The sequence below is a fragment of the Notolepis coatsorum genome (genome assembly GCF_963971535.1).
Source record: "Notolepis coatsorum genome assembly, chromosome: 5".
Taxonomy (NCBI): domain Eukaryota; kingdom Metazoa; phylum Chordata; class Actinopteri; order Aulopiformes; family Paralepididae; genus Notolepis; species Notolepis coatsorum.
Genome location: NC_140169.1, coordinates 156,715,397 through 156,787,485, shown reverse-complemented (window position 1 = coordinate 156,787,485; position 72,089 = coordinate 156,715,397). Strand labels below are relative to the sequence as shown.

The 72,089-nt window shown below is 44.7% G+C and overlaps 1 protein-coding gene across 1 annotated transcript; it reads left to right on the top strand.

Annotated features, from left to right (window-relative positions):
- The first annotated feature begins 20,488 nt into the window (after positions 1-20,488).
- Positions 20,489-70,456, top strand: prkra (protein kinase, interferon-inducible double stranded RNA dependent activator). The gene is made up of 8 exons (XM_084314880.1): positions 20,489-20,649; positions 25,823-25,998; positions 32,015-32,096; positions 34,783-34,864; positions 48,795-48,912; positions 54,700-54,794; positions 60,595-60,757; positions 67,160-70,456. Exons 1-8 carry the CDS (start codon positions 20,546-20,548, stop codon positions 67,315-67,317), a joined length of 978 nt encoding a protein of 325 aa, XP_084171006.1. The 5' UTR covers positions 20,489-20,545; the 3' UTR covers positions 67,318-70,456.
- Positions 70,457-72,089: the final 1,633 nt, after the last annotated feature.

Below are 72,089 nucleotides of genomic sequence, written 5' to 3'. Positions count from 1 at the left end.
TACAGTACGGCTCAATACACACAATTGTTAAGGGGATGCAGACCAGAGAAAGACGTTTGTCTTGTTTACATCAGGGTCCCCCATTTTCAATTCATAGTGACATTTATGACATCATGACATTTATGGCATAGGGACATACATGACATACAGGCAGGGCCGCCTCAGGGGGTGTGCGAGCAGTGCAGTCGCACAGGGCCTCGCGGGAAGGGGGGCCTCGCAAAAAAAAAATAAAAAAAAATAAAGATAATTTTTTTTTTTTTTTTTTTTTTGCGAGGCCCCCCTTCCCGCGAGGCCCTTTTTCATCACATACCTAAAATCTAGTTTTGCTTATATGCTTATATATTTCACATTAGACACGTTTGTAGAATGTGTCTGACTTGTTCCTGGGTCTGCACCTGGGTCACTATTGGAGCTCTGGTGCTCTGCAGCTGACATACTATTGGTTTCAACGAAGGGAGTGGTTACTTACATCATAGTACGCCGCCGGAAACTTAAACGAAGAAGAAGAAGAAAAGTCAGCTGCGTTTGAATATTTCGCGCGTGCAGCTTTTGACTATTATGCTTAGTTATGCCAGCCAAGGTCGGTCATTATCAGTCGGTCAGTCACCAAGGAACATTGACGAAAGGCGGGACAAATGGCCGGAGCCTTGTCATGATGCAGTCGGGATATAGTGGCCCATGATGATGTCGGCTAGTAGCTAGCTTAGCTAAAGGCTATCTAGCGTTAGCTAACCTGCAGCCAAGGATGAAGAGGATCGTTTGGCAGATGAACTTCGTCAACTCCACGCGGTTGTCTCCATCCTCTTGGACGTTTGGTGAGTTTTTAACCTATTCTATTAACTCTATTCTATTCCCGCCGTGGACATCGCTCTCTCTCTCTCTCTCTCTCACTCTCTGGAGCTAAACTGGCCGACTAGCTAATAGTACTACTAGTAGCTAACGGTGTGTGCCTGGTGTCAGCACCTGGCTGTATGTAGCCGCATAGCTTGCTTCTGCGTTAGCTAATGGTTAGCGATAGCCTGGTTGAGCTAACTGTTAGCCAGTTAGCTGTTTAGCTTCGACGTTAACTGCCGGCTGCGCTCGGCTGGGAACGTTCGTTTGATGCTATCAGTTAGCCTTGAGTTAGCTGTTAGCTTGTGCTACGACCATTGACATTAGCCGTGAGAATAGCAGGGGGTTCTGGCACTCTGACTACGACATCATCTTTGACAGAAGATGTAGTCGGGCCTGCACCATGACAAGGCTCTGGCAGCAGCTTATTTTTGTCCCGACAGCGAGAGGCCTTTCGTCAACGTGGAGACCTGTGTTACGGCCTTTCGCCCTGCGTTCCTTGGTGCAGGTAAGATTAATGAAAATGTCATGACATTACCCCACTCTTCCTTCCTTCCCCTCCTGAATGTTTTGTTAATAACGATGTTTTTTTCAGTGCGGCTAGGTGGTGTAGTGGTCTAAGGCACTCGCCACCAGTGTGGAGACGCTAGGATTCGCGTGTTCGAATCCAGCTCTCCACATTGTTTTTCAGTTTGGCTGGTCGTCCGCAGTAATACACATTGGCCGTATTACGGGGAGGGAAAACTGAAGGGTGGGGATCGAACGTTGTGAACAAGCGACTCCTACAAGTCGGTTGGTGCGCCTGCGCAGTAGAATCAGGAAGTGTCGGGGGCAGCGTGAGCCTCCCACGCGTTACTCCTCGACACTGAGAGGTCGAGCTGCGCAGGTGAAAAGATGCGACTGCTGTTACCTCAAGTACCGGAGGGGACTTGTGCTATGTATGACTTAGTCCACATTGCAGCCGGCTTGTGGGAGGCAAGAAACAGCGTTCGTGACAGGGGAGGGTTGAATTGGATGATACGAAATTGGGATGGGAGAAAAATATAGAAAAATGGGAGAAAAAGTGGATCAAAAAAAAAAAACGATGTTTTTTTCCAGGCAAAACATATGCTACTTCACAACATTTGGAGATACGACATGTGCTGTGTGTGAATGTCTTGGTCGTTTGTGTAGCTTGGGTAGCGTTGGGCCGTTGGCCAAAGCTGTGTGTGGCCTGGTGTCACAGTACCTGGCTAGCCTATTTAGCTGATGTCAGCCATTGGCTCCTTGCTGCTTTGGTTTCTCTGGTATAGACCCTCTTCTCTTTGGATTTAAGTGTTGATCTTTGTCCTTTTGGATCTCTCATACATGCTCTCTCTCTAACACACACACACATGCTCACTCTCTCTCTCTCTCTCTCATACATGCTCTCTCTCTAACACACATGCTCTCTCTCTCTCTCTCTCTCTTTCTAACACACACAGTCTGCCTATGGCGGCCTTTCTCGATGGCTAGGCTGTGCTCGCTGAGTCTGTATAGTCAAGGATCTTCAGTCACAGTGCTCAGGTATTCTGCCACTGTGTACTCTCTGTTTCTGTCTCTCTCTCTCTCTCTTTGTACACTGTATATTGACTGTAGAACGGGAGCTCTCTCTCGCTCTCTCTTTTGCTATATGTTGACTGTATCATGCCCCGCCTCGGGCAGCGCTATTATTTAAGAATATGTTGACTGTATAAAAAAAAAAAAAAAAAAAAAAAAACATATATATATATATATATATATATATATATATATAATTTTTTTTAATTTTTTTTAGCCTTTTGGGGGGGGGGGGGCTCGCGTTAAATCTCGCACAGGGCCTCGCATTTCTCCCAGGCGGCCCTGATCTGAGGTGTTCTGATAATTGTGTGTGTGGTTGTGCTAATTGTGTGTTTTGAAACACCGGGCCCCGTTTTCAAAATCATGCTTAGGCAACCGAAAAAAAAACTGTATTGTGTGTTTCATTGTATACATATGTTTCAGTCTTCTCATAAAAAAAAAATTATTTTTTTGGGTCTTTTCCTGCCTTTGGTCCGCTTTGCATTCACATCTCAAATGAACCGCAGCAGGGTTCACTTGCAAGAGTGAATGAGCTTTCACACCACCCCAAACCAACCGGACTATCCGAGGAAATGAAGCAGGGTTCGATTAAAGCTTATTATAGGACACAAATCGGTGAATGAAAAAATTATAGGATCAAATGAAAACTACTTACTAAAAATGGATGTTTAAAAGTACTAAAAACCAACAAGCAATACCAAACACTAACAAACATTCAGCACAGACAATGGGGATGCTGACATTAAAAAAAAAAAAAAAAAGGTAAAAAGTAAAAAGTAAAAAAAAAAAAAATGTTAACAATTCTTTTTTCTTTTTTTTAGATCCGGGGCTAGGATCTTGACGGTGGTGGGCAGCTCCCTGGTCCGTCCGCTCGCCCAAACGGTGCTGGGGCAGCTGGTGGTCCGTCCGCTCCTTGATGGTGGTGGGCAGCTCCCGATCCGTCCGCTCATCCACACGGTGCTGGCGCGTCTTGGTCCAGATTGTCCACGTTCCGCGCAATTCCCAGTGAAACGGTGAACAAAACAAGCGTCACTAATTAGTGTCTTTCAGCGGCCTCAGAAATCAAAACACTGTCTCGCTGATCAGCTGTTGAATCTTGAGCGCAGAGCACGCTGTCTCGCTGATCAGCTGTTGAATCTTGAGCGCCGTGGCTCGATTATCCTCGTCTTCCAATGAATAACAAAGGCAATTGTCCATTTCAAACGAAGAGCCTTAGTTTTTGACTAATGTAGAGCAATTACCTATAAGCCTACTGCGAGGGGCAAGTGGGCTGGCTTGAGTTAGACGCGTGCTTGAAGAATTCAATGTCCAGAGTGCTCGTATCATTTTCGATATGCCAATCCTTTTATTGACCATTATCAACCAAAAAATATATACAAAAACTCTTTTTACTAATAACACTGAACGCCGACCTATACGGCACATCAACACGAACACGACAAGACACGGTCAAAAACTGTATGGCTATTCCCCTTGCGCACCTGGGGCTCTCAAAAAGCACTCAAAAAAGGTTAACCAACGGAAGCAGGCAGAGCACCGGGGAAACCAGGCAGCAGGCTGTAACCTGAGCCTGGAGCACTGCGGACGAGACAGGCGCCAAAGGAGTCAGCTGAAAACAGCCCCCCCGGCGGAAGTGGCGTATGCTGGCGTTGTTGATCACCATGACAAAGCCTCCATTAAAAAAAAAACACCCAGAGGGGTCGAGGCAGAGAAGGCTAACATGATTGGCAGACGTCATGAACGTGCAGGGGCACACTCAACCGGGTAACCCGGGAGTTGACTCAGCTCCAACACACCAGGGAATCAACCACCCTCTTGGTACCACATACGGTGGTTGTTCCTATAACCCCTCAAGAAAAAACTCCAAAACACACCTGCGGGTATACACTGGCTATACCGCAGTACAAGTGTTTCAGTTTTCAAAAAAGGGTTATTCCAGGCCTACGGGTCGACAAAAACATTACTTCGGACCGGGCCCGGCGGCTCGGGAAGCACACAGGGTTACCAGAGGAGGTCCAAAAGACCACCCCAACAGCCCCCTCTTCGCCACGCGTGAGAGAGGAGCGAAAAGAATGGAGAACCAGCCCTAAGCTCACCGCACTTGGTATTCTCAGGCGGTCTCCCAACCAAGTACTAACCAGGACCGAACCTGCTTAGCTTCCGAGATCGGACGAGATCGGGCGTGTACAGGATGGTATGGCCGTAAGCCATTACGATAGTGCAGAGTACAACATGTACCCAACAAAGAGTCTCCATAACGCCTAACCCTGTGACACCCGGGCCGACCCGGCATTTTTCCCCCCGAAAAAAGCACAAGTCCCTCAGGGTATCAGAACAGCAGATCTGCATCCCCGGAGGACAACGGGTTAACTGACCTGGACCAGCGCGACCAGACCAGTCCCGTGCCCTAACCACGCCGACATGCCCACTCCAGAAGAGGGGGTAGGTATGCGTGTCGATCTAAAACATGAAAATAGGGCGCCACCCAGACTGTCCCATTTGGACCGCGCTCAGTGGCCCACCCCAAGGGCGTGAGACCCCTCTGCCTATGTTCTGATCTATTCCGTTAACATCCCCCAGATATGAACGAGAATTCATCGAGACAACCTAGTAAACTGGCGCTCGGAAGAGACAAAACTCCATCCAGGTTAGTCCACGGATGAGTCGCCTGCACTGCCCGGTGTTGGTGGAAGACCACACTGACCTGGTGGTAGGAGAGCGTGGCTGGCGAGTGGCTCGGTCCATCAGCTGGGTACGGGGGGTAAGGTGCCACTGCGTATTTGTAACCCCCACCTCTCCTCTGTGCTAATCCCCCAGCGGTGCTCCCTGGCCACAGTGTCATTGGTCCCCCTGCAGGATATCCATGGGACCAACCAGCTGATTCTGAGAGACACCGGCCCTGGGGTGGTAGAAGTCAGGAGAGGGACTGATCGGAGACCAAGAGGCTAAGCTCGCGGCCCTGCTGCGCCGATGGACCCATGTATTCGCTGCACACGAGGAGGACTTCGGACGTACTAAGGTGATTCAACATAATATCCCCACTGGAACCGCACGACCGATTCGGGAGAGGTACCGTCCGATTCCACCCAAGCTATACGCAGAGCTGAGAACGCTGCTGCAGGGGATGGTCAACAGCAAGGTGGTATGCGAGAGCTCCAGTCCATGGGCGGCCCCAGTGGTGTTGGTCCGCAAGAAGGATGGATCCTGACGCTTCTGCGTAGACTACCGGAAGCTGAACGCCGTGACCCACAAGGATGCATACCCGCTGCCCCGGATAGAGGAGTCATTGACCAATCTGACCCAGGCGACCTGCTACAGTACCCTGGATCTGGCCAGTGGGTATTGGCAAGTGGAAGTGGCGCCGGAGGACCAGGAGAAGACAGCCTTCGCCACACCACTGGGGTTGTACCAGTTCGAGCGGATGCCCTTTGGTCTGTGCAATGCCCCCGCCACCTTCCAACGATTGATGCAGCGTTGCCTGGGTGGTCAGGTGAATGACCATCTCCTAATATACCTAGACGACGTGATCGTCTATTCCCCAGACTTTCAGAGCCACCTGGATCATCTAGAGATGGTGTTCCATCGCCTGCAGGCGCATGGTCTCAAACTCCAGCCAGGGAAGTGCAGGTTGTTCCACCGGGAGGTGAGGTACCTGGGACATATCGTCAGCGGCCAGGTGGCGACTGACCCAGAGAAGACTCAGGCCGTCCGCAGCTGGCCTGTGCCCACCACGGCCAAACAGGTGAAGTCATTCTTGGGATTCGTGGGGTACTACAGGCGGTTCGTCCCTGGCTTTGCCCGGATCGCCGCCCCTCTTAACCGACTGCTCCAAGGCACTGCTGGACGACCGTCTGCGCCAGTGACCTGGGCGCTGCCCTGTCAGCAGGCATTTGAAGAGCTGAAGAGGAACCTGTTAGAGGCCCCCATCTTGGCCTTCGCTGATTACGGCCAGCCGTTCAGGCTCTACACAGATGCCAGCTTGGAGGGACTGGGAGCAGTCCTGTCCCAGGTCCAGGGGGGCCAAGAGTGGGTCATCGCCTACGCCAGCCGTGGCCTGTCCCAGACAGAGCGCAACGACCAGAATTACAGCTCCTTCAAATTGGAACTGCTGGCTTTGAAGTGGGCAGTGACCGAAAAATTCAAAGATTACCTTTGGGGGGCCCAGTTCACTATCTTCACGGACAACAATCCGCTGGTGCACCTGGAAACGGCCCGGCTGGGGGCACACGAGCAGCGCTGGGCGGCCCAGCTCGCGAACTACTCCTACATAATCAAGTACCGGCCAGGGGCTGTCAATCAGAATGCAGATCTATTGTCTCGGTTGCCGGAGACGGGGAACACGACGGTCCAGGCAGTGGAAGGACGGGACCCACTGGAGAGGGAGGCGGACCTGCGACAAGTCCATCAATGGCTGACCCAGGGGGCACCGCCACCTCCAGACCGCCGCCATCCCTTGTGTCCGGGCCTACGAGGTCTGCTGGCCGAATGGGAGTGCCTGAACCTCCACAGAGGGCTCATTGTGAGGAGAGGGGTGGAGTCTGATACCCACCTGACCACTGACCAACTGATTGTACCCCTCAGTCGGGCCAAGGATCTCTGGAAAGACTATCATCAGGCCGCTGGCCATTCTAGTGCCGAGAAGGTGCTCTCCTTGCTGCGGCGGCGGTTCTTCTGGACAGGCATGGGCAAGACAGTGCAGCTCTGGACCAAGGAGTGCCCCACGTGTGCAGTAAGCAAGGCCGGACCAGAACAACGGGCGCCTCTGAGCTCCATCCGGAGTAGTTACCCGTTTGAGGTGGTGGGTTTGGACTACTTATCCTTGGGGCGGCCGGCCGATGTCTATCCCTACATTCTGGTGATGACTGATCTGTTCTCTCGCTAGGCCTTTGCCGTTCCCACCAAAGATCAGATGGCGTCCAGTACGGTCAAGGCGCTATGGACAACACTGATCCAACCCTTTGGGTGTCCAGAACGGTTTTTGACGGATCAGGGGGCTGCATTTGAGTCCCGGCTGATGCAGCAGTTGTGTGACATGTATGGGTGCGTGAAGAGCCGCACGACTCCATACCACCCTCAGGGCAATGGGGCCTGTGAGCTCTTTAACCAGACGCTGCTCTCTCTGCTGGGCTCCCTCGACCCAGACATCCAACCAAACTGGCACCATCAGCTTCCATACCTAGTCCAAGCCTACAATAATGCCATACATGCAAGTACCGGTATGACTCCTCATTTTGTAGTGTTTGGTCGCCATGCCAGGTTACCAGTGGACTTGATACACGATGTCTCACCCCCGCAACGGAGAGCCACCCTGGAGGGATGGGTTCATGGCCATCACCAGACGCTGACAGAGGCCTACGAGCGTGTACAGGCGAATGTGACCAAGAGGCAGCGGTGGGACCAAGCTTGTTATGACCGAGGGGCGCGAGCAGTACCCTTGCTGCCAGGAGAGCGGGTCTTGATAAGGAACTTTCGTCGGCGGGCCCAGGGGAAGTTGGCACCCCGGAGGGTACCCAGACCCCATGTGATTATCGGACAGCCCCGACCCAACCAACCCGTGTATCTGGTTCGGCCGGAGGGCCAGGAAGGGCCTGGTCGCACCCTGCATAGAAACAATCTCCGCCCCTGTCCAGCGGGAGTGCCTTCACACCCTGATGAAGTGCTGGAGGGACCGGCAGAAGGTAGGGCCCCCCTAGAAACCCAGGGTCTCCGCTTCCCCTTCCTGCCGCCCCCGACGACCGCCCAGGGCGGTTACATCCTCCTGGTCCCAGAGCTTCACTTTGGCCCTGCTGTACCGAGACCTGTGGAGGAACCCAGGTTACCTGTACAGCTGGAGGCAGCAGAGGCTGCAGTGGTCCCCCTGGAGGTGATACCGCCTCGACGATCCCGGCGCCTGGAGTCGAGTGGAATGGAAGGAGGTACTGGAGAGGTTGAGGTACCTGTCGATCCTGAGGAAGGAGGTCCTGGAGATGTTGAGGTACCTGTCGATCCTGAGGAAGGAGGGAGCAGCCAAGGGAATGGAAGGGCCAAAGCCGGGCCTGCAGTGGTCCCCCTGGAGGCGAGACCGCCTCGACGATCCCGGTGCAGCAACCTGGGCAAACCCCCCATCCGCTTGGTCCAGCTGTGATGGCCGGGACGGCCATCGAAATAGGGGGGGGGGGAATGTTGCGGGTGGGGGTATATGGGTGTCTGTATGGGGGTGTGGATGTACCTGCGGGAGCCCAAGAGGAGGACGTGTCCCGGGATGGTCTGGAAGAGGACCTAAAGGCTTACCTGGCTGATATAACAGGCAAGTGAATATCGGCCTATGATGGTATTCAAATCACCGTCACTGTACTGCACCATGCTGTCCCTGTTTTTGTCTAGACGGAGTCCAGGAAGTCCCGGTGGGAGAGGAGAGAGCCGTCTTGGGAGGATGGTGATTTTGTGGAGAAGACAGCTACAGCAGGCGAGTGCAGGACCACCAGGGGGGGGTAGCTTACGTAACGTCATGCAGTCTACACATGTGTGCCCTCTTTCTTACGCAGCTGGGGAGCGTCGTTGGAGGGAGCGAGAAGTGGATTGGCTGGCTGGCGTGACGGGGCGGTGCCCGGAAGTACTGGCGCTGTTGAAAGTAGGATCAATGGGGGACAGTAGCAGAACGAAACGGGAGTCGAGAGGACGGCACCTGAGGACACGGAGCTGTAGAAGTACGAGGACATGCAACTCTTTTGTTTTGTGCTTTTTCTCCAGTGGAACAAGTTCCTATTGCCGACTGCGGTGTTACCCCCGCAGTGGAACGGGTGGAGCCTCAGACAGGAGAGACATTGTCGCCGCACTGCACGCCGTGAGTAAATGGATACAAGATATCAGAATACGCGCCTGACAAGCGAACTGTTTCCCGAGTGGTAAATGAAGCCATAGAAGAACAGTGACTGCATTGGAATTAGGAATATTGTTAGTAGCGTGAAGCTGAAGATTATCGGAACGGCATGCAGTAAGCCAGTAACACTGTAGAAGATTTGAACCCAGTATTTTGGACACTCCATCCTCTGTGAACTACCTTTCTCTCTCTTTGTTGTATCATATGGAGGATATCTAATTTGTGCATTGTGACGAACCCGGGAACGGGGGGACCTTGCTATTACTGACTTTGCCCTCCATTACAGGCGGGAGGCCATTATTGTACGCCTGTTGCTTGGAGTATACTAAACCACCCCAGTACAGACAGAACCGTTTTAGCCAGAAGGCGTGAGGGGCTACGGGAGCGGAAGGGGGTGGCGTCCTTCCGGCCCTCACCTTCGGGCCCTGGTCATAACTAAACCTTTGTTTGTAGTGTTTGTAAACTCAGCGCTTCCACTGCCCAAACCTAGGTTAGGATATGAGAGGAGTATTCTAGGCCTAGGCCCTACCCCTAGCGGTGAGCAGCCCCCACTATTTTATCCCAGCCCCCTTAGTTGCTGTGTGACACTTAGTGTGTATTTACCTACCTATATTCCCTATAATCATTTGCCGTGGCTCCCCGAGAGATGGTGTGATATCGATACCTATTTTTGCAGTGAACCGTGTTTTGAGGTGTGGTGTGATTCTAGACTAATGTTTGATAGTCATAGACCCGTGTGCAGGGCAAACCCTTTTTCTTCACGTGTGTAGTGCCTCAGGGGCGGGGATAGGTAGCGTGGCTGGGAGCAACAGTCTGGGGGTGGGTTTACAGGGCATTGAGCGCTTCCTCCTTTTAACTACCCTAGGCCTAGGAGGCGTGGGTCTTTTAAATAGGCTACTAATTATTTATATAAAAGTGTAACCCTTGTATTAGATATCTATTTTTCCTACAATAAAAGCTTTCTTACTGATTCTCGGCGCATTCTCCCGTGTCTGTTTGTGGTCTTGGGGAAATTCATGGTGGTAGGTCGGCTGACCCCTTTGGGAAGAGTATCCGTGCATGTGCACACCTTAGCCTTAGACCTGGATACTTCCCATGGGGGTCTGGTGACAGTTATTTATGGCAATAACAACTATACCGTAATAACAACTATGGACGTAGACCAGGGTTTAACCCCTGGTCGTCAAGAGAGAGGGGAGATGAGAAAGATGAGCTGGTGCTGATGCGTCTATACTTTCCGTAGCCGCATTTCTGCAGACCCCTCTCTGATTGGTTGAGCCCATTTCTGCAGACCCCTCTCTGATTGGTTGAGCGGTTCCTTGTGGATGAAATTTTAGAAGGAGATGAGTGTGTGGCCCCACCCCTGCTTATGTAGGCAGCAGATGGGGTTGTGGTCAGACGAGAGGGATGTTGGTATGTAAAGGTACATTTTGAAATTTATTCAGTGCATATCCACTGAAGCGAGATATTATGCAACTGATGCTGAGCGAAAGCCATAATGAAATAGAACGTTAGGTTATGGCTATAACCAAGTTCTGTGAGTATTGGTGACGCTCGGCGTCACTACTGCACTGTACATCGCTCGTCCACAATGTACCTTTACATCCCAAATCCGTCTGACCACACCCCTATCAGCTTACCTTCATAAGCAGGTGTGTGGCCACCTACTCGCCTCCTTCCCAAGCTTTCACCACAAGGTGAGATCAAGGGCAGCAGCGGCGTCTGACGCCGAGCGTCACCAATACTCACAGAACTTGGTTATAGCCATAACCTAACGTTCTGTATCGTATGGCTCCGCTCGGCGTCACTACTGCACAAGGGAGGCCGAGCGAGAGCCATCGCCCGACAAATGTACCCCGCTGAGGCCCCCCGCAACCATCAGATCGGGGACGACCGAGCCCCCCCAACCCCCCCTAATGGAGGGCACCCCCCCTATTGGAGGTTCCCGGGAGGGCGACGGACCCGACCGTGCGAAGAGGCACTCAAGCAGCTCAACGCACAGGGTGAGCAGACCGTGGCTTGACCCCACGACTACACACACGCACAACCCGCATGCCAGCCGGGAATGAACGGAAGGAACAACCTCGTTACTGCCCCCAGAATCACGGGGTCAAGAGCAAACCCAACCCCATGGCAAGGCCGTAGCAGCGGAGCGCGAAGGAACACCCAGACCCACCGAAGGGACTGGATCCCCTGGAAAACGGGGGCCCGGAGAGGTCAATGACGCCAGGCATCATGACCCCACCAGGCGGTCACTTAGTGACACCGCCCCCCACATCGCCAGCGTATTCGGATCAGGCCCCTCCAAGAGCGGGCCCTTTCCCCCCAATAGCACACCGCCTGGCATACTGACCCTGCAGAACAGGCAGTCAGCACGGCCGTAAACACTCAAAGGTTAACCAACGGAAGCAGGCAGCGTACCGGGGAAACCAGGCAACAGGCTGTAACCCGAGCCTGGAGCACTGCGGACGAGACAGGCGCCAAAGGAGTCAGCTGAAAACAGCCGCCCCGGCGGAAGGGGCGTATGCTGGCGTTGTTGATCACCATGACAAAGCCTCCTTTAAAAAACCCCACCCAGAGGGGTTGAGGCAGAGAAGGCTGACATGATTGGCAGACGTCATGAACGTGCAGGGGCACACTCAACCGGACAACCCGGGAGTTGACACTGCTCCAACACACCAGGGAACCAACCACCATGTCATTACCCTATGCGGTGGTTGTTCCTATAACCCCTCAGGAAAAACTCCAAAACACACCTGCGGGTATCATACCGCAGTACAAGTGTTGCAGTTTTTCAAAAAAGGGGTTATTCCAGGCCTACAGGTCGACGAACATTACTTCGGACCGGGCCCGGCGGCACGGGAAGCACAAAGTTACCAGAGGAGGTCCAAGACCACCCCAACGGCCCCCTCCACGCTACGCGTGAGAGGAGCGAAAAGAATGGAGAACCAGCCCCAAGCACACCGCCCTTGGTATTCCCAGGCGGTCTCCCAACCAAGTACTAACCAGGACCAAACCAGCGTAGCGGCCGAGATCGAACGAGATCGGGCGTGTACAGGTTGGCATGGCCATAAGCCATTACGACAGTGCAGAGTACAATACGTACCCAACAAGGGTCTCCATAGCGCCTAACCCTGCGACACCCGGACCGACCTGGCATTTTTCCCCCCGAAAAAAGCACAAGTCCCTCAGGGTACCAGAACAGCAGATCTGCATCCCCGGCGGACAACGGGTTTAACTGACCTGGACCAGCGTGACCAGAACCAGTCCCGTGCCCTAACCACGCCGATATGCCTACTCCAGGAAAAGGGGCAGATATGCGTGTTGATCTTAAAACATGAAAAGAAGGCGCCACCCAGACGGTCGGTGCGAACCGCGCCTGGTAGCCCACCCCAAGGGCGTGAGACCCCTCTACATATGTTCAGATCCATTCCGTCATCATCCCCCAGATATGAACGAGAATCCGTCGATAACCAATACAGGTCGTCGGAAGAGGAAAAAACCTCCATCCCAGTTGCTTTATAAAAACGCTGTTTTAACCATAAGCAACCAAGGCGTGCTAGTCACCCGCCTGATCTTCAACAGAACACCCCGAGCTAGCACTTAACGTCCGTCGGGACACAACCACATCAATGAACAGGCTATTTAGACCTTTCAGTGAATCCCCAAGGCGCCCAGGGGAACGACAAGAGGGGTGTGGTGCTTCCTAAACTCCAACTCTTTTTAATAAAAAAGAAGGAAGCACCAACAGTATGAATCCCAGTCTACACAGCCAAGGGTAAAAACTGTTTATATTTTTACATCCAGTCACCCCTTCCACAGAGGATTTAGACCGAAATTCCCCAGAAAGCCCTCCCACGTGAGTCGTAGAATGAAAAAAGCCATGGCAACTGCGAGTCACGTGACCAACTGACTCAAGTTACACATAAAATCGAGCGTAGCGGACTCGTAAGTCCTACGCTCTAACTCGACACTTTGACACAACAGACCTTACGTAAAGATCTAACTCACGGAAGCCATCGTCATAGCAACGTATCGTACGCTATGACGGGGGGAAACCCCACACACAACTCCTGTTTGTAATAGGAGCATAGTCAGGACAACCCTTCCCCCCCCCCCCCCCCCCAGCCAAGGCGTTTAACGGCTTGGCCCTGACTGGCCCAACAGGAGATGAGAAAACCCATTTGACCAATCAAGTGGGAAGGATGGGTTTATTCGGCACCCCCTCACAAAACCCTTCCCCCTGCACACAATAACAACTGTAGCATATGAAAACCTTTGGTAGAATGCCAATGAATAGCGCAAGCTAATACAATGCATGCTACCCACAGAATGTGAACATGGTTTACAACAAAACCAAGTCGTGTGCGTGTGTGAATCCTACACCCGCATTCCATGTTGTACATAGAAAAACACTGATAGAGAGTATAACGGCTAGGCCGTGGAACGTGTGTATACGAGCATTACTGCAACTAACACAACAGTGTTGTAGTTCAACATTACTTCGTGTGTAAGCAACAGACCATACAACCAGCTTCTACCTGCATGTGGAGCGTCAGGCCGAGATAGAAACCCTTCTATAACCGAGTGAATGCTGCAGACCTTGCTTTAATCTCATAACACGAACGTAACTCATCCATCAATGTATACCAATGTAGATTCACACTTTTCAACCTCATCATATTTTGGTGAAGAAACACACAGTTTGTTTAACCAAAAAATACAGTCCCCGGGACAGACTTTTTATTTAATCAACAAATAATATGAGAGGGCCGGGGAGGGGTAAACAGTGGGGACCGCATGGGGAAAAAAGTCACTGTCTAGCGGCGTCTGCTGCCTTGAGCCGCTCGGGCTTTGCCACCCCGAGAAGCCCCGGAGGGACGGTAGGCAATCGGTTGCTGGTCTCGTCGATCCCTACCGTCACCTCCGGTCGTAGATGGGCCGGCTACAGCAGCAGCACCGTCTCTCCTCTTGGCCTTCGTCGACGGGCCAGCAGTGGCGATGGAGGCATTGGCAGCCACGGCGGAGGAACCTCGACGACGCGGAAGCCTTCTGACTCCACCGGCGATGACGGGAGGTGGAAAATGGGGTTGGAGCACGGATCTCTCCTCTGCCATCTCTCTGCATGTTGAGGTCATCAGCTGCAGGGCCTTCCCGAACAGTCCAGCATCGGAGAGGGTGGCCGTCAGAAGAGGAGACCTCTTCTTCTCCGGCACACGGGCCTGCTCCAGCCAAAGGTGGTGCTGGATCAGAGTAGCCAGGGCTCGCACTTTCCCAGAGGCTATGGCCTACACCTGGGTCAGATGCAGGACAGCTCCTGCCGCCTGGGTGAGCTGATCATGTTGTACCTCCGACCGCTCCGTGACGCCCGTCATTATCCCGGATACAAATCTAGCCAGCTGTGCGATGTTAGACACAGCAGCCAGCGATTGTGTACCCGCGATGAATGACTGGTCACTCCAATACGCCAACCGCCTAGCCGATCTTCCTTGGAGAACCGGCTTGCATAACGGCTCCCACACCACATCCGGACAGAGGAGAGCGGCCATCGGCCTATCAAGCCGTGGCACACCCTCTCTCATAACTTCAACCAAACCCACCACCCGCGTAACTGGTACGTAGGCGGGAGTGAGGCCCATGATGTGGGACACCAACTGGCCCCGACGAACATGTGGCCCCCATTGAGGGGAAAAATGGGTAAACAACATCCACCCCTCTCACCGGGCGACGCTGCCAGAGATTACCTATTAAATCATCGGGGACAGGAGCAGGCAGTGGCTGCGGCAGCGGGGAAAGCAGTTCCCCCTGCAGACTTTCCTCCACCGAACCCGCATCCCTCACATGCAGCAGGCTGCGACTGTTTAAGGAGCCACAGTCTGATGTGGCTGATAGTAGGGCATCCTGCTGAAGAGGCCGAGGGGTTTCCCCGACATCCTCGAACAAGGCGCCCCAAGGAGTGTTACCTGGACGGGTGGGATATTCATCTCTACTGGGCCTTCAAACAATAACCCGTCCGCCTCTACCATGCAATCCTCTGTTTCCATTGGACAGCTAGAGACCGACGCATCCTCGCTGGTCTCCAGCAATTCCCCAAACCCAGGCCGTTCACGTCTGCAGGACACCATCTTGCGACGGGACCGAGCAGACGCAAAAAGCTTGCATCTCAAATCCTCCGGAACCAACAGAACCGGCCGTTCAACAACGGACGATTCCCCGGAACCAGAGCCAGGACCAGGCCATCCCAGAGTCGACGGCACCGGTGCACTACCCATCGGATGCCTACCGGGCGTGGCTGCCGACCACGAACGCGGCAACAGCCCCGCACCAGAACGCACGACGGAGGCGGGAATGGAGAACCGCTGGTGAAGAGTGGTTCTACGACTCTCCGAAGTAGACATTATGACTTAGATTTTTCTCTTGAATATTTATGAGAGAAGAAAAAAATAAGCACAATGTAAACTCGTCTCAACTTTCTTCAACTAGCAACCTCGTCAAGTGGGGATCTACCGAAGGCACTTCCTTGTGGTGAAAGCGAAGAAGGAGGCGAGTAGGTGGCCACACACCTGCTTATGAAGGTAAGCTGATAGGGGTGTGGTCAGACGGATGTTGGGATGTAAAGGTACATTGTGCAATTTTTTATTCAGTGCGCGTGCACGAGCGAGGTACAGTGCAGTAGTGACGACGAGCGGAGCCATACGATACAGAACTTTGAATCTGAGAGTGCTGGTCCAGCTTCCTGCTTTCTTCTAACTATCTAGTTAGGCATTAACTGTGTTAATCTAAATGTTACATTGTAACTGTCTAGTTAAGGCATTAACTGGGTTAATCTAAATGTTAGGTATTGTCACACCAGGATCAGTTGGTATGATGAAACACATGTTTGATTGAAATGTTGTGTCTTACTAATAATAACTAATTCCTTGGTCAATAGAAGTCTCTGTGATACTTTCTGAATATGATTTGGGAACATCAAATGGGCAGGGTTATAATAGAAGAAAGACAGTGTAAACAATATAATTAACTCTGAATATAATAATGAGGAAAAAGAAACAGGATACACAACAAGGTGCATGAGATGAACGCGAAATAACATAACATTATGTTATATAACGTTACAATGTGCATAATGTTATGAATAAAACGCGAAATAACATATAACGTTATGTTATATAACGTTACAATGTACAGTTTCTGACAGCTGGCTGTGTTGTCACGCGAAATAACGTTATACGCGAATCTGGTAGTACATTTATTTTTATCTTCTTGATATGATAACATTACGCTCGCCTTTTGCCGCGTGACGAGCTAAACCAATCAGAGGGGCTTCGCTCAACCAATCAGAGAGGGGCTTCGCTCAACCAATCAGAGAGGGGTCTGCAGAAATGAGCTCAACCAATCAGAGAGGGGTCTGCAGAAATGCGGCTACGGAAAGTATAGACGCGGTGCTGATGGGGAGATGAGGAAGATGAGCTGGAGGACTGATCATACAGTATATACCCCACACACACAAATGCACACACACACTGTGTTTAAGTTATTAAATCATAATAATTGTCCAAATCTCTTGTCGGTTTTATTTATTTTTTAATAGGCCTTTATTTGCACAAGTACATTTCGGACTTGAGACACCCCAGGTGAATAGGCAAAAGAAATATTTGAATAGATATCACTATGAAACTTTCCCAGTTTGTTATGTACATAACAACTTAGAAAAAATGTATTGCAAGTTTTCTGAGATCTTATGTTTATATATGCAAAATAGGCATTACCTCATTAAATATGCACTAATTTGCATATGACGTTTTGGTATAAATACCAACATTGGATGATGCCAGATTTTTTTTAATGGTTTCATTATGTTGACACATAACACAGTGAACTTTTTACAGAAGGGATTGTGGATATGTCTTTTTATCATCCCATGAATCAGGAAATGCTGACTAGTCATGAAAAATCTATTTTCGCCATGTTTTTTGGTCTAAATGTACTATAAATCAGGCTATGAATGATATATCAACAAACCCCTCTGTAAAAAGATGCAGGGTATATATAGGTAGAGATGTGGAAAGTATGGTGTGTGTAGGTGCTATGGAATGGTACATGTCTACCCTTGCGTGTAAGAAAAACGCATAACTCATTTTTGGGAAAACGCCTTCAAAGTTCTGTATTGTAAAATGCCATAAAAAAAAAATTTAAACAGCTATTTACAAACACAATACCTAATCAAACCATTAGTAATTGACAACCTAAACACATGCCTGATAACTGAATAATAATAATAATAATAATAATGATGTTATTGAACTGAACAGAACTACAGAACTAAAGCCAAAATGGCTTTTATGATGTGTTGGATGCGTGCTTAGCTGGAGCTGAGGATGCAGAAAAGATTCTTATTGGGGATTGGAACGCGGATATGCAACAAAATCCTTCAATAGGTTTTGTGATCTGCACGGCCTCAGCCAGCTAATCACTCAACCCACACGTGTATGTGAGTCAACTCAGACTACCATTGACCTCATCCTGACCTCTGACAAGTCCAAGATCTCCAATAAAGGGGTTATAGCATGCGGGTTAAGTGATCATTATATGATATTCTGTACCCGCAAAAAGCTAAAACAAAAGGCTGGCTGTCACAAAACAGTCACATCTAGAGACCTCAAAACCTACTCTAGCGAGGCCTTTAACCTTGAACTGGAGAGTCTGGACTGGTCAGATGAGCTCAATGGTACACTGGTTGAAGAAACATGGCTTGGTTTCAAAACCAAATTTTCAACAATACTAAACAACATGGACAACTAAGAACCACCAGGGTAAAAAATCGCGCTGAGCCGTGGATGCACACTGAAATACTGACTGCTATGAAAACCAGAGACAAAAAATGCTCTGAGTTTCGTAAAAGTCAGTCAAAGCTTACCAAAAGCACGAGCAGTGAACTCCAAGCCCACGTGACTGAACTCAAACTGGAAAGAAACAGACTAAGAAATGACGTAAACTCCATGATCAAAACAGCAAAAAAAGATTCATCAATGACAAAACTGAGGAAAACAAAAACAAACCATGTGAACTTTGGAAATTACTCAATAACCAACTAGGCTGCAGTAAAAAACTTAAAACCAGATTCTCAAACATAAACATAAAGACGGACAACATGCTCATCACAGACAAGCTGGATGTAGCCAATTACTTAAACAGTTTCTTCACAAACATAGCCACAACACTGGTAAACAAACTATCCTCCCACTCAGGGCATTATGGGGTAGAACACATAGTAGCATACTACAAGAACCTATGGGTCCACAAAGACGACTTCAAACTGGAAATGGTAACAACAGATGAGGTACTCAAAAAACTGAGCGCCCTCCAACCTAACAAGGCCAATGGCCATGACAACATCCCCTCCAAATTCCTCAGAGACTCAGCAGCCGCCATCACCCCAGTCATCACACACATAATAAACCTCTCCATAAAACAGGGACACGTCCCCAAGGACTTCAAAATTGCGAGAGTAACACCCCTGCACAAAAAAGGCAGTAAATTAGACCCAGGCAACTACCGCCCTGTTTCTATCCTTACCTCCATCTCAAAAGTCATGGAAAATTTTTTATACGAACAGGTCGAAAAATACCTCGCGGAAAAAAATCTAATCTACGAATTCCAATCTGGCTTCAGAACATCCCACTCCACTGACACATATGCCTTCTCTATTTGAACGACCACATCAAACAAGAGGTGGACGCAGGCAAATACTGCGACATGGTCATGCTGGACCTACAAAAGGCCTTCGACACTGTCAATCACACCATTCTGATTGACAAGCTAAAAGCAATTGGTTTTGATAGTCTATCAGTGAGCTGGATGCAATCCTACCTGGAGGGGAGAGAGCAGATGGTGAAGGTAAACGGTACCCTATCCCCCCCCTCACAGTGAGCTGTGGTGTTCCACAAGGAAGCATACTAGGTCCGCTACTGTTCCTAATTTATGCAAATGACATGTCGTCAGCTTGTGACTGCAACTTGTTCCTGTTTGCGGACGACTCAGCCCTGTTGGTCTCTGACAAGAACAAGTTACAGGTTGAAAAAACCATCAGCTCAGAACTAGGCAAAATCTGCATATGGCTCGCTGATAACAAACTATCATTACACATGGGCAAAACAGAGTCCATTCTCTTTGGTTCAAATAACAAACTCAGCAAGACCGACGGCTTCTCAGTTACAGTGGGTGGCAATATTGTCACAAGGAAAGAAGATATTACCTACCTGGGTTCCATCCTAGAGGCAAATCTTTCCTGTGACAAAATGGCATCCAATGTAATAAAAAAAGTCAACCAACAAACTCGATTCTTGTACCGGATCTCCTCACTGGTAAACAAGAATACCCTGAAGACTCTGGCAGGAGCACTCATTCAAGGGTACTACGACTATGCTTGCACCTCATGGTACCAAAGCACCTCAAAGGCGCTAAAAACAAAATTACAAACATCTCAAAACAAACTGGTCAGACTACTGCTTGACCTTACTCCTAGAACCCACCTCACCCCTGCCCACTCTGACAACCTAGGATGGCTTAGAGTAGACGACAGAGTACAGCAACTTGCAATGGGCCTGGTCTACAAGATACACTACACGACCAAGGTACCCATATACATGTCAAAATACTTCCCAATGGTCAGTGAATACCATGATCACAACACCAGAGGGAGCTCCACAAATCATGTTAAACCCAGATTTGGCTCAAACAAAGGACAATTCACCTTATCATGTAAATTGTACCTAAATTGCACCTCATCCCATTTCTGCCTTGCACTATATAGTATTGTATATTAGTACACTGCATAGTATTGTATATTATATGGTAACTCAGTTACGTCTATTCTGCATCGAACATTGTACATATGTCTATACTGAACACTGTGACCTAATTTTTTTTACTTCTAATTTACATGCTATACTATGTTATTTTATTTCATACTTATCTTGTCTTGCACAGTCTCTGGAGCGTAACAGTAAGAAGCATTTTGTATAAAAGTATTCTGTACTTCTGTATGACAACTATTAAAGAAACTTGAAACTTGAAACAACGTCAGTCAGCCGGTAGATGGCAGCATACTGTTCAGGTTTGACTTGACCCCTCCTCTCCTGACCCGGATGTTGATTAGTTGTCACGGAAACTGCCCCTCCTCCCCTGCCGGAGGAACATTTTAACCACCACCTCGCCAGCAGCAGAGAGAGGAGCTAGCAGCTAACTGTTCACCGCTTGTGTCATTATCAGCAGAACATGATGGAGAACATGAAGATGGAGAACATGAAGATGGAGAACAACATGATGTCTCCAGATGGATATCAAGCAGCAGCAGCAGCAGCAGCGGTTAGAACCACGAGGTTAGTGGGTCAATGCTGCACTAAGTAGGTCGTCGGATCATCTGAATAATAATTCCCAGTTGTTACTGATTGATTGATTGATTGATTGATTGGAAACTTTATTTAACAGATTGCAGAATGGGTACAATACAGTACGGCTCAATATACACAATTGTTAATAAGGGGATGCAGACCAGAGAAAGACTTTCGTCTGGTTTAACATCAGGGTCCCCCATTTTCAATAATTCATAGTGATTGTGAATAGTGACTGTTAGTTAGCACGTCTAGCTAACAACACTGAAGCTGAAGCTAGAAAACTCTTTCGCTTGTGTGTGAAATGTGTGAAAACGTGTAAAAGTGTGACATGAACCAAAATTGGCTTTAATTTGTTTGTTTAATTGGGACGATTCCGTGTTAGGAGGAGGATGCCGACAGTGGCTCCCAGTAGAAGACTGTCTGAGCTTGAGCCTGTGAGCTAATGTTGGCTAATTAGACCTAATTAGCCTAATTCATTCTGTTGGATGAATCGTTAACCCTTTTTCACTGCCACACTACAGAAGGTTAACCGTGGTAGTGAAAGGGTTAACCTTCTGTAGTGTGGCAGTGAAAGGGTTAACCTTCTGTAGTGTGATAGTAAAGGGTTAACCGTCTGTAGTGTGGTAGTGAAAGGGTTAACCTTCCGTAGTTTGGTAGTGAAAGGGTTAACCTTCTGTAGTGTGATAGTAAAGGGTTAACCTTCTGTAGTGTGGTAGTGAAAGGGTTAACCTTATGTAGTGTGGTAGTGAAAGGGTTAACCTTCTGTAGTTTGGTAGTGAAAGGGTTAACCCTCTGTAGTGTGGTAGTGAAATGGTTAACCTATGTAGTGTGGTAGTGAAAAAGGTTAACCTTCTGTAGTGTGGTAGTGAGAGGTTAACCTTCTGTAGTGTGCTAGTGAAAGGTTAACCTGTAGTGTGGTAGTGAAATGGTTAACAGTCTGTAGTAGTGAAAGGTTAACCTTCTGTAGTGTGGTAGTGAAAGGTTAACCTTCTGTAGTGTGGTAGTGAAATGGTTAACCTTCTGTAGTGTGGTAGTGAAAAAGGTTAACCTTCTGTAGTGTGGTAGTGAGAGGTTAACCTTCTGTAGTGTGTGATAGTGAAAGGTTAACCTTCTGTAGTGTGTTAGTGAAAGGTTAACACTTTAACTGCCAGAAGACGAGTTTAGGCGTCCTTCCCCGCTATGCTCAAGTTGCCGAAGACGCCGTAGCTCGTCTTTGATATCAATATTTCAAAAATCTGTGATCGGATTCATATTTCCCATCTGCTGGCCTGAGACCCACCAAAAAGCCCCACTGAACCCTCTAGTAGAGCCATATGAAATCCGCGTTCACGGAATCGCGGACGGAATCGCGGAAGGAATCGCGGAATTAACCAATAAAAATGGAATCTACTGCAAAACGTGCAATATTGCAGAATTTGGCCTAATCTGGACTGAAATTTCGTTTTTGGGTGGAACGTTTGGTGCACACGCGACCGGGGAGGCGGGGACTCTACAGCGTGTTACACACAACACAGCCGCGGTGCTCAAGCGTCTGGCTGCTTCAGTGTTAACATCGTCAAGAAGCTAAACAATTCCACAATAAGCCCTCAATTCAGAGCAGAACAGTATCCTAATGACTTTTATGCCTCCGGTGATAAGGTGTTTTGCTAATTCTGTCAACGTTCCGTGGACTGGACCCGCAAAAACACTTGCGACACTATTGTGATTAAATAGCTATAATGTTAGGACATGAATACATGATAGCTTCTAGCTAAATCTAGTGCACCCATCCATTTGTTTAATGCAAACGATTGTCATTATACACTGCCCTTTATAAACTAAATACACTTAAATAGCTATGTAACGTTATAGGACTATAGATGGAAATGATAGCTTCTAGAAGTTCTAGCTAAATCTGGTGCACCCATCCATTTGTTTAATGCAAACGATTGTCATTATACACTGCCCTTTATAATCTAAATAAACTTAAATAGCTATGAAACGTTACAGTACATAGGACTATAGATGGAAATGATAGCTTCTTGCTAAATCTAGTGCACCCATCCATTTGTTTAATGCAAACGATTGTCATTATACACTGCCCTTTATAATCTAAATAAACTTAAATAGCTATGAAACGTTACAGTACATAGGACTATAGATGGAAATGATAGCTTCTTGCTAAATCTAGTGCACTCATCCATTTGTTTAATGCAAACGATTGTCATTATACACTGCCCTTTATAATCTAAATAAACTTAAATAGCTATGAAACGTTACAGTACATAGGACTATAGATGGAAATGATAGCTTCTTGCTAAATCTAGTGCACCCATCCATTTGTTTAATGCAAAGGATTGCCATTATACACTGTCCTTTATAAACGAAATAAACTAAACTAAAGGTGCCTAAATTATGCATTACTATATTTCATCACAATATAATAGATATAGCTAGGTTACTGACATTGTCATTGTGATAATGTCAGTAGTAGCTAGCTGTATCTATTGTTTACACTTGAAATATGTATTTTTATTTTGTCACAATATTAATTGAAAAATATTGTGTAAAATTGAACTGTATTTCTGAGTTGCAGCACTTAAAAACATTAAATGGACTGTTATATCTTATTCAATTGTGGACATTTATTCATTCCCACTTATTAGACACTATTTCTGATGGTAAAATGAGCATAAAAAACAAAATACAGAATTCTGAAATATTAAAACGGAAAAAATGGAATTTGGGAAAAATTTAATGGAATTTGGAAAATAATAAAACTGATTTCATATGGCTCTACACTCTAGCTCGTCACAATACATAGCGATCCGTTGCCAATAACTCGATAAACAACATGATTTGGACGTATATAATATACAACCTGGAAATGGACCGGGTCCAACGGCGCGAGGAAGATACGGTAAGATTCAGTGTTATTTTTCAATGTCTTCTACACTAACTGATCTGATGAACATATGACCCACATTAGATGAATGGTATAACGCTGCCCACGGAATTATAAACGCCCCCTCGGCCATCCGGTCAACATCAGATGACGTGTAGTAACTTCTAGAACCATGTCCAGTTGGAATCTTTTATATCGCGCCAAGTGCCATCAAACTGTATTTCATCAATATAATGCATTTGGGGCTATAGATCACGTTCTGGAGAAAGCTGCAGAAAGAGATGAAAACATACTTATACTTTAGACCATATATATATATGAATATGTGAATGAAAAAGTTTAACGTTGCTTCACCCTGAACATTACATATAGGACATTGAATGGGCCCTAATAATGGCAATCTAGCAATATAATCTAAAAGTTATAGCCCTGCAAAGAAGGGGAACTTATCCATAGACAAATAGAGCTGGCAACCCATGCATGGTCATGAATTTAACCTCCGGCAGTTAAAGTGTTAATATTCTGTAGTGTGGTAGTGAAATGGTTAACAGTCTGTCGTGTGGTAGTGAAATGGTTAACCTTCTGTAGTGTGGTAGTGAAATGGTTAACCTTCTGTAGTGTGGTAGTGCAATGGTTAACCTTCTGTAGTGGTAGTGAAAGGGTTAACTGTCTGTAGTGTGGTAGTGAAATGGTTAACCTGTAGTGTGGTAGTGAAAGGTTAACCTTCTGTAGTGGTAGTGAAAGGGTTAACCTGTAGTGTGGTAGTGAAAGGTTAACCTTCTGTAGTGGTAGTGAAAGGGTTAACCTGCTGTAGTGTGGTAGTGAAATGGTTAACCGTCTGTAGTGTGGTAGTGAAATGGTTAACCTTCTGTAGTGTGGTAGTGAAAGGGTTAACCGTTTGGTAGTGCGGCAGTGAAAGGGTTAATGTCACAATTAACGTTGGCGTTGCAGCTTCTCGGGGGGCCAAACGCGGTTGACATTGTGGACGGTTCTATTCCTCAAGTTGAGCCATTTAACTCTTGTTATTAAAAAACATGCATCAACCTTTATTTTACGCTTAGCAGAAGTTGCTTAGTGGTTTGACTTCTCAAAAAAAGATATACAAGATTGATTGATTTACTTTATTAACAGATTGCAGTACTGCATAATACAGTACAGTATGGCTCAATACACACAATTGTTAAGGGGATGCAGACCACAGAAAGACTTTTGTCTTGTTTAAATCAGGGTCCCCCATTTTCAATTCATAATGTAGAATGCTTCTATGTGTGACTTTTTTTTAGTATTGGGGAAATAGTGGTAGCCTACTCCCAATACCGATACCATATTATTTGAGTCTGGTATGGGCCTGATATCCAATACCAGTATCTGTAGTAGTGGTGCAGCCCCAACATAGACTAGTGTGTAATGGCACGTCAAAGATGAGATTAGATTAAAATGTATTGTCATTATACAGCACAAACTTGTACAACGAAAATAAGTTTGGCATCAATTCTTGATTAATTGAAAATGGAGGACCCTTATGTAAACAAGACAAAACTCTTTTTCTAGGATTCATCCTCTTAGCAGTTGTTAGTATTGAGCTGTGAAGTGTACAGTGTCCCCCCCCCCCACCTCCAATGTACAGCCCCACCCCACCTACCCAACCTCCCCCAATGCACAGTTTCTATGTCAAATGTATATACACTCTTTTTCTGGATTTTTTTAGTATCACAAACAGTACTGTATTTGAAAATCTGGTATGTCATAAATGTTTAGATGTAGCAGTACTGTCCATCTGTATGTCGTGTGTCATATGATGAATTGAAAATGGGGGACCCTGATGGAAACAAGACGAAAGTCTTTCTCAGGTCTGCATCCTCTTAACAATTGTATGTATTGAGCTGTACTGTACTGTACCCATTCTGCAATCTGTTAATAAAGTTTTCAATCAATCAAACCAGAGTGCAAATATAACAGTAAAGTGCAATAGTAATATACAATGTACAGGTGATTAAAGTGGGTATAAAATATATAAATGAGTATTACTGAGGATACTGCTGATCAGATGTATACAGTTGTAGTATTAATATGTACAGTGATACAGGTATAAAGACACTATGGTATATAGTAAGCCATACTGACAGCAGCCTAACTAGTAAGAGTAGATGAGGGATAAACAAAGGGTGATTAACTGATTATTAATCTAATTGATCCTTAGAATTGTCAAACATGTAGAGCTACATTGTTATCTAATTACACGTCTGTGTGTTTTTTTTTTATTATTTGTATTAGCTTGAATACTCAACAACAGCAGACGCCAACTCCCGGTAAAACACCAATACAAATCCTACATGAGTATGGTACCAAAACTGGCAATCTTCCAGTGTATGTGATGGCGAAGGCAGAGGGGGAAGCTCATCAACCCAGCTTCATCTTCAACGTAACAGTAGGAGACGCCAATTTTTCAGGTAGGTCACATCACGTCTAGGGTTGGGCATCGTTTGGATTTGAACGATTCCGGTTCCGATTCCGATTCTCCATATCGATTCCTGTTCTAAACTATTCTCGATTCCGATTCTTTGAGGTGCAGGTCAAAACAGGTCACAGCTTATTTCGAAGGAGATTTTTTATTTTTTTTTTATTTCAAAAAGAAAATCATACTATTCACATTTTCAGTTGACTTGATACAGTTTAATTTGGTTGCTGTACTGTAACTAGGGTATTAAAGTAAAAAGAAAAAGTAAAAAAAAAAAATCGAAATTTAGAATCGAAATTCAAGTTAGGAACCGGTTCCTATTAGAACCGGTTTTCAGTGCCCAACCCTAATCACGTCCTGCAATGTTGGTCAGTAAATGCTCTGCAACACAGTCAAACTTAATCACAGTAATCCCCCACTAGCCTAGCTAATGTTCTGGAATATTCTGAGTATACATGTTCTGTCTCAGAGCGGACAACATGACAATCGATTATAGTTTGGATATATATAATAAAAAAATAAACATCCTGTAAACTAATCTCCCGTTCATTGTCTAAGTCCAGCTTGATGGCATGTCAGGTTTTGAGTTTCACTTCGGGTTTCTGGCTTTAGGAGAGAGCAGCTTGGGGGCGGCTGGGTGGCGCAGCGGACTAAGCACTCGTCACCAACGCGAGAGACACTGGTATCGAATCCGGCTGTCAGCGTTGCCTCCGGCTTGGTCGGCAGTCACACTGACTCAATAGACCTATCGCTAAGCCACGCCCCATTTGAAACCTCGGACAAACAAAGTCGACCGTGAATGACTCTCGTTGACGATGGCCGCAGGCAGCCCCTTATGCAAGCCTTGCTTCACAGTCACGAAAGGGGCTAGGCCGCGGGAGATTTACCACAGCAGGTAATAGACCTGTTTTTTAAAGATAACACAAATATTTCATCTAGAAGCAGATAGAGGGTTACAATATGCAGTGGAAAAGTACGTTCATGAGATACACATTTACCTTAGACCTCCATGGTGATGCAAGCATTGGCTATAGATAACGTCTCAAGCATTACTTACAGTTGACTTGATTGAAGATTACAAGAACTATGACCATAATCCATGATTACTACTATTGCTGATACATTTAGTTTAGGCTAGTGGTCCAACGCAGTATACGAGCTAGACCTGACAGTTGTGTCACTAGTCACTAGAATGAGGAAAAAAGTGAGAGCTGTCATTCTGCAACCAGAATAATCCACCTCTTTTGTAAACATGCTATGTTGGTTCTTTTGTGACCCAGGTAAATATGCCAACAATCCTCCTCCATAAAGGGGTGAGACGTCAGAGAATGGTATGCTGCACATTCTAGTGTACATCAGGTCAAATGATTGATTACACTAACTATAAATGTGTAGTGATTAGGGATGGGTACCTTTCACATTTGAACCGATACGGTACCGGTACCTGTGAATCGATACCACTACCCAACGGTAAATTTTTTCGGTACTTTAGTCTCAAAATTTTTTATTTACCTACCTCAGTCGTGAAAAAAAAAATCCAAGCTTCAAATAACTACAATTTCGACCGTTTTCGGCTTGCCATTACTCCGACTGCTTAGTTGTTGAATCAAGTCAAATCCTACGTAAGCATGTGAACGTTGACATGAAAAGAATTTTTTTTTTTTTTTTTTTTTTTTCCTACTTGAATCGATACTCGATAGTAGCCTACCGACGTGTTTCCGTTCGGTACCTTAAAAGTACCGAATTCGGTACCCATCCCTAGTAGTGATAGAGACCAAAGTAAAAATACCTAATAATAAAATAGACCTAGTAATAGGGGGCGACAGTGGCTTGGGAGTAGAGCAGTCGTCTTGTAATCCGGAGGTTCCCGGTTTGATTCTCGCTCCTCCCGGGCAGCGTGTCGACCTGATGAGCAGGTTGGCACCTTGCATGGTTGCCTCCACCGTCGGTGTGTGAGTGAATGGGTAAGAAACAAATTGTAAAGCGCTTTGGATAAAAGCGCTATATAAATACAGCCATTTACAAAAAATACCTGTAAATCACAGTATATGCATATGCATGCGTATATATTCTTATAACACTAAGTATAAGTTATATTTAATATAAATATAAATAAATGCATATACAACACATTCTCAAGATAGATCACTCTGATTAGAAAAGAAAACCCACAACTAAAGTGTACATAAATAGCCACTATTTTTAATATATACAATAAATATACATGGATTTACAGTTACACAAATGGATGTACGATATAAAATACAAACAGTGCTGGAATAGCGAACAATATCATGTGTTGTTGTGATACATCTATGCTAATTTAACATTATATTCTTGTAGCCAAATGAATGCTGTGACGAGGCTTAAAATTGATTTTGTCCCAACCCCAGACCCATAGTTCACAAATCGAATTAAAATGTTATCGCTGGATGCACATCCTCTACATTGTCAATCTCCTGACCCGTTAGTCATAGTCACAACATTTGCTGTGATTATTGATGACCCTTGGAAGGAGAAACATGTTGATTTTGGTTACCCTGTAACCGTTCTTCTAGTACCTCCATTATGGATTAATAGCCTGGTCTGTTGACATTTGCAATATCAGCAACTGTTGATGAAGATTAAGTACTTTAACATTTTAAACCAGCAATCTGAGGGACACAGAGCAGCATAACTGGACCACTTTAACAACCTTCAGGTCAATATATCGAGGGTTGAATGCACTGAAATACAAGAACACCCTATAGAATATGTACTGTACTTTTACTTTTGAAACTTAATACAGTACTGTAGTGATTGTAATGGTACATAATTCACCCACGGACCTATTGTTAGGAACATTCTAGAAAATTAGTGCCGCCCAAACATTCTGGAACGTGTGTGATGATGTCATGGGAGCACATTCTAGAACCTTAGTGCTGCCCGATCATTCTGGAACGTTGGTGATGATGTCATAGTAGGACCTTCTAGAACCTCTAACATTCCTATTTAAGCATTCTGTTTAGCTTTCTAGTAATGTATTGTATCTTGTAGTTGTGCTGATGAATATTAAAGGAGTTACCTTCGACTTGAACGACTTCAGGACATTGCCACAGACTCCCGTCTCTCAGCACTACAGTACATTCAATATCAAATAGTTCTCTACTTTTACTTAAGTAGTAGCTACAGTACCAGCTACTGTACCATCTACAGTAGTAGCTACAGTACCAGCTACAGTAGTTTGCTGTGCTGTTTCACTGCTAGGTATATTAAACACAGTACATCGATTATTGAATTGATCATAAGTGATCCAGTGGCATAGAAATAGGCTGGTACACGGCTGTGCTGCAAGACCTCTGGTGTTAATCTATTTGGTACTTGATTAAGTCTCAGAACAGTATTTATACTAGTCAGTGATTCGATTTGTGCTTGTTGATTTCTCAATCGTTCATCTCGCTCCTCTTGTCCACCTTCCATTGGGCTTGGGGGAGGCTGCTCCACAGGCCGGCGCTCCCCATCTGGACAAAAGACAGTTGGCAAACGTTAAGTTAGCTAAAAACACCAGCTAACTAGCGAGGAAGAAAAGTCAGACAGCAAATGAATGACCGCAAAGTTGATGTTGATAACACTGTAGCTAGCTAGCTAGGATAACACCAGCTAGCTAGCTAGCTTGCAGCTAACGTTAGCTAACTAATAGTTTGGTCTACGTTTCTAATACATGCCGTCAAATATTATGTCTTTATGAATTGACCTTACCTTTGAGCAAACATAAGTGTCCTTGGTAATGGTCTTCACATTCAGTTGTGTATGTGGTCGACGACACAGCAGAATCCATCGCTTGCATTTGTCGAGTTGTCTTTTGGGCTTCGGAAAAGGTATGAAATATACTCCTCCATCCAGTCTTTCAGGGTACCGGGTGTCCGAATTACAGGTACCCCACGCACAGCGCTTCACCATCGGATATTAGGTAGATAATAACATATAAACTGAACTCTTCACAGTGGTTTCAATCACAGACGTTTTGTTTGATGCAGCCCACAAACAGAGTTGACAGAGTTTTCTGCAGCGAGGATTTTTGCTGTGATATGATTGGACACATTCTATTTTGGGGCGTGGTTTAGCGACAGATCTATTGGCAGAGTCAGTGGGAGGGAAGCCGGTGGGGTGGTATTCTGGTTGTTGTAAACAGCGACTCCTACAGGTCGGTCAGGGCGCCTGCACAGCGAGGAAGGGAGATGGTGAGGGTAGTGTGAGCCTCCCACACGTTACGCCTCGTCAATGAGAGTCCGCGCTGGCAGGTGAAAAGAAGTGGCTGGCTGACTCTGCATGTATCGTAGGGGACATGCGATAGTATCTATCAACCCTCCCTAGACCGACCAGTGGGGGGCACATGCGACCAACGACCAGGAAGGGGAGGGGGGAATTGGCACGACTAAATTGGGATGAGAGGAAAACACAGAAAAACAAGAGGAGAAAAAGTGGATAAAAAAAGGAGAGCAGCTTGTGGAAGTGACATATTGGAATTCTTAATTTGGGCGTCGTATGTCATTATGTAATTAAATTGTATGTACTCGGATTACATAAAGGTGGTGATTTAAATAATTACAGACTGGTAAATAACCAACTCAAGGTATTTCTTTCTAATCACTCTGTTTTACGTTTTTTTGATCATCCTTCGCTCTTACAAGGGTTATCTAATATTGGTTTAGATGGAAAGGCCTGTGATTGGTTGTTCCAAACTAGAGAGAGCCAGTATAAACTCAGGGGAACATGTGTCTTCAAAAACACAAAGGCAAGGATGAATATTAAAAGTAGATGTATATTATCTGTTAAAGGGGTAAACCTGTGGAATAACTGACAACGAATAAAAAATTTGTAGTTCGATTCATACATTTAAGAAAATGTTCAAATATAAGGTGATACATAAATATCAAACTTTATTATAATCCTAATAATATTTTATTATAATATAACGATTACAAAAAAATATAAATGTGTATGCGGCTGGGTGGCGCAGCGGTCTAAGCGCTCATCACCAACGCAAGAGACACCGGTATCGAATCCGGCTGTCAGCGTTGCCTCCGGCTTGGCCGGCCGTCATACTGGCTCAATTGGCAGAGTCAGCGGGAGGGAAGCCGGTGGTCGTTGTAAACAGCGACTCCTACAGGTCGGTCAGGGCGCCTGCACAGCAAAGAAGGGGTATGTTGAAGGTAGTGTGACCTCCCACACGTTACACCTCACCAATGAGAGTCCGCGCTGGCAGGTGAAAAGAGGTTGCTGCCTGGCTGTCTCCTATGTGACGGAGGAAGCATCTGATAAGACTTCAGGACTCCCTAGACCGACCAGTGGGGGGCACATCCGAGAAATGACTAGTAAGGGGAGGGGGGGAATTGGCATAACAACGAAATTGGGATGGGAGAAAATCAGAGAAAAACAGGAGAAAAGGTGGATAAAAAAAAGTGTATTTGGCTGACAAGGGTCTCTTAACCACCCGTAGGTCCAATTTCAAGTATTTTGTGGTCGCAGCCCCTGACCTCTGGAAACGCATCCCCATGTCCATTAAATCTGCCCCCTCCATCAAGTCTTTTAAATCGAAACTCAAAACCCACCTATACCGCCTTCCCTGACTCACTTTAACTCTTGTCTTGCTTGTTGACGTGTTGTTTTGTTTCCTTGTCTATCCGTTGGTTGTTTTTATTTTCTGTTTATTCCATACTTTTCTTTGTTCTTAGCTATGTGAAGCACTTTGGTTGACAAGTGTCATGTCTAAATGCGCTATATAAATACATTTGATTGATTGATTGTATAACTGTACACTAAAACAACATTTCCGTAACCTTTTTGCAAAATGATGTACTGAATTATGTTAATAATAATCTTTTATTATTAATAATGTAATGTAAAAAAAGGGGTAGGCAATATAAGCCTCGGCTTCAGCCTACACCTTTTTCGTTGTTTTCTTTCTTTGTAAAAGAAGACCGAAATTAAAATCATTCATTCATTAATTTGTGTTCATGTAATCCCAGGTCAAGGACCCAGTAAAAAGTCTGCAAAGCACCAGGCGGCAGAGGCTGCCCTGAGCATGCTCCAGATAGAAGCCGGAGCAGCGTAAGTATCCATGTCTGTCGTTAGTTTGGACAGAGCTTAACACATTGGCGGCCACTGGGATGAGTCTAATATCACTCTAGACGACCAGCATATGTAAACAGACTTGGGGCTGTTTGTAGAGCTAAATCTATACTTTATAGTATTGCTATCTGTCCATTCTCATTGTCAATTGAGACCATAAACCGTCCCTTCAAAATGGCTTAAAGAAAAAAATTTCATCAATACGTTCTCACTTTATAGTGCCGTGAATATAAGCTATATACGGCATTTGGTCTAGGATATTTCCTGGAAGGCTAGATAAAGGGCTAATAGCTACTAACGTTATATCCAATGGCATTTCCGTTATACAGAAGCTACAGTTTAAACTCAAACTGCATATGATCGGTACGATCCTCGAGCATGTATGCATGAAAGGGGGGGGGGGGGGCGTCGTTTCTTATTATTAATTACCAATAACCGTGTTCGTCTAAGTAGCCACATAGGCTGATCGGCTGGTTGAGTATCATAACAAGGCCCGATCGGGCTGTACGACGAGCTAGTCAAGATGAGAAGCTCGTTCAGCCACAGACTCATCCCCCCCCGACACTCAACTAACCGCCTCGGACAGTCCTTCATACCAGCGGCCATCAGGCTCCACAACAGTGGGCAGCGACTAGCAGCCTCCAGGCCCCACAACAGGGGGCAGCGACAGCGACTGCTACCAGACATTGACCTGGGACTTATAGGAACCCAAGGGGGACAAAGTAGACTACCCTGGTACTTTGATTAATGTATACTCAGTAGATAGTAAATTATTATAACACTACCTCTTGCATACTGCACCTCATGTGACACTGTGAATAATGTGAATATTCCTCAGCTAGTCAGATAGTAAATTATATTGACCATATTGATCAAATTGTTTACACTGCCTGTGTTGTCTTTTACTACCTGTATACTGTGTTGTTTTACTACCTGTACCCCTCCCCCCCCCCCCCCCCATGCTGCTATGATGCCTGAATTTCCCCAAGGGGATCAATAAAGGAATATCTTATCTTATCTTATCTTATCTTAATTTACGTGAAAAAGATCTTAGGGCTGTACAATTGTGCACGGCGTGTAGTATATATACACTAATTAGAATAGAAATACAAATACAGTGGGATGGAATATTTAACAGGGCTGTGCATTTAAGCAGTAATGTGCAAAAAGTATGAACAGTGAAGTATGAACCATTATGCACAGTTTTGAGTGTATATATAAATATATATAGTCCAGGAAGGGTGTGTTAATTAGGAGATACCAGGAATATTGCTGATATTAGCCAGACATATTAAAACACCTGGAGCAGTGTAGCGTATATTACTACTAGGGATGCACGATAATTATCGGGCCGATATCAGCAATTATGACGTCATCCCGATAAACCCGATAAAAGTATTGATAGCTCCGATAATAAAAAAAATAATATATATATATATATATATATATATATTTTTTTTTTACTTTTTTTTTCTTTCATGTCAACGTTCACACACACAATATATGCTTACTTAGGTTATTTGAAGTTTGGATTTTTTTTTTTTACAACTGAGTTAGGTAGATTACATTTTTAGAGATTAAAGTACAGAAAAAAGGTACCGTTGGGTACCGGTATCGATTCACGTATCGGTTCAAATGTGAATGGTACCCATTCCTACTGACAAAGCACAACAATACCTGTTGGTTTTTAGTTCACTCATTGTTCAGGGAAACACATTGTTAATGACATTGACGGATTGTGAATTTTGTGATTGACTCAAATTATATTTATTTGGAAAAATAAATATAGTCACTTTATTCAAATTAAAAAAAAAATTGTCAAAACTGTTCTCTTGGCTTTGTTTTGTTCATAGTAGTAACGCTCATGTCATGATAAATCTGGTTAGGTCAAAACTACAGGAATATACACACAAAAAAATTATAATACAATAAATATATATATATATATATATATCGGTATCGACCTTGAGGAGCAGAAAGTTATCGGTATCGATATCGGGGTCAAAAAATCAATATAGTGCACCCCTAATTACTTCACTTACTCCCTCTCATGGTCGCTCGCACACACACACGCTCGTGCATACACGCGCACGCTCTCACGCTCGTGCACACATTCTCTCTCTCTCACACACACTTGCTCTCTCTCACGCTCGTGCACACACGCTCTCTCTCACACACACTCGCTCTCTCATGCTCTCATTCCGACTCCGCTGAGAATTGGATCATGTTTTTCGCGCGAGTCATCGATCGGTTTTCGCAATCGGCGACTAGGAAGAATTATCGGAATTCCAAATATCAGTAGACAATATCACTGGCCGATCGATCGGGGCATCACTACTAGTACTAATTTATATATCTTATACCCAGTTTAATCACCTGTGTACATTGTATATTACTATTGCACTTTACTGTTACATTTGCACTCTGGTTAGATGTCAAACTTTTCGTTGTACTGTATTACTTGTGCTGTATGATGACTATACATTTGAATCAAATCTAATATGTGTCAGGTATTCTGTTTGTTTTGATCCTTGCCACAACTGTGCACCTGATAGTCATTGCACACTTCTACCTTTCACCACAATCAATGGGATGCCTCTAAAAAAAACGTTTTAATGTCCGCTGTTTTATGAAGGGTCATGAACTCTGTATTGATCCTCGGCAGGAGCCTTCACATAAAGACGGAGAGTAACGGCGTCGCTGCAGAGCCCAACAGTGACCAGCCCAACTCAGTGGGGATACTGCAGGTGAGTCTCTACTAGTGGTGGGGGGGAAAACATCCATACGGTATTGATAAAAGGGCGCCAAGTATCGATATTTTATTATGCAAAAAAAAAAAGATTCTATAAGGAAGTTGCATTGTTCATTTCAGTACCTACCTGTAATAGTACAGTAGTCCACACATTTTATTAGCTGAAACATGTTGACACAGTTTTACTTTGCAGTTGAAAAAAGGTAATACATCGCAATATATCGCAATATTAATATCGCAATATATTTTGAATCGCAATACTATCGTATCGTGACTTAAGTATCGTGATAATATCGTATCGTGAGGCCTCTGGTGATTCCCACCCCTAGTCTCGACCATGGCTGTTATATTTCGTTATAGCTTACGCTTTGCTCTACTGGAACTGTCCCTTTAATCATATTCTATCATGAACATTTTTCACCTCGTGTACGACCTGCCCACCTGCCTGACCACTCCCACATCCGCTCCTATATAGGCGGGGTCATGGCCATACTAACGGCTCCTTCCCTACTTTCACCGCCGAAGCCTGTGTCATAGCACCGCTTTAAGTTTAGTGTTAAAGTAGTTAGTTTAGTTATAGGAGCTGTGTTGGCATTTTTTTTGTTTCTCCCTCTCTCACTAATTTACGGGAGAAAGAAAGGATAATGTCGTCACCACCGGAGAAGTCTAGAAGATGATGATCATTCTGACCTCCACCGGCGCTTCGCATTGGGGCACGCGTCGCTGAGCAGTTCCCCCGCCGGCGTTGTGCTCCGGCTATGCAGCTGGATACTATGCCGCGAGAGGCGGTCGGCTGAGAGAGCTGACGTTCTCTCTAGGGCGGGTGGTGTTTTGCGACGTGAGCCTCAGGTGTGTCAGTTGTGCTGGGGCAACTGCGCAGCTTGCGTAAGGTCGGCTCCAAGCAAGAATCCCTTCGTTACGGAGGGGGTTCTTGTTTGATGCCCGACGATAAAACAGTGCTCCTCCTCAGAGTTCGTAGCTTTGTTTTCCTGGGGCTGTGATTCCGAGTCTAGGGTTCGAGTCCCAGGTCTCTCAAGACGGATGCCCTCTGCCACCACGCTGGCCCCGCTTTTCAAGACGAAAGCTCCCGGCACGGAGGATGCGAGCTTGGTGTTTCATTAGGAGAATATCTCCGAGCTCAAGACGGCTGCAGCCCGCATACAACAGAGCTTGCTGCCGGTGCCGCTGTATCTGGTAACACCGTTCTGTGAGAGGGACGTGTGTTGCCTTCCCTTTTTTCTTTTGCATAAAAAGAAGGAGAGACAGTCGGCTGTCTGAAGTGTTTGGCCTGTATCGCTATTCCTCACGTTACACAGCTTCAGTAGTAGCCGCTTTAGCTTGCTACTGCGTTAGCTGGTGGCTATCGATAGCGGGTAAGAGCTAGCTGTTAGCCAGTTAGCTATTAGGCTAACTGTTGGCGTTAGCCGTGGGGAGGTAGCGGGCCCTGAACACTCTGACTCGGCGTCATCTCTGGCAGAAGATGTCGTCTGCCTGTTCCATGACCGGCCGCAGGATGTGGGTGAAGCGTCGGAGAGAAGCTCCAGTCGGACTCGGCGCCACTTCTGGCCCCGCCAGCAAGAGGCCTCGTCAACATGGTGGACCAGCCATTTATTGCGGCAATTTCATCCTGCGTTCAGAGGGTCAGGTAGGACATTACACTATGACCCACTCTTCCTTTCCCCCCCCCCCCCCCCGAATGTTAATAACAATGTTTTTGTTTAACAAAACGTGTGTTACTTCACTGCATTTTGGGGGATACGACGTGTGCTATGTGAACTCGCATCTACAAATGCTGGGGCATCTTCTTGCTTGAAGTTGTGCAGTTTTCTTTGAAAATTGTGTTGGTCGCTATTGTGTATAGCTTAGCAAGGTTGTAGTTCTAGCACTTGGCCAAGGCTTATGTCTTTCTCTACTTAAAGACAGCATTTTTTCTTACGTGAGTAAAAGTGGACTTGGGTTTTTTTATTGTATGATGAGAGTTGTGGTGTGTCATGTAACGTTTAGGTAAACGTAGCATTGAGTCCACAACTGGTCTAGGTGTTAGCCTACAGAGCTGTACATATGTGGCTTATGACCAAGGGCCTTGAGTCCCTCTCTTTAGCTTGATATTTTTTCTTTGCCTAAGGGTCATGATAAAAATAGCAGGTGGCAAGTTTTTTCACACATAAGCCAGAGCCGTGAAATAAAACCAGTTTTTTGGCTGGCGTGCAGCTTTCATCTGGCGCGCCATGCAACTGGTGTCACGGCTCTGCTTTCTATGGTGTCGTATCAGGGGGGGGGTTACACCAAATCAGGATAGGTGGGACACAGGATTCCCCCGGCCATTTGAAAACGTCACAGCCGCTTTTTCTTGCTGGCCAAGACACATGTCCGTGAGTTACAGGGCCTGTACTACAGACCGCTGTCATTGTAAAGGATAGGTGGTGCAATGCAGTAGAGACAATTTGTCTTCTACTCTGCTCCCTACCAGTAGTGTATATTGGGTCAGAGCCTCCTCCTCAGGGAGTTTCAGAGCCTCCTCCTCAGGGAGTTTCAGAGCCTCCTGAGTTTCAGAACCTCCCTCTCAGTGAGGGAGCCTCCTCAGAGTTTTCAGAGCCTCCTCCTCAGAGAGTCTTAGTCCAATTGTTACATGAACCTTTTTCAATTGTTTTACTCACGTTGTGGTCTCTCTGGGAAAATCGCTGTCTTCTCCTCTTACATAAAGGGCAGAATTGACGCGGTTGTTATTCCCAGGCCTGTCGTGTGAGGACCCATGTCTGTCTTTTGTAGACCGGCTTCCTGCTGCTCGTCCCAGACTGCAAGGGGGAAACATTGTGGGGTTCTTTCTTGTTAGAAATTCACCGTCACTGTTCTCGGGTTCTTTACGAGCATACACGCTGTTTTATCAAATCGGCGTGTGGTCTTACGAGACCGATCAGCGCTGGCCCAGGGTGTTTTCAATGATTGAATCCGCTTTTTGGGACCAGCGCGCGCCTTGGGTTGCCCAACATAGCATAAAAACTGTTTTTTTTATGTGGTCGGCTGGGAAGTAGATTTTGTCTCTACCGAGCGCCAGTGCACTAGGTTAGACTCGACAGCTCACATACGTACATCTCTGGGGGGAGATGACGGAGTAGATCAAACATTGGCAGGGGGGTTCACGCCTTTGGGTGGGCCACCAAGAGCAGTGCATTCGCGTACTGACCGTTTTGGTGGCGCCCTCTGTGATGTTTTGGATTGACACGCGTACCTACCCCCCTCTTAGGACTGGGGGCGGCGGCGGCGTGACTAGGGCACGGGACTGGTCCTGGTCGCGCCGGACCGGATCAGTTTAACCCGTTGTCCGCCGGGGCGCAGACTGGGTCTGGTTCCCAGAGGGACTCTGTGCTTTTCCAGGGGGGAAATGCCCGGTTGGGCTGGACGTCACAGGGGTTGATGTCATGAATGTGTGTGTGTGTCATATACATGTCACCTTGAGTTGCCCTTAACAGTGGCATGTATTGGTCCATACTGTGTTGTACTTAGGGGGTTGGTCCTTCTCCATTTTGTTTCACCCCTCTCTCCCTGTTAAACCGGGGATGGGAGGGGGCTGTCGGGGAGGCCGCTTCTGTCAACTCCTCTATGCATCCCTGTGTAGGTCCCGGTCCTCCAGGCTCAGGTCGGGCTTTGACCTGTTGGCCTGGGTTAACCCTTTTTAAACCTGAAACGCTTGAACTGCATTGTATAGCCTGTTCCAAGTCAGTCAGAAGATCCTTAAGAACTTCTACTCATGTACAATAGAGAGCATCCTGACTGGCAATATCACCTCCTGGTTTGGGAATAGCACCGCACAAGACCGAAGCAGACTACAGAGAGTGGCACGTTCAGCCGAACGCACAATTGGAGGGGGGCTTCCCACTCTCCAAGACATTTACAACAAACGGTGCAGGGGTAAGGCTAAGATATTAAGGACTTCAGCCACCCAAACAACTGCCTCTTTGAACTGCTGCGGTCAGGCAAGCGATACCGGAGTCTCATGGCAAGCACAGAAAGACTAAGAAGAAGCTTCTATCCCCAGGCCATCAGGTTGCTCAACGAACAATAACACTATGCAACAACCATCAAATGCACTCCCAACACAACACACACAACACACTCATCCATACGCACACACTCACTTTAAACAAACAACACACTGCAGCACCCACTCGCCACACTTTAGAACACCTAGACACACTTTATATTTATTGGTAAAGGATTTTCACTACAACCCATACCTCAGTACACCTTACTGTAAATTGTACCTCATCCCATTTCTGCTTTGCACTATATAGTATTGTATATTAGTATATTGCATAGTATATTGTATATTGTACGGTAACTCAGTTACTCTATTCTGCATCGAACATTGTACATAATATACTGAACACTGTCTACGTACGTGACTTCTATTTTTACATGCTATACTATTTTATTTGATTTTATACTTATCTTTTGTCTAGCACAGTCTCTGGAGCGTAACAGAAAGAAGCATTTTGTATAAAAGTATTCTGTACTTCTGTATGACAACTATTAAACAAACTTGAAACTATACGCGCAGTTCTGTTTCTGCATCTTTCTGTGTGGGTGTGTCTAGATGCATCTTCCTGTGTGGGTGTGTCTAGATGCATCTTCCTGTGTGGGTGTGTCTAGATGCATCTTCCTGTGTGGGTGTGTCTAGATGCATCTTCCTGTGTGGGTGTGTCTAGATGCATCTTCCTGTGTGGGTGTATTTGGATGCATCTCTGTCACTTCCCCCCCACAATTTAGAAAGTCCTCCTGGTGCTTCATAGACGGTGAACATCTTCCTGTAGCCATGGTGATTGTACTGGGCTATGGGTGCACCTTCTGATTTCAGTTATAAGCCCTATATTTAAATAGAAGTAATTTGGATTTTGCGTGCAAAAAGTTGGTCACAAATCTTGAGGCTCTCGATTTCCACAGTTGTCTGTGTAGTTTACAGATATTGACTGACCTCAGATCTGATCACAGATCATGTAATGACACTGTGTTATTATAACAGTTATTTCTATGTTATTACCCTGTAAAATGTGCACTGTAATATGAAGCGCTGCCCTAATTCCTACAGTAATGTCAAAGGTATCAACCAAAATATGCATCGATACTTAATGAGGAACTGGCTTGCATTGTGTATATTATGTTTCCGATTTACAAGGAAAACTATAAATTGCCCCTCCAAACAATGCACTGCCCTGTTCTCCCGTGTATAATCTAATCTAATGTGTTGGATTTATTGAGAAATAATGGAATATTCTGTTATTGCACACTAGGAATGTGATTACCAGAATGCTGGTGGGTATAAGGCATTTTCAGTGAGGACCGAGGAACAATATCAAATTTAAAATGTTTCTTACAACTTATTTCTGAATATTTGAAATGATTCTTAACACTTTGGCTGCCGGAAAACGCCTAAACACGTCATTCCCGGCCATGCGCAAGTTGCCGAAGACGTTTTACAGCGTCTTTAATATCAATATTTCAAAAATCTGGGATCGGATTCATATTTCCCCTCCCCTGGCCTGAGATCCACCAGGAGGACCCACTGAGCTCTCTGGCGTTTCAGGAGCGCCATCTGGTGGCCGATCGGCGCAATCGCTTAACAGGAAGTGCCGTAGAGGTTGTGTTGGTCGGCCGTATTACTTCCGGGCACTGGCTATAGGTCCCGGGACTCGATCTCGACACACTACATAGCGATCGATTGCCAATAACTCGATAAACAACATGATTTGGACGTATATACCATTATACAAGCTGGAGATGGACCGGGTAAATCGACATCCCATAATGGTAAAATTTCTACTCTACGATGATCGCCCAACGGCACGCGGAGACTGGGGTGAGTTTTAGCGTGTAAAATTACCGTCTTCGATACTAACTGCTATTATCAACATTTGACCCACATTAGATGATTGGTATAACGCTGCCCACGGAATTATAAACGCCCCCTAGCCCATCCGGTCAACATCAGATGACGTGTAGTAACTTCTAGAAGTACGTCTAGTTGGAATTTTTTATATCGCGCTGATTGCCATAAAACTGTATTGCATCATCAATATAATGTATTTGGGGCTATAGATCACGTTCTGGAGAAAGCTGCAGAAAGAGATGAAAACATACTTATACATTAGACCATACTTTACTATGAATATGTGAATGAAAAAGTTTAACGTTGCTACACAATGAACAATACATATAGGACTTTGAATGGGCCCTAATAATGGCAATGTAGCAATAGAATTTAAAAAGTTATAGCCCTGCAAAGAAGGGGACTTTCTCTATAGACAAATAGAGCCCGCAACCTACGGTTGATAATGAATTTAACCCATGGCAGCCAAAGTGTTAACATTGTGACACCTCTAGCGTGTGTGTACAAGTGTGTACACTGCTTTTGACAGTAATGCATGTCATTATATTGACATTGGAAAAACACAACGCATACGCTTCATACGCTGTACTGACGTTCCCTTGTTTGCTTCCTTCATGTCTGCACTGAGGTTCCCTTGTTAACCCATTCTCCGCCATTCACGTGTTACGGCGGGTTTCTCCGCCATGCGTTGTCTGCCAATAACTCCGTAAGGCGTTTTTGAGATCAATATTTCATATTTTCGTCATGGTATTCATATTTCACCCACGGAGTCTTGGGTGATGCTGTCTGGGCCATCACAACTCTGCAACACTTCAATACCGCCACCTCGTGGCCGATCGACGAGTTGCCAAACCGGAAGTGCCCGGAAGTGCTCGATCCGTCCCCTATTTTCATCCGGCCACTCGCTTATCGTCCCGGGGCTCAATACAGACACCGTCGATATAGATCTTTGCCATAACTCAATAATCAACATGATTTGGACGTGTATTAGTAATATACAAACCGGAAATGGATCGCATCGATCAACATCCCATAATTGGGATCTGTTTGCTGCACTCTCATCGCCCAACGCTACGAGGAGACTGGGGTGAGTTTCAGCGTTTTTCTTTATCATTTTCGATACAAACTGCTCTGATCAATATATCACCCATACTACATGAATCATTTAACGTCGGTCATTTTTTCTTTTTTACATTAATATTGGGTTAAAAAATTGCGGCGTTAAAATAATTGTGGGTTAATGCGTTAATAAAGCTTTAACTTTGACAGCCTTAGTTATTACACATTCTTACACATACATGTATGTTGAACATCTGAGGTATTGATGAAGTAACAAAGGAAAAAAGCCAAACGCACTTACTCCTCAGACATTCTTTGACAATTTTACAGCCCAAAATACAAAAAAGATCCAGGCGGAATAGGTAACAAAGGGTTGAAGAAATATTGTCTGAACTGTCGGATGCAAACTGGCTGTGTGACATAATCGAGCATCTCGCTCAATTGAATAAGAAGCTGTAGGGACACAAACAAGTCCCACCCAAAACTTGACCAATATAGTTGTGAACTGAGACAACCCTTATTTTGTTATTTTTGAGTACAGTTACAGTTGTGTGTTCATGCAGACACATAATAGCAATTTCATTACGAATTGAAAATGGTGGACCCTGATGTAAACAAGTCGAAAGTCTTTCTCTGGTCTGCATCCCCTTAACAATTGTGTGTATTGAGCTGTACTGTACTGTACCCATTCTGCAATCTGTTAATTAAAGTTAATTAAACTATCTTCTATTAGTTGGATGTATGGCCTCTGCAAGGTTGTGTGCAGCCATTTGTTTTTGTAACATCTGCTACATCTGTCCCACGTGTTCTTTGCAGCTCAGTTGTTAGTTCTGCCCCTCTTGACTGTGACAAAAAGGTTTTGAACAAACTTAATGTCATAGCTTGTATTTGATGATCTTCTTCTTTGTTATTTACTTGAATGGTTTGCTCATTGATTAATGGAGTAATATGGGGTTCTGATAAACTAAAATTATTTGTTAAAATAACATAAGCTAACATATATTTTTACATCTATGCAAATGCATATGCAATATGTATAACTTGAATAAGTAATAAATACAGAAACAACATGTTTAACAATATGTAAATGAGTAGCTACATTTATTTTACATTACATGAACATTTATACGGTATTTGGCCCTTTGAGGGCAACCATAATGCTGATGTGGCCCTCTGTGAAAATGAGTTTGACACCCCTGCTCTAGACGGTATTTTAGTATGAATGTGTGAATGAAAAGGTAAAATGTTCCTACATCCTGAACGATAGATAATTGATGTTGAATGGGCCATAGTAATGTCAATTTAGCAATACAATTAAAAAAGTTATAGCCCTGCAAAGAAGGTGAACATCTCCATAGACTTATAGCGCTGGCAGAGAGGGTACAATGATGGGTACAATGCCTGGCAGAGAATGGGTTAATAATAATAATAAATTGTATTTGTATTGTACTTTTCGTTCACTAGGATCCCAAAGTGCTACAGGGTTAAAACAGTTAAAAAAAAATTATTAATAAAAAAAAAATTGAACATAGTTAAAACATAGTATAAACAAGGATGGCTGGGTGGCGCAGCGGACATTGCGCTTGTCACCAACGCAAGAGACACCGGGTTCGAATCCGGCTGTCGGCGTTGCCTCCGGCTTGGGCCGGCCGTCATACTAGATGTGACTGGCTGCCTCTACATGTATCGGAGGGGACATGTGATGGGCTTCTATCCCTGCAACCGGCCAGTGGAGGGAATATGCGAGCAACGATCAGGACAGGGTTTTGTTTTTATTAAGGATCCCCATTAGCTGGTGCCATGGCTCCCAGCTAGTCTTCCTGGGGTCCACACAACACGATACATAAAACAGTTAATGCATAGATCAATACAAAAGATAAAAACAAGGATTTAGTATATAGCAAAATAAGATACTTTCACAGATGCTATAGATGGAAATAAAAAAACAAAACAATTAACTAAAAACATACAATAAATATCCATTTTAAAAGATACAAAATGAGAACTTGTAGGCTAATAGGCAAAAACCCATACACAAATGCAATACACATTAAGGCAACAACTGTAATTGAGATTTGAGTTTCTTTTTAAAAATTTATTTACTAAAAGTGTAGAGATAACTAGGTAGGTTGTTCCAGAGTGTTATGCACCTATAAATAAAGGACCGCTTTAAAGCATTGGTTCTAGGACGAGGGAGTACAAACTGCCATTTCTGGCCCCTCTTGTATTATGGTCTTGTATAGAGCTTCTGTAAACAAGTTGCTCAAACACAAAATATGGAGTCTTGCTGTTAATGACTGATTTACACAATACAAGTGAGTTAGACGATAACCTTTTTTCAACTGTGAGCCAGGAGAGACCAGCATGCATACGGTTGACATTGGACCTTAATGAGCAACCCAAAGCCAACCGTGCTGCCCTGTTCTGGACTACCTGTAGTCTCCTGATCTCACCTTTGGTGGCAGATGACCAGATCACCGAACAATAATCAACATGACACAGGACTAGACTCTGAATAATCTGACGTAGAAGAGGACGATCAACAAAAGAAGCACATTTTCTAACAATGCCTACAGCTCTTCCCATCTTTGAGACAATGTTAGTGATGTGGTTTGACCAAGATAGAGTACTATCCAGTGTCACTCCCAGGAGCTTAATGCTTTCAACTTGCTTAACGATGGAGTTACATGAATTTAAAATAAGCTTTGGGTTACAAGACAACCCATGCCTCGATCCAAACACCATGCTTTTTGTCTTAGAGATGTTCAGTACAAGCCTGTTAGCTACTATCCAATCATTCACATCATTAAGTTCTCTGCTCAGGACTTCATTAAGCATACCATTTGATGGAGAAGCATAATACAAGGTGGAATCATCTGCATATTGAACCAATTTGGCATTCTTAGTAGCCCACGGTAGGTCATTGGTGAACACTGAGTAGAGCAGAGGCCCTAGGGAGCTCCCCTGTGGAACACCACACTCCAAACTTCTACTACTAGATAGGCTGCCATTCAAATAAACCTGCTGAGATCTGGAGGACAGATAACTCTGCATCCACATCAAAGCCAGGGGATTAAAACCATAACATTTAAGTTTATCAATCAAGAGAGAATGGTCAAGCACATCAAATGCAGCACTGACATCTAAAAACACAGCTCCCACTATCATGGAGTTGTCAATAGCTCTGAGCCAGTCGTCAGTCATCTGAACTAGAGCAGTCGATGTGGAGTGACCAGATCTGTATGCATGTTGAGACTCTGTAGCCAGACTGTTAAACTGAAAATATTCTTGGATTTGTGCAAAAACACACTTTTCCATGATTTTGCTTAAAACTGGTAAAATGCTTATAGGTCTGGAGTTGCCCTCATTAAAAACTGATTTGGAGTCTTTGGGTAAAGGAGTAACCTTAGCCTCCTTCCATCTCTTTGGACATAGTCCCACTTGTATACATCTATTAATAATATGACACACTGGACTTGCTATGATCGTAGCAGTAATTCTCAATAATTTACTATCCAAGTTGTCTGTGCCAGCTAACTTGCTGTCAGGTAGAGCCTGGAGTAACCTTTCAATATCACTAACCTCAACCTGTTTAAAATCAAATTTACACCCTTTATCTTTCATTATGATATTCTTAATTATGTCATTTGATTTTGTATTGTTTGAGATGTGCAGTCCCTGTCTGAGCTGAGATATCTTACTTACATAAAAATGGTTGGCAATATCACATGGTTTGGTTAGGACAATTCCATATGACTCAACAAAAGGTGTACGGACATTGGATTTTCTACCCATAATTTGATTTAAAACATTCCATAGATTTTTACCATTTCTCACATCATATAACCATTGTTTAAAATATTCCCTTTTTCTCACCTTATTTAACTTTGTGACTTGATTACGTAAGGAACGGTATTTTTGTCTGTCATCTGCAGAACTGGAACACACTGATGCTTTTTTGGCTATGTCTCTCTCATTCATTAAAATCCTTAAGCTACTATCTATCCATGGGGCTGATTTGTTTCTGACTGTGAACTTTTTTAATGGAGCATGTTTATCTGCTACACTCATGTACCTCAACATAAATAAGTCCAGTGCAACCTCTGGGTCATCCTCACAACATACCTCCTCCCAGTTTATACCCGACATTTCATTAATAAAACCTTCTACATTAAAACTCTTATATGACCGTGAGACAATAATTTTTGCTTTGGCTTTTGGGACCTTCGTCATTCTGGAGACTGCTATGATGTTGTGGTCACTGAAACCTACAGGAACAGAGACCGCCTTTGAGCATTGGCCTGGCACGTTTGTATAAATATGATCAATACATGTAGATGAAATGCTACCATCCTTATCTATACTTATTCTAGTGGGAAGATTGACAATTTGTGACAGATTACAAGTATGTAATATAGAGAGCACCTTGTTCCTATTGGTACATGGCTTTCCCAACCAGTCTACATTCATATCCCCAAGTAAGAATATTTCTCTGTTTTCGTCCGATATCCTATCGAACATATCACACAAATCATTAACATTAGCATTTGCACTCGGAGGTCTGTAGAAACTGCAAACTAGAATTGGTTTGAGATAGCGCAGGTGAACCTGCACACAGATAGCTTCAATGTTGTCCTTCATCAGATCATATCGTGTTTTGACAGGTAATTGATTCTGAACATAGATTGCCACACCCCCACCAAACCTGTTTCTATCTTTTCTAAAAATATTAAAACCTTCTATAGTTACAGCAGAATCAGAGAAGGAATCATCAAGGTGCGTTTCAGAGATGGCAAGGATATTAATCCAGTTAGCTTTGACCATACATTCAATTTCATAGCACTTATTTCTCAGGCTACACACATTGATATGAGCTATAACCAAACCCTTATGCAAGCCTAGCTTAATACAGGAAGTATCAGTAGGCCTACCAACCATAAAGCAATAGTCTCAATGGGTTTCAGAATAACCAGGGAGTGATACTGGAGTCCCTATACAGTTGGTTGTTGATATATAGTCTATCCACTACAAGGGCGACACGTTTGTTTAGGCTTCGATGTTCTTTCATGATAGGATATAATAGCTTACGTCTTCCATTGATCTCGGCAGGAAATTGGTCGTTCATGCCAAAGGTGGTGTTCTTTAACTCCCTGCCCCTACCCTTGACAAGCTCCTTCTGCTGGTGATGCTCAAAACGAGCCACTGTTGCCCGTGGTCTGTCCCCTGAGGGTTTTCCCATTCTGTGTACTCTAGAGAAGGTGATGTTCTGAACAGTGTCCCTAGGCAGTCTTAGCTGGTCTGACATAAACTCCCTTATGACTGTTTCACAGTCCTTGCTCTCCTTCTCTGCTATCCCTGTAAAAACCAGATTGTCTTGCATAGACCTACACTGTACATCCAGAAGAGATTCCTTCAACTTCCTGTTGTCTATCTCAATTATGTCTACTTTGTTTCCCATGTATTCCACCTTTCCTTTCAGCTCAGCATTATCCTTGACCAGCTCATCAATTTGTCTCTGACTGAACTCCAAGCTTTCTTTGAGGCTCTTAATTTCCTGCATCATCAAGTCCAACATATCCAGTTTATCAAGTATCTTATTGATGGCCTGTAATGTTAGATTCATGTCAACCTCTCTTGTCAGCGCTTCCTCCAATGAAGCTTCCTCTGCATCTTCAATGTCAGAACGTGATCTTTTACTCAGTTTGGGCTTAATACAGTCTGTAATCTTCTGTGACTTTGTCTGAATGTTAAGTTTCACAGGCTTCTGTTGCGACATGTTGATATTGTCGTAATGTTTGTCTATAAAATGCTCCAGCTGAAACAGCTGTTCAGATGGATCCAGTGTGCTAACCCTGTGTGGTATTTCAGTACAAGAAATGCCCCTCTACACAGTTAAACAGTTAAACTGGCCTGATGGTGTAGCCTGGGCCTGGCCTGATGGTGAAGCCTGGGCCTGGCCTGATGGTGGTAGCTGGGCTGGTGATGCCTGGGCCTGGCCTGATGGTGAAGCCTGGACCTGGCCTGATGGTGGTAGCTGGGCTGGTGATGCCTGGGCCTGGCCTGATGGTGAAGCCTGGGCCTGGCCTGATGGTGGTAGCTGGGCTGGTGATGTCTGGGCCTGGCCTGATGGTGAAGCCTGGGCCTGGCCTGATGGTGGTAGCTGGGCTGGTGATGTCTGGGCCTGGCCTGATGGTGAAGCCTGGGCCTGGCCTGGTGGCTGGTAGCTGGTAGGCTGGGGCTGGCCTGGTGGTGATGGCTGGTAGCAGCTAGGCTACTACTAGCCTGGTGGCCTGGTGCAGCCCGGTTGGCCTGAGTTGCTGCAGGGCCTGGCCTGGTGGTAGCTGGCTGCTCCTGAGCCTGGCCTGGTGGTGACTGGCTGCTGCTGGAGCCTGGGCCTGGCCTGGTGGTAGCTGGCTGCTCCTGGCAGGCTTGTTTGTTATCCAAGCAGGTAATCCAAGCAGATTTTCAGACTAAATCCAGTCAGTATATAAATGAAGGCAATATCAAGCAAGCTTTAGCAATAAAAACTCATAAAAAGCTATAAAAAAAACACATTTAAAAGACATAAAATCGCATAAACACACAGCCTAAAAACATGGAGCTGCCATCTTGGAAAAGGGGCGTGACAGGGGAGGGAGAATAGCCACAAGAGGTAAATTGGGATGGGGAGAAAAATCACAGAAAAAAGGAGAAAAGTAGATCAAAAAACATAGTATAAACAGAAAATTAAAGACAACGGCAAAAAAAGATGAATAAAAAAATAACAAGAAAAAAAGAAAAAGCTAGCAATCAAAGGCCTTTTTGGAATAGATGGGTTTTCAGGCCTGCTTTAAAAGAGGCCAGGCTCTGTGGTCCCTCGTTCCCTCACAGGAGCTGGCGCTGCAGAGGGGCTGGCGGCTCCCCGAATAACGTTCCCTCACAGGAGCTAGCGGTGCAGAGAGGCTGGCGGCTCCCCGAATAACGTTCCCTCGTTCCCTCACAGGAGCTGGCGCTACAGAGAGGCTGGCGTCTCCCCGAATACACGGTTCTGATGGAGGCCGGACCGCCTCACAAGAGAGAGTTCACCGTCACGTGTCGCATGGAGTCTCTGTCGGAGACCGGTAAGGATGTTACTCACAGGTTCTGCTGTTATCTGTGGTGGTGATGATAGTAATACATTTGTTTTATATAGCCATTGCATTGCAGCACATGGTGGGGGTACTACAAAGGGAGACAAAATAATAAATAACTATAATAGAAAATAAATAATATATAGGTGTGTACAGATGTGTAAATGTAAGTGATGCAGGGGTTGGAGGGTTGGGAGTGATGGTAACTATGCACTATGCAGTAGGGCTGCACGATTAATCGAAAAAAGATCGCGATCTCGATTCATAGACCTATGCGATCATTTCTAAATTATGACTATTTTATTTATAATTTTTAATATTTATAAACGTTTTACTTTTAAATGATGACGATTCTGACTTGAGTTACTTATTTTGTATGTTACAAGAGACTTTTACGTTTAAGTCAAGCACTTTCATATATGTTGTGTTTAAGTCAAGCACTTTCATATGTTATGTTTAAGTTTAAGTCGAGCACTTTCATATGTTATGTTTAAGTTTAAGTCTAGCACTTTCATGTATGTTTAAGTTTAAGTCAAGCACTTTCATATATGTTATGTTTAAGTTTAAGAGAGTGCAATAAATGATTTTGATTGAAAAAATAAGAATCGGGTGAGAGAATAGTGATCTCAATTCTTAGAGAGAAAAATCGTGATTCACATTTTAGCAAGAATCGTGCTGCAGCCCTAGTGTGCAGGTTGAACAGGTGGGGTTTGAGGTGGGACTTAAATGTTTCCAAAAGGCCCTTGAGTTGAGCAGTGGAACGAAGTGCAGGGCTGTGCTTCTTATGGACCAATCTCTTTTCTTGATCCTCTAATCACTAACGCTTGTGTAACTGAGGGGTTACAAAACCCTGACTGTATTAAAGATTGTGATAGATTAAACCACTGCTAGTTATGTACTTTAATTACTGGCCAGACAGTACATCAAATATAGATGGTGAACACCCACAAGAACACGGCATTGACAAAGAAATAGTATTTGAGGGTATTTTATTATTATGCAACATTAGGTTACAGAATGAGAATTAGGGTCGCGCTTGTATGGCGAAGAATATGCGTAAAGTCAGTCAGTAGCATGAGTCACTAAGAATAGCAGGAATCCTACGATGGGTCTAAGTTGACACCACCTGTCGTATAATAGCAACTATATAAGGCAACGCTGATACCGCCTGGAGACAATGGGTTCCCTCCGGGGTGTAAGGCCTGGAGGGTAGAGGAATGTTCGGATACTCAGTCTGATTCAATGAAGAATAAAGAGACTCCAAGTACAGGAGTCGGTCCTTGTAAATCCCTTGATCAGCAGCAAAGCAATAATTGTAATCCAAATGCTCGATAGCATTGATGACAGTTAGCCAGCCTCCGTCCACGAGGCCAGCCCGAGTTGTAATCCTCACGAGGTTGAATCCCAAACGATAGTGGAAATCAACGATGCTCTTCTCCGGGTAACACGTTCCAAATCAATATAATCCAACCAGTAATGGTTCTGCAATCGCAGACGCCGGTTCTCCTGTGCACATGTCCAATGCTACACACGAACGAACTGTGGTTGCACGATATACAATAAATGAACGACTATTTACTTCACATTAGATTAGGTCGAACTTGACGTTACTGCATTAAACTCTTGACACTTTACTATTCCCTTCGCACGTGGTTCTCCACGCTCTGTTAGACGCACTGCTGCTCACTTCACTGTTACCGAACTTGTCACACTGCTGCTTTAGACGAACTTGTCACACTGCTTGCTTAGACGAACTTGTCACACTGCTTGCTTAGACAAACTTCTGCTGTGCGCACCTGCGCCAGCATATATACTTAAGTGGTTTTCTAGTCCCAAACCTAACCGCTTGGTCCTGAATCAATACACTGCCAAGGGCATGTCCTGACTTGCCCCAAACTCGCCCCTTGCACCTGTCTGAGTGCGAGACTGCCTGGCGCCACCGTCAGGGGGCATTATTCATAAGGAAAGCGAATATTACTATGGTTCGAACGCAGGTTTAAAGGGATATACCGTGTATATATAAATAATATACAAAGTATATAAAACAATAAATGTAGATTCTCAACTTTAATCTGGCCCTTCACAACAGCTTGCTTTTCAACCTTTTGAGATTGCAGGTTCGAGAGAAGGGGTGGAGTTTTATAATCTATTAAATCTGTTGATTAATACTTCGATTAATCTAATAAGAATACGCTTTTTTTAAGCTATGAAAGACCCTACCCTATGGACATTCGGGAGGCTAGATCTCTAAATATTTTCAATTTATATTTCCAATTCTAAAAACGTCTTCACCTTGGCATTTTAATACTCTGCTGCTCGGACTCATCACATCCAAACTGTGATTGTTGTTACTGTAGATGAGAACTATTTTACTGCACCACGCTATTGCACTTTTTTTTTTTATGCTAATGTGTGTCTATTTTATTGCATTGTTCTTATATAAGGTCAACCGAACAACAAAAAGATGCCAGTGAGGGAATATGGTACGAAGCTCTTTCCAACGCGTAGTGCTGTTGATAGTAAATCAGGTCGTCTCGTTGAGTGCATTTAAAAAGTTTTATTTTCGCTTGCAGGGTGGATAAAGCAAAGCATAACATAAACTCTGTGTTTAAACTGTAACTTTAGACAAATAAACTAGTGTTGCAAAATAAACCTGAAAATAACTCAAAACAACTGAAAACAAACAAAACACACATGGTTGAAAATCTGTGTGGCTTCCCTGTGACGTTTCCCCAATTCCCTCCCGCTGCGCACCTGTGACACACCTACAAATAGGCTGTGCCCGAGATCATCTGAGCCCCGCCTCCTATGCCCGCTGCCCAGCTAATTAGTCAATAACACCTTCACAATAACACATACAATGAAGTAACCACGGTAAAATCATCAGATTGGCTACAACAGTCTTATTTTTATACTCATTCTTTGTCGGCACTTTATTATGCATTGCTTTTATTTTCTCAGAAACCTGCTAATAGTCTTTTTTTTATAGATTTTAATGTTGGAAATATATCATCAATAATAATATTAATACTGCGAATAATCAGATACAAATTAGTATTTTATGCAAAAAGAAAACACAAAACGTTATTCCTAAAATTACATGAATGAAAGTGGAAGGATTTCACATGACCTTCTGCTCGTGCCAACCTCCATCAGACTGCTGAACACCTAGGTCTGGTGGAGGCCGTACTGCCCCCCCTCCCCCAGGACTTTGGACTACTTAAAAATAGACTCCTCCTTCCACCTGATGGACACATATCACCTGTACCACTATTATTTATATACATATAGAACTGCTCCACATGGATTTTAATATATCATGCTTTAAGTACTGTAGTTTGAATGTACCGTAATTTTCGCACTATAAGCCGCACCTGAATATAGGCCGCAGCAGCTAAATTGAATGATGTGTACATATATAAGCCACACTGGACTATAAGCTGCAGGTGTTTTAATGTTTAATTACCATATGTAAGGTTTCGTGCACAAGTCAAGTCAAGAGTTTTATTTGTCACGGCATACAAGTATACAATGAAATGCGGGTGGTCTTGCCCGCAACGATGTGCAATACAGTGGTACAACATATAATAGAATCCAATAAAAACAACATTGTACAATAAACAGGTAACATGGTGGGACATCTCGGTATCTGTACTTATTTACAGAGCATATAGGACATGCTAGGCAGCTTTGGTAGTGCAATACACTGTTACTGATTTTATACTAATTTAAAGTGGCCTTTCTTTTTGGCCATAAGTGTGGGTGTGTGCGGCATGAGTGTGTGCCCGCTCATGTTAAAGTGGCTGCTAGTGTGTGAGCGTGCATAGCGTGCGTGTCGTGTGTGTGCTCATGTGTGCTTGTGTGTGGATAGTTAAGTGTTCTGTGGCACTCGGTGTTCATTGTTCAAGGCTTTGATGGCCTGGGGGAAGAATCTGAGCCTAAGCCTCTCTGTCCTAGTAGCTGGGGTTCGCAGGCGTCTGCCTGACCTCAGCAGCTGGAACAGGCTGTTATTGGGGTGGTGGGGGTCTTTCATTATTATGCAGGCTCTGGATTTGCACCTCTTGTTGTATAGAACCTGCAGGGGAGGTAGTGCAATACCCGTGGTACGCTCGGCTGAGCGCACCACACTCTGTAGGGCCTTCTTGTCCTGTGCCGTGCTGTTTCCATACCAGGCAGTGATGTTTCCGGTCAAGATGCTCTCTACAGCTCCTGAGTAGAAGGACTGGAGTATCTTCCCCGATACTCTGAACTTCCTTAACTGTCTCAGGTGGTAGAGGTGCTGCTTCGCCTTCTTTACGACTGTGTCTGTGTGTTGACCATGTCAGATCCTCTGAGATGTGGACCCCCAGGTACTTAAAGCTGCTCACCCTGTCCACCGTAGCCCCGTTAATCATCAGTGGTGTGTGTGTCTCCTGCTGTCCTCTCCTATAATCCACGATCAGCTCCTTGGTTTTACCAATGTTCAGGAGCAGGCTGTTGTCCTGGCACCAGCGTTCCAGTACCTCAACCTCCTCCCGGTAGGCCTTCTCGTCGTTGTCCGACATCAGCCCCACCACCACTGTGTCGTCTGCGAACTTCACTATGGAGTTGGAGCTGAACTTGGCCACACAATCGTGTGTGTAGAGTGAGTACAGCAGGGGGCAGAGAACACAGCCCTGGGGGGACCCGATGCTCAGGGTGATGGTGTTGGAGGTCTGACCCCCCACCCTGACCGCCTGGGGTCTTTCGCTCAGAAAGTCCAGTACCCAGGCGCTCAGGGCGGAGCTCAGACCCAGCTCGATCAGCTTGTCCACCAGTCTGGTGGGGACTATGGTGTTGAACGCTGAGCTGTAGTCAATGAACAACAGTCTCACATAGAGGGGGCGCTGACTTTGTAGTCAGTTATTGTCTTCAGTCCCCGCCACAAGCCTCTTGTGTCGTTTTGTACCATTTGTGTCTCCAGTTTATCAGCATATGTCCTCTTAGCCAGTTTAACAGCCTTGCGCAGAGTATATACTGAAGCCTTGTACTCTTCCATATTTCCTGACTCTGCCCAGGTTGTAAGCAGTGGTGCGAGAGTTCAGGGCTGCTCTGATAGTACTGTCCACCCACGGTTTCTGGTTTGGAAAAACCTGCACCTTTTTCGTGAGGACAATACTATCAGCGAGTGTTGATATGAAGCTCACAACGGTATCTGCGTACTCGTTGACGTCACTGGCACTTCCTCGAAACATATCCCAATCCGTGTCTGCGAGTGCGTCCTGGAGCGTGGCCTCTGATTAGTCGTTCCATTTTTTTGTCTCACGTGACACGACGGCGTCACGTGATCTTTGTTTGTAGGCAGGGGGGATTGTCGGGAAAGAGATGGCTGTTTGAGGAAGCTCCCATTTATTAACTTGCAGCAGCTGTGTGCCTGTGGGAGAGGAGCGAGTGAGAGTTAAAGGTGGTGTACTGTAACCTGTAAAATCCATAGATTTAGGAGGTCCCCTAGTGGCAGTTAGCTGTAAAAATCCATAGATTAGCCGCACCGTTATATAAGCCGAAGGGTCAAAAAATTTGGGGGAAAGGCGCGGCTTATAGTCCGAAAATTATGGTCCTTTTATTTTTTTTTATATAGTGGTCTTTTTTACGGTAGTTTTAACGAAGCTGGTGTTTTTTTTTTTTTTTATATATAGTGGTGAGTGTCTATGTATTGTGCCTGTGTGTTTTTGTCTTTTAACCACTGCACAAATGAAGTTCCGAAAGGAAAATATTAAAGTAATTTGAAGTTGAAGCTTGTCTTAATAATATTTCTGACAGCGTCTGGAAATTCCAAAAAGGCGGCGAAGAAAGCCGCTGCGGAGAAGATGGTGACGAAGCTACAGAGTCATTCGGGCTGTTCGGAGATCACATGGGTACGTTGACCTTCGACCTGCGTCTCGGAACACTGTTACCGTCGGTAGTGTGATAGTAAAGGGTTAACCTTCTGTAGTGTGGCAGTGAAAGGGTTAACCTGCTGTTGTGTGGCAGTGAAAGGGTTAACCTTAGAATAGAATAGACTTTTTAATTGTCATTGCACACAAGTATACAACGAAATTTCAGGGGAGCTCCCACAGACCGTAGTACAATATACATGTAACACATACAATGGGGGAAATAAGTATTGAACACATCAGCATTTTGTCCCGTAAATATATTTCCAATGTGGCCATTCAAGTGAAATTTTCACCAGACTTTGGTATTAACTCAGGGAATCCAGACGAAAAATCTAAACATTAAAGTCCATACATAAATAAAGTTATGTGTAATAAAGTGGAATGACATAGGAAAAAAGTATTGAACACACTAACTGAAATTAATTCAATACTTAGTGGAGAAGCCTTTGTTTGTAATGACAGCTCCAAGGATGCTTTCTGTATGATGTAACTAATCACCCACAGTATTCAGGTGTGATTTTGGCCCATTCCTCTACACAGATTGTCTTTAAATCTTGAAGATTGCGGAGGGGCCTCTTGTGAATCTGGATCTTCAGATGCTTCCACAAATGTTCAATTGGGTTTAAGTCAGGTGATTGACTGGGCCATTCCAACAAATTGATTTTCTTTCTCTGAAATCAACTGCAAGTTTCCTTTGCTGTATGCTTTGGATTGTTGTCATGGTGGAAGGTCCACCCACGTGTCATCCTCAGCATCCTGGTGGATGGCAGCAGGTTCATCTCAAGAATCTCTGTACATGGCTCCATTCATTGTTCCTTCAATGCCAGTACCAGGAGAGGAGAAGCTGTGATACTTCCACCTCCAAACTTCACTGTTGGTAGTGTTATTCGGGTAATGTGCACTGCCATTTCTCCTCCAAACATGGTCTATTGTGTTTGTGTGACAGCCAGAAAATAACATTTTGGTCTCATCTGACCAGAGTACATGCTCCCAGTAATTCACTGGCTTGTCCAAATGTTGTTAGGCAAACTTTAAACAAGCTTCAACATGTCTTTTTTTCAGTAGTGGAGTCTTGCGGGCTGAGCGTACACAGAGGCCATGGCGGTGGAGTGCATTGCCTATGGTCCTTTCTGTCACAGTTGTACCTGCTGCCTCCATGTCTTTCTGGAGCTCCTTCCTAGTGGTCCATGGCTCTCTGGCTACTCTAAGTTTTAATCTAAGTATCCTTCTGACTCCATGATCAGAAATGTTGCGAGGAGCACCTGTGCGTGGCCGGTTGATGATGGAGTGATGTTGCTTCCACTTATGGATAATGCCCCCAATGGTGCTTACTGGAAGATTCTGAAGTTGTGAAATACGTCTAGCCAATTCTATTTTCATGATTTGCAACAATCTGTTTGTGAAGGTCTTGAGAGCTCTTTGCTTTTACCCATCATTTGATGTTTCTTGTGTGGCACCTTGGTAACAAAGAAAAAGCTCATATATAGCTCATCAATATATTCTAACCCAGTTGACATTATTAGCACAGATAGGAGGTAGAGTTGCCTCCTAATTAGTTTTGGTTTTCAGCTAGTTCCTTCTTGCCTTTCCTTGCTGTGGTGTACTGCTTTTTCTTAGTGTGTCCAATACTTTTTTCCTGTTCATTCCAATTTATTACACATAACTTAATTTACATATGGACTTTAATGTTTAGATTTCTTGCCTGGATTTCTTGAGTTAATACAAACGTCTGGTGCAAATTTCACTTGAATACGCTCATTGGAAATACATTTACTGAACAAAATGTTGATGTGTTCAATACTTATTTCCCCCATTGTAACACTGTACATATAACAGAATATTTTAAAGTGCATGATGAGCGGTAAACATAGTGGTTCGAACGAAGCTTTGAATGTCTGTAAAAAGAAATGTATTAAAAAAATATATAATAATAATAATTGTACTTTTATTTTATGTTTTAAATAAATTAATCTGATTAAATGAGTTTTTGATTTTTTTTATTAAATCAACCTTCTTTAATGAATATAACTCATAAGTTTCGTCAACATAAATAATCCAATAAGGGCACACGGTTGGCACGAAAGTGATGGTGACGTCTTATAGTATAATATTAGTGTAGCCTAATCTTTATGTATCTGCAACTGTGAAGAAAAACCCCATTGGTTTAAACAGATTGAATAGACTCATACAAAAAAGATTTTAAATTTTTTTTAAAAATTAAAAAAAATTATTAAAAATTCGAATGTTGATTTAGAATTCAAGTTTCAAGTTTCTTTAATAGTTGTCATACAGAAGTACAGAATACTTTTGTACAAAATGCTTCTTACTGTTGCGCTCCAGAGACTGTGCATGACAAGATAAGTATGAAATAAAAACATAGTAAAAATTAGAAGTAAAAAAAGAGGTCACAGTGTTCAGTTTAGACATATGTACAATGTTCGTAGACGTAGTTACCATACAATATACAATACTGTGCAGTGTACTAATATACAATGCTATATAGTGCAAGGCATAAATGGACGAGGTGCAGTTTAGGTACAATTCACAGTAGGTGTACGAGTTGTAGTGCAAATCCTTTATCAATAAATATAAAGTGTAAGTGTGTTTGTGTGATCTAAAGTGTGGAGAGTGGGTGCTGCAGTGTGTTGTTTGTTTGAGTGAGTGTGGGTGTGTGTGCTGTGTGCATTTGATGGTTGTTGCATAGTGATTATTGTTCGTTTAGCGATTATTGTTCGTTTAGCAGCCTGATGGCCTGGGGATAGAAGCTCCTTCTGAGTCTTTCTGTGCTCGCCATAAGACTCCGGTATCGCTTGCCTGACGGCAGCAGTTCAAAGAGGCAGTTGTTCGGGTGGCTCGAGTCCTTAATAATTCTCTTAGCCTTCCCCTTGCACCGCTTGTTGTAAATGTTCTGGAGGGTGGGAAGCCCCCCTCTAATTGTGCGTTCGGCTGAACGTGTCACTCTTTGTAGTCTGCTACGGTCTTGTGCAGTGCTATTCCCAAACCAGGAGGTGATGTTGCCGGTCAGGATGCTCTCTATTGTACATGAGTAGAAGTTCCTAAGGATCTTCTGACTGACTTGGAACTTCCTTAGGCGCCTGAGGAAGTAGAGGCGTTGTCGTGCCTTCTTCACAACACTGTCAATGTGTGTGGTCCATGTCAAGTCCTCGGATATGTGGGCTCCGAGGTACTTGAAACTGTTCACTTTCTCAACTGGTGCCCCGTCGATGCTGAGGGGGCTGTAGTCCTTGACCCCCGACCTCCTGAAGTCCACAATCATCTCTTTTGTTTTGCTGACGTTCAGGGAGAGGCAGTTCTCCTGACACCACTGTGACAGGTTCTCTACCTCTTCCAGGTAGGCCCTTTCGTCGTTGGCAGAGATCAGGCCCACCACTACTGTGTCATCAGCAAATTCGAATGTCAACATTATGATCGAAGCATTCGGTATAGCCCTAGAGATTTGGTGGCAGGCCAGCCTGCTTCAGCTTCCTTAGGCTTTGTGTCCACCGGGGACGTTTTTTTCAACGCGGACCGCTTTGAAAAGCAAAAATATGCATGCTCAGAGCGTTTCCAGAGCGTCTCGCGACTCCGCCACTTCCTCGATTTTGATTGGTCGGTCGAAAAAAAGCTAAAATATGCATGCTCAGAGCGTCTCGCGGCTCCGCCACTTGCTCGATTTTGATTGGTCGGTCGAAAGTAAGTTACCTTGATGAGCGGCGCTCCTCTCCAAAAGTTTAACTAGTTTCAACTTTAGGCGCTGGGAGCGCTCCGCCCAAAAACGCTAGCCGCCGAGAGCGCTAAAACGCGAGGCGCGGTGCTGGGAAAAGGAGCGCGCCTGTCGCGTCTGTAGCATAGAAATGAATGACGGAAAGGAGCTGACAACTCATAAAACGTCCCCGGTCGACACGGGCCCTTAGGTAGTATTCTCAACTCACCTTCAAGTCACATATTGATGCTGTGATGAAGAAAACTAATTGTAGCCTGAGAATATTGTATCGTTCTATTAACTGTTTTTCTCTTCAGGTTAGGAAAAGAATCATTATACAGCTGGTACTTCCAATAATGGATTACGCAGACATAGTCTATCAAAACACCACACTAACAAATCTCCGTCCTTTAAATGTTACTTATAATAGTGTTTGCAGATTTATATTGAGGTGTCCTTATAGAACCCATCACTGTCTTATGTTTGAGTTGTTAAACTGGCTTTCTCCCCAATTCAGAAGACATTTTCATTGGTTGCTTTTTGTTTACAAATGTATTTACTTTAATTATCCCCCCTATCTAAAGCAGTTCTTAACACCATATAGTTCAACTTATAATTTAAGACACACGGATCTTCCTTTCTTTAGTATACCTCGAACCATCAAAGCTATCGGTCGACTTGCCTTTAAATATAAAGCACTAGCTGATTGGAACAAACTGCCTAGTTCACTCAGATCTCTTACTTCTTACCGGTTATTCAAGATATCTTTGTTCACTCATCTACAGACTACTTGCACCTGTTATTGATTTACTGTGTTAGGGCTTAAATGTCGTTTTCAGATCAAATTATAATTTTGTTTGTTTTATAAGGGAACATATATATATATATATATATTTATTGGTGATCCTCTTGGGAGGAATCAGTGTGGATTGTGGGAGTGAGCTTGGGAGAGCGTCTGTCAGTGTATAAGTGCATTTGTTGTCTTGTTTTTTGTTTTGTTATGTATTGTATTGTATGTTTTGTATCCTATGTTAAGGACCCCCTCGAAAACGAGATAGCATATCAAGGGGTTTATCCTTCAAATAAAATTTCAAATTTCAAATTAGTATAGGCGTTGCTGAGCTTTCCCGATCACTGAGGCGGTGTTTGTGCTCCAGGACAGGCTCTCACTCACACTGACAATACACAACCTTCTGTGTATTGTCGCAATGAAAGGGTTAACCATTTGGTATTGCAGCAGTGAAATGGTTAATGAATGAATGAATGAGTGAATGAAGTTTATTTTTCGGTCTTGTTTACATACAAATCAAAAACACACGCCCGTGTGGACTTACAAAAAGAAAAGAAAGGCAAGCTCACACACAACGACCGAAAAAAAGGAATAGGCTGAAGCACATCCTTATTTTTGCCTATCCTTTACAAATTCTTAAAAAATAAATATATTTTAATATAAGAAAAAAACGTAAAATATGCTGCAAGATATAATAATAAAAAAATAATCTCCCCTGAGAAGTACACAACTTCAACCCGTCACTAAGGCTATTCCATAATTTAACTCCCAAAATTTAAACACATCTAGCTTTTACATTAGTTCTTACCTTTTTACATGTTTTAAGAATACATAACCCTCTTAAATTATACTTTCCTTCTCTCTTGGTTTAAATATACTTTATGCATTGCTTTTAAATGTATTCAGGATTTTAGAAAATTACATCCAGTGTATACAGTGTTAACAACGTGTTAATTCATCACGTGTTATCGATCGATTGATGGGACGCATAGCGCATGTCAATTGTGATTTCTCACCTCCACGTTGCCTGTGGTACTTTTTTCCTATTGCTAGGTTTTTAGTGAGTTTTTCCCTTAACTTCGCGTGGGGTATGTCTGGGAGTGTTTCATTTATTTATTTAACATTTTATTTTGGACTTCATGGTGTTTTGTTTTCTTGATTTATTGTGATGTTTTCTTCTCATTTATATAATTATGCCTAAGTTATGACAAGTCATTATGTGACCTTTGACCTATAGGTGTTGGTGTGGCTCTCTCACGCTTGTCTCGTTTGACCCCACGTTTCAGACCCCGAAGCCCAGCGTCCGGTTTGAGACCCTGCGGAACTCCAACGCGGACAAGATCTCCTTGCTGAGGAGAGCCGCCCTGAGCGTGCCCAACACAGACTACATCCAGATGCTGCTGGAGCTGGTCAAGGAGCAGGGCTTCCAGGTCACATACTTCGACATCGGTGAGACCAAAACATAACCCGACTTACATTAACCCCTTTCACTGCCACACGACAGAAGGTTAACCCTTTACTATCACACTACCGACGGTAGTGTGATAGTAAAGGGTTAACCTTCTGTTGGGTGGCAGTGAAAGGGTTAACCTTCTGTGTATTGTCGCAGTGTGAAAGGGTTAACCGTTTGGTAGTGTGCGGCAGTGAAAGGGTTAAGGCTGAGACCATATGCCATTTAGGAAGAATCGATAAATCGGGCCTAAATATCGATATTTTTAATAATTTTGTATTATTATTATTTAAACAACTAATTTACGTTTGTTTTGCAGAAATTCTTTGTCGCTGCCGCCATCTTTAGTGTTTACAGATTTCCCCCCCATTCAAAACCACCACAGTGATCCTTCTCATGTTACAGTCGGTGGTCTCTGGATGTGATGGGAGGAGTGCGCTGCATATTGAATGCAATTCAACCGAATGTACATGAAATGGGGATGTTTTAACTAAAACATGCCACAAGACATAGTATTTTAGTAAATTATAAAGTATTAACAAATAAATATATAGGCGGCTGGGTGGCGCAGCGGACTAAGCGCTCGTCAGCAACGTGAGAGACACTGGTATCGAATCCGGCTGTCAGCGTTGCCTCCGGCTTGGCCGGCCGTCATACTGACTCGATTGGCAGAGTCAGCGGGTGGGAAGCCGGTGAGGGTGGGTCCTGGTCGTTGTAAACAGCGACTCCTACAGTTCGGTCGGGGCGCCTGCAAGGGAAGGATCTGGGAGAGGTAGTGTGACCTTCCACACGTTACACTCTCCCGGTGAGAGTCCGCACTGCCAGGTGAAAAGAAGCGGTGGGCTGGCTACACATGTGTCGGAGGAAGCATGCGATAGTCTCCGCCTGTTTGCAAGTGTAGCTGTACAATGAGAGTTGAGTCGCGCTGGTTCTCAATGCCGTGTATTGGAAAGCACAAGTAAACAAACCACCACTTCCCCAGGAAGTGAGACACGTAATATACCATACAGGCACCGGCCCAGCACGCCCACCAGGCGGAGCTGTAGCCCAGCCTGTAACATCTCCCTTCCTTTAGTAAGTAACAACATCAATCCGTGCAGACCTAAGTAGTATCAAAACACCTCATCAATACCTTACAGTATACCATGCGCATGTGCACAGTCCTTGTGTGCTGGGGTGTGAGCGTGAGTATGTGTGTGTGTGTGTGTGTGTGCGTGTGAGACAGTCTCAGTTTGTGTGCGACCTAGAGGTTAAGTCTGTCCGGAGGCCGTATTGGCCTCCCGCTCCGGGAGAAGGCCCGGGCCTGTAACTCACGGCCTGGTGTGTTACCAGTCTGCGGGGAAGACGGCGTCGACCTGTTGCCTGTTGCGGCGATACGCAGTCCCCTCCACGTCGACCAGATAGGACCGGAGTCCCAACTGCTGCAGGCACACGCCTCTCCTCCATCGGCCCGTCCTGTCACCCGGGAGTGGCTTCATCCGTATGGGCCGGCCGACGTTCAGCTCCGGCAGATCCTTAGCCGATCGGTCATACATCAACTTTGCTGCTTGATGTTTCACTCTCAGCTTGTCCGGGGACCCCTGTGACGACCTGAGGTACCAGTAGCTGGTCGGCCACAGGGAGAAGGGTTCTCAGTCTCCGTGACATAAGCCTGCATACCCTCAGTGGGTGTGTTTCTCCAATGTAAAATGGCCTTCCAGGGGTCCTCTCTGGCCCGGTCTGCCTTTCTGCACAGGCTCTTCACAATTCTTACCGCCGACTCCGCTTTGCCGTTAGCCTTCGGGTGCCTCGGTGAGGACATAACGTGCTCAAAGCCCCACTCTCTCGCAAACGCCCGGAACTCCCCACCGGCAAACTGGCCCCCACCATCAGAAATGGCCCTGTCTGGGACCCCGTGGTCCGCTGACGGGTCAGGGAGCAAGTCGACCTCCCAGAAGTCCGAATAGTGGTCCACCACGAGAAGAAAGTTCTGTGCTGCATAGCTGTACAGGTCCATGCTTACCAGCTGCCAGTGCCGTGTGGGGAGCGGGTGTGACATCATAGTCTCTTTCTGTTGTTCGTGTGCATACTCATTGCACACGGAGCACTGCTGTACTTAATCTTTGACTTCCCCTTGCATACCGGGCCAGTACAGTGTATCACAAGCCTGTCTGTAGCACGCCTCGGCCCCCACATGGTTGTAGTGGATCCGTCTCAGCATTTCCGGACACATAGCTTTCGGAATTATGATGCGCTGACTCCTGTAGAGCACGCCATCCTGTGCACTTATCTCGTCTCTGATGGCCCAATAGTCCCGGACGGCTAAAGGGGTCTCCTCTTTGTGGTCTGGCCATCCCTTCAGCACGACTGACTTGAGTGTTTGCAGACACACATCCTCCTCAGTGTGTGTTCGAATCTGTGCCAGACGTTGGCTGCTGACGTTCAGATAGTCCGCCTGCCGAATGGCAGCCGTGTCCCACTGCTCCTGCCGCATGCTGCAGACCATTTCCCGTCTGTACAGTGTATCTGTTCTCTGTGGTGGGGTGGTGGCTCTGCTGAGTGTGTCACTTATGTACATTTCAGGGCCTGGCTTGTATACCACCGCCAGGCAGTAGTTCTGCAGTGTGAGGAGCATGCTCTGAAGGCGCTTTGGCGCACTGAGGAGAGGTTTAGTGAAGATGGACACCAACGGGCGGTGGTCGGTCTCTGCAGTCACATCACCCCTCCTATATAGGTAGTAGTGGAAGCGTTGACAGGCGAATACGATGCTTAGGCACTCCTTTTCTATCTGTGCATAATTTTGCTCCGTTTGGGTCAATGCACGAGAGGCAAATGCGACAGGCTGTCCCCCCTGAAGCAAGCAGCAGCCCAGACCCGTCTGACTGGAGTCGCTCTGTACGGTGACCGGCTTGTGGATGTCATAGTACCTTAGGACTGGCACCGCCGTGATCAGAGCCTTGATTTCCTTCATGGTAGCCTCATGTTTGGGCAGCCAGTGCCACATCACATCTTTGTCGAGCAGTCTCCTCAGAGGCTCACATACCGCTGACAAGCGTGACATGAATCTCGACAGGTAGTTCACAAACCCGACACATCGCTGGACCCCTTTTGCGTCTGTGGGGTTTGGCATGTCCAGAACCGCCCTGACCTTGTCAGGGTCAACCTTGAGGCCCTCTGCGGACAGTATGTGGCCGTGGAAGCGGACCTCCTTCAGTCGAAACTGCAGCTTTTTCAGGCCCAGTCTCGGCTTTACCTCTCTGCATCTGTCCATCAGAGCGATGAGGTTCGTGTCATGGTCGTGGTTGGCCTCATCCTCGGTGTCCCCACAGCCAACTATGAGGATATCATCAGCTATGGGCTCAATCCCTGTCAAGCCAGCCAGCAGCTCATGCTGCTTTCTTTGGTACAGCTCTGGAGCCACTGACACACCGAAAGGGAGTTTTAGCCAACGTTTTCTGCCCCACGGTGTCCAGAACGTTGTCATCAGGCTGCTCTCTTTGTCCAAACGGCACTGTAAAAATGCATCCCGTGCATCCACCAGCGTGAATATACGTGCCTTTGGCAGCTTATACAGCACGTCATCCAAAGTGGGCATCAGGTAATGGGACCGTTGCAGAGCTCGGTTAAGGGGCTTTGGGTCTATACATAGTCTCAATTTGTCTGGCCTTTTTACTATGACCAGATTGCTAATCCAGTCCGTGGGTCGAGTGACTGTGGTCAAGTGCCCATCTTCTTCATATTTATCCAGCTGTGCTTTAACAGCTGCCTTCAGGGCCACTGGAAGGTTCCTGGGAGCACACTGCACCGGCGCCACCGTGCTGTCCAGCTCAAAGTGAATATCACCGGGCAGAGACTCAACAGGGCTGGTGAACACATCATGGTAGGTGCTGACGAGCCACTCTTTGGTCAGTGACACCTTCCTGCAGTGCTCCACTTTATTCAGCTCCTCAGGAATGGTGAAGCGTATCAGACCAAGCCTCTCACATGTCTCCCCCGAAAGCAAGGGCCTCTGGCCAGTGTGTACGACTTCAAAGTCCAGTCACATTGCGAGCTGGCACCTTTGGAGGCCTTTTTGCAGTGGTAGGTTGACAAACCACTTTTTCCCTTGAGTGTTCACAGCCCCCACGCTCTCTGCTGTGTACACGTCTCTCTCCTCCCGGTCGCTGTCCTCCAGTTCCCCTGGCCATGGGTCATCCACAGCATTTAACTGGCGAGCCTGCTGGCCTCTTTTCATGCAAACTTTTGCAAAATAGTTAGCCGTGCCACATGAACGGCATGATTTACCAAAGGCGGGGCACTGGTCACGCCCACGTTTGTGCCGTGTGCCACAGTACTTGCATTCACCAGTGTCTCATGTTCTGTGGCTGTGCCGATGTGTTGGCCTCGGATGGCCTCCGTCCATATCGCTGCCCTTGTGTGGCGTTAACGCTGTCCCCAGGCCCGGAGCTGCCGCTGCCCAGAGACATAGTCTTTAACCTACTGTCCATGACCTCAGCTGCCCGACAAATAATGATGGCCTGATCCAATTTAAGGTCCTTTTCTCTTAATAAGCGACGTCTAGCGCCCTCATCAGTTATCCCTAGGACAAGCCTGTCTCTTATGAGTTCATCTTTAATAGCTCCATATTCACAAGAGGCAGCCCTTTCTCTCAGTCTTGTAACAAAAGCATCAAACAGCTCTCCATCCTCCTGTTTCAAGTTGCCAAAAACGTACCTCTCGAATATCACGTTCTTAGCTGGTGTGAAGTATTGCTGCAGTGCTGTCAGAATAGCCCCCACATCTTTTTGTTGCTCCACGGTGAGTCCCAGGTTGTGTTTATAAATATGACGACAGTCGTTCCCCATTAAGCGTCTGAGCACCGCCGCCTGTACTGGCTTTGCTTTCTCGCTGAGCCCGGTCGCGAGCAGATAGTCCTCGAACTCTGCTTGAAAGCTTACCCAGTTGCCGTGAATGTCTCCCGTCATTTTCATTGGCTCCGGAGGCGGAATTCTGGATGCCATTGTCGCCACAAACTCTCACCCAAACAACACATAAACGTCCGCTGTTATTGCCAACAGCTGTTTCAGCGACGGGCCGTATATAAATCCTCTTTGGGTCCTCCTAGTTCCACTTCTGACACCATGTTTGCAAGTGTAGCTGTACAATGAAAGAGTCGAGTCGTGCTGGTTCTCAATGCCGTGTATTGGAAAGCACAAGTAAACAAACCACGAGACACGTAATATACCATACAGGCACCGGCCCAGCACGCCCACCAGGCGGAGCTGTAGCCCAGCCTGTAACACCGCCCTCCCAGACCGACGGTAGGGGGTAGAGTGCGCAACGACCAGGAAGGGGATTGGCAATTGGCATAACGACTAACATTGGGATGGGAGAAAAATGGAAAAAGGAGGGGGAAAAAAGATAATACAAAAAATATATATATATATTTTTTACACCTAAAAAAAAAACAATGGGGTCAAAACATTTATATATCCTTCTTACCTATAACTATATATTAAGCAACAATTTCAGAGCCTTGCTGCATTTTATTCCATTATATTTGTGTCAGCGGGTACCTGAATGTTGTCTTTTCCTTTATAAATAAACACATTTCCATCATAAATTGATTCAGAAAAAGCTAGAATGCAGGAAATGAAGTGCTTGACGCTCAGAATTTTCTACGGGAGGACCCACCTGCTCACTTAGCCAATATGTTGTTATATTATGGGGTCTACATTTCAGCTATCCTATAGAAATGACTTGTTTTCATTCTTCATTAAAAACAAATGGCTTTAGCTGACAGCTGATGAGTGAGCGTGACAATGGCAAGACCCACTGGTTTTAACGTAGAATGTTAGAAAAGCTAGTAGTGTGTGGTGAGGTTGAGGACTACAATTCAACATATCACACTGTAGGTTAAAATATATGTAAGCCGCCTGTTGATATTCAATGAGCCCCTCTTAGGTTATTCAAAAGGTGGTCGCACCAGATCTCTTGTCAGGTCCATGTGCTAGCAGTCATTGAGGTATGAAATTACTCTCTTAAGTCACTCGGAAGCCAGTCCATATAGCTCTATATCCCTTACCTACTCTTACTAGTTACGCTGCTGGCCAATACGTCTTACTACTACCCTAGTGTCTTTATACCTGTATCACTGTACATATTAATACTACAACTCTGTACATACATCTGATTAGCACTATGTAATAGTAGTAGTAGTAGTGACTCCATGGCAGGTGCACACATTGCACTGATCAGCAGAGCCTCTTATAGTAGAGGTGGTGTGCCCCCTAGTGTTCAAACACAAATACAACACCATAAATAATACAACTTCTAATATGTCGGTTTTGGCTTCTACAATGACATTATTGTGATGGTGGCCTGGATGATATGATTGTGATGTTGGACTGCATGCATTAACCGCGTGCCGTCCCTCTCGGCAGATGAGCTGACGGTGAACGGCCAGTACCAGTGCCTGGCGGAGCTCTCCACCTCTCCGGTCACCGTGTGCCACGGCACGGGCATCTCCTGCGGCAACGCACACAACGACGCGGCACACAGCGCACTTCAGTACATCAAGGTCATGGTCTCCATCAAATGAACCGACGACGTCTCCGTTTCTGCCCTTTCCACCCGCATCGATTCGTAACATTATTAAGGAAAATGTGAGGACATGACAAAAAGCTGTTTTTTTTTTTATTTTCTTTTTTTATATATACAGTATATATATTTAAACTAGCGTTCCCATGATATGGATAGTTTAGCGTTGATTATCAAATCAGCCAAAGTAAAAAAAAAATTTTTTTGACATTCTCGTTTTCATGTTTTACCGATATTTATGAGTTGTGTTGACGGGAGAAACAAAAGATCTGTCGCAACTTGGTCCTTCAACCGAGGTACATGCATAGGAAAAACACTCTCCAGGGAGAACGATTCAGCAACCCTTGGAGGCCGATCGGTGTTGTAAAAAATCCTCCCAAAGAGTTGCTGAACTGTTCTCCCTTGCGAGTTATGTTGACGGACATGACGCACCATTTCAACAGTATTACGTGCAGAAGAAGATACACAAATCCAGTTATAAATCAGAGTTGGGGTCAGTTCACTCAATTCAGGAAGAGGATTCCTTATTTTCTTTTTAATTAAAATATTGTAATTGTACGAGATTGGCGTGAGATGGTTATCCCTCTCCGAGCTATTGACGAATTGAGAGTGAACCCTCTGTTGTGGGCCAGTGAACTGTAATTTCTGTTTGCATTTTGAATTGATTGAATAGTGAGTCAATTGACCTCAACCTTTAGGATGAATTCCCCCAAATTAATTATTATCTCATCATCACGCTGTTAGGATGTCACCGTTTATTTTTCAAATATCCAAAAAATGTGGAACAAGATGTATGAACGCCGTGCAAATGAAGTAGGATCAGAAGACACTGTATAGTAAGATGCACTTCTCTACCTTTTTAGATATATGGGTCAAACTTTACACAAATGATGGTTAAGTACCTAGGAACTAACGAGGAACTATATGTTAACAAAGTGTTGGAATAAAACATTATTTAACTTATAGTTAACTTATAGCATTTCTAGGTAAATAGGTAGAAAATGGGGTCTTGAGAGTCTATGCCCACGGGAAGGATTTAGCTGAAGTCAGATCTGAGGCTTCAGTAAACCGATGCTTAATCAACCGTTTGTTAACATATAGTTCCTCATGAGTTCCCAGGTACTTAATCATTATTATTCTGCCCGCTAAAGTAAAGTGTTGGTTAAGTTAACTTAATAAAGGGATACCTGACTGTTTTATTTGATTTGGTTGTTTATCTTAACCCTTTCACTACCACACTACCGAAAGTTAACCCTTTCACTATCACACTAGCGAAAGTTAACCCTTTCACTATCACACTACAGACGGTTAACCGGTAACCCTTAGTGTGGTAGTGAAAAGGGTTAACCCTTGGTCGCGTGGCAGTGAAAGGGTTAACCTTCTGTTGTTTCACAGTGAAAGGGTTAACCATTTTGTAGTGTGGTAGTGAAAGGGTTAAGTAGACGGCTATCCTGGTGCTAGTCCAATGTGCCATTTTGGTTACAGTAAGGAACTTTATTAATGATGAATGCTAACCGGTCATTTTCAGTTTTACTAACAGACAAAATAGGAAGGTTTTTGTACAATGTGACAAATGTATAGTTAAGAAAAATAGCCAGCAACATAATAAACCAATTAAAATTTACAATTTCAGTGTCCACATAAATCTGCACTACGCAGTTTTGGAGGAGGGGGATTTGTTTGCAGAGCCGGCAAAATTAAACAAAGTACAAAATTGAGGGCCCTGCCTTTTGTAAAAGACAGCAATGAAATGGTAACTTTTCAGGTAGTTTTCTAGCTTCAAACAGTGTTCCAGGGATCCCATTTTCCTCCAAGGACAGTTTGGTTACTAGGCTATGAAAATATACCTTAGATTACAATTATTCACTTCTCTGACTCTCACAAAACGACAGTGCACCTTTAAAGCTACGTCTGTGCTTTATTTTTCCAGCACTATGATTATCATAAAATGGAACACTAATATTTTCCTTTATTTACAACATTCAGCTTAGTGTTGTATTGCCTTAGTTTGTCGCAGGGCTGGGATCAATTCACTTCCAATTAAATTAATTCAGGAAGTCGATTTTCTTTTAAATTGTTAAAAAATGGGGCACAACATGGTTGTCCTCTCTCACCTATTGACACGTAAAGGAGAATTGATGTTCCGTCATCTGCAAGTGAATATGAATTTCAGGTTCCACTTTAAATGTGTTTAATAGAAAGTAAATGGATCCCCACCCTGGTGTGTGTGTTTGGGGATACAGACGTTTTCAGTGGCCAGTGCATTTTTTCCCCCCTCCACAACAAAAGCAGATGGTAGTTTTTAGTTCATATTTAATTTCTGTTGAGTGGTGTGACATGTACATGGCAAGGATGGATTCAATTTAATTTCAATCTAATCAACTCGGGAAGGGGATTTTCCTCTGAACTTGAATCTTTTCCTATATAATACGTTTATTTTATCCAGTCTATAAAGTGACAATTGAGAATAAATTCTCTATTTTAGTAAGTATCGTAGTTTATATTTATCTTGATTTGATTGAACGGAAAATGGATTGACCTCAACCTGCTGGTACATAATAAAAAAAAAAAAGATGCCAGATTATATTTAGTTTGTTGCAGCTCAGAGTTTGGATAAACAAACGGCTATTTCGAATGATTTGTCTTCTGTGGTAATCTAGATGCTAAACGCATAATGTCCTCCTGTAATATGTTTTTTTTTATTAAATTTTTTTTAAAGACTGGCCTGTAGTCATAATAGCTTAAAAGATTTGTCGCCGATTTATATCATTCCATTTGTCATGAACATACGTTTTCTTTATTGCTTCATTTTTAAAGTGAGATATATGGCAACTTCCCTTATACATGTTCTTTGTGTTGTGTGAATATTACATCAAATATACTCTTATTTTGATGGCCCCTCATCCTATTATTTGCTGTGTGCCTCATAGCAAGGTTGGGATCACTTCACCTTCAATTCAAAATTTAAATGATGATTGTCAGGAGAGGTCGGATATCAACACACAAAGAATTTTCAGTGTTTGAATTTAAAAGAAAGTCCACTTCCTAATGTTAATTGAATTATAAGTGAATTGATCCCAACCCTGCATCATAGTACCTGTGTAAACTGTAAACTGTGCTATATTTAATAAATTTACTGAATGGTGTCATCTCTTGTTTAAAGCTCCTTCTTGAATGCGATGAGCATGGGACACGATAGAGGACGGGACATGTCTTTCTTTTTAAAGAGCAACCAAATGCCAAAAGTAAATCTGTTGAAAGACTGCCATTGAATGGTGAAATGCATGCTATTGCAATCTGCTGTTGACTGATATTAGTGCAATAACTTATAGAATTAGTGCAATAACTTATAGATCACAGGGCACCGAGATCAGTCTCCACCAGAGGTGGGCCATCAGGCCCTCTCTGTTGGTCTCCAGATGAGACCCTGCATATATCGGTATCGGAAATTAAGAGTTGGACAATATCGGTCTATCGGTAAAAAAGCCAATATCGAACATCCCTAATAATTACATTGCTCTCTCCCTCAGTTGCGCTGCTTCCAGTGCAGCTCATATACGATCATGAGCACGGGGCGACAGTGGCTCAGGAGGTAGAGCAGTCGTCTGGTAGTCGGAAGGTCCCCGGTTCGATTCCCGTTCCTCCCGGGCAGTGTGTCGAAGTGAGCAAGACACTTAACCCCGAATTGCTCCCGATGTGCAGGTTGGCACCTCGCATGGTTGCCTCTGCCCTCTTTGTGTGAATGTGTAAAATATTAGGAACAAAAATTGTAAAGCGCTTTGGATAAAAGCGCTATATAAATGCACCATTTACAATCGGACATGTACCCCAAGGCCTTCAGGCTTTCCAGTGAATCCCCTCTATCTGCTATTGAAACTAAATCAATTTGATGGAGAGATGTTGTTGATTGTCACATTCTCTAACCAATCGGATGTCTAGTTTGACATGTTGAGCGTATGTTGGGCCTAACCTTCGACGTCAGCAGTTTATTTCTCGAGTGGCGCGAAATTCACCTCGCGCTATCGGCTACTGAAGCAAAACTAGTAATATAAGGTCAGTTTGTATAAAGTAGCAGATTTCGAGAGTAGGAGCCATTATGATGGTGGCATATTATTATTTTGTAATATTATTATTGGACACCTGGTGGTGGGTTTTAGATTAGACAGCACTGGTTATGTATTTAGGGGGTCACAGGTGCAGTGATTAGTAAGGACACAGGTAGTGAGGAGGACACCGTTCTTACCAGCAGCTTAGCAGACAGATCAAATCAATACAGAATTGTAACACTTCCTCCGGTCCTGGTCCCAGACATTCACAAACATTGCCAACCGGTGGGCTGATGCAGATCTGGCATCAGCTCACACACCAACTCATTATTTATTGTCAGTTGTGTTTGTTATGTGTATTATCTGTGTTGTTGTTGTTGTCTCCACTGTGTTAGTCTTGTGTTCCCCTGTCTGTGGTTTGTAAATATGTGTTAGTCTGGTTGTTTAATTGTTATTGTTTTCCCAGTGTACTCTGTGTTCGGTTGGTTCTGTCTATCACACCTGTGTCCTGTTTGTAATTACCCTCTGTGTCTATCAGTGTCTTGTCAATTAGTCTGTGTATATTAGTGTTGTCTGTCCTGCCCTCCTGTGCGCGATCATTGCTAAATGTTACCTTTGTATGTCAGTCGTGTTTTTGTCTTGTGAAGTAAACTGTTCATCACCACGTCGACTTCTGTCTCATTATACTCTGCCACCTGGGTTCATCACCATGCCGAAGAAGCATACT

Excerpts from the sequence above, each read along its gene's own strand:
- prkra (XM_084314880.1), top strand. The coding sequence starts at position 20,546 with ATGATGGAGAACATGAAGATGGAGAACATGAAGATGGAGAACAACATG. Across the intron at positions 32,097-34,782 it reads CAGATAGAAGCCGGAGCAGC|GAGCCTTCACATAAAGACGG; the intron begins GTAAGTATCCAT and ends GATCCTCGGCAG. Across the intron at positions 48,913-54,699 it reads GGAGTCTCTGTCGGAGACCG|CGTCTGGAAATTCCAAAAAG; the intron begins GTAAGGATGTTA and ends TATTTCTGACAG.